General features: G+C 39.7%; 6 protein-coding genes across 11 annotated transcripts; 2 read left to right on the top strand and 4 right to left on the bottom strand.

Moving 5' to 3' along the window:
• Positions 1 to 6,675: 6,675 nt before the first annotated feature.
• Positions 6,676 to 7,544, bottom strand: LOC116249828 (protein GLUTAMINE DUMPER 5-like). The gene has a single exon (XM_031623120.2). It carries the CDS (start codon positions 7,420 to 7,422, stop codon positions 6,895 to 6,897), a length of 528 nt encoding a protein of 175 aa, XP_031478980.1. The 5' UTR covers positions 7,423 to 7,544; the 3' UTR covers positions 6,676 to 6,894.
• A 9,133-nt stretch (positions 7,545 to 16,677) lies between these two features.
• On the bottom strand, positions 16,678 to 25,423 carry LOC116249578 (uncharacterized). Its single transcript, XM_031622714.2, has 6 exons — positions 25,199 to 25,423; positions 25,044 to 25,070; positions 24,872 to 24,934; positions 17,129 to 17,207; positions 16,994 to 17,039; positions 16,678 to 16,907 (listed from the first exon to the last, which is right to left on the bottom strand). Exons 1-6 carry the CDS (start codon positions 25,238 to 25,240, stop codon positions 16,898 to 16,900), a joined length of 267 nt encoding a protein of 88 aa, XP_031478574.1. The 5' UTR covers positions 25,241 to 25,423; the 3' UTR covers positions 16,678 to 16,897.
• Positions 25,424 to 26,382: 959 nt separating this feature from the next.
• On the top strand, positions 26,383 to 34,121 carry LOC116251131 (uncharacterized). 3 transcript variants are annotated; one of them, XM_050077014.1, is made up of 9 exons: positions 26,387 to 26,608; positions 26,684 to 26,863; positions 28,092 to 28,167; positions 29,708 to 29,828; positions 29,946 to 30,057; positions 30,652 to 30,743; positions 31,337 to 31,406; positions 32,040 to 32,124; positions 33,013 to 34,121. In XM_050077014.1, the coding sequence occupies exons 1-9, from the start codon at positions 26,492 to 26,494 to the stop codon at positions 33,099 to 33,101; spliced, it is 942 nt and encodes a 313-aa protein (XP_049932971.1). In that variant the 5' UTR covers positions 26,387 to 26,491; the 3' UTR covers positions 33,102 to 34,121. The 3 variants fall into 3 exon arrangements, with proteins under 3 accessions (XP_049932969.1, XP_049932971.1, XP_049932970.1); XM_050077013.1 differs by having other exon boundaries at positions 26,388 to 26,608; positions 29,702 to 29,828; XM_050077012.1 differs by having other exon boundaries at positions 26,383 to 26,863; positions 29,702 to 29,828.
• Positions 34,122 to 38,701: 4,580 nt separating this feature from the next.
• Positions 38,702 to 42,552, top strand: LOC116250632 (receptor-like protein kinase). 3 transcript variants are annotated; one of them, XM_031624415.2, is made up of 3 exons: positions 38,702 to 39,914; positions 41,037 to 41,816; positions 41,979 to 42,552. In XM_031624415.2, exons 1-3 carry the CDS (start codon positions 38,846 to 38,848, stop codon positions 42,308 to 42,310), a joined length of 2,181 nt encoding a protein of 726 aa, XP_031480275.1. In that variant the 5' UTR covers positions 38,702 to 38,845; the 3' UTR covers positions 42,311 to 42,552. The 3 variants fall into 3 exon arrangements, with proteins under 3 accessions (XP_031480275.1, XP_031480274.1, XP_031480273.1); XM_031624414.2 differs by having other exon boundaries at positions 40,683 to 41,816; XM_031624413.2 differs by having other exon boundaries at positions 38,702 to 41,816.
• A 105-nt stretch (positions 42,553 to 42,657) lies between these two features.
• Positions 42,658 to 46,873, bottom strand: LOC116250633 (pentatricopeptide repeat-containing protein At1g62260, mitochondrial). Its single transcript, XM_031624416.2, has one exon. It carries the CDS (start codon positions 46,697 to 46,699, stop codon positions 44,678 to 44,680), a length of 2,022 nt encoding a protein of 673 aa, XP_031480276.1. The 5' UTR covers positions 46,700 to 46,873; the 3' UTR covers positions 42,658 to 44,677.
• A 16,151-nt stretch (positions 46,874 to 63,024) lies between these two features.
• On the bottom strand, positions 63,025 to 66,738 carry LOC116251129 (APETALA2-like protein 5). 2 transcript variants are annotated; one of them, XM_031625209.2, is made up of 10 exons: positions 65,731 to 66,738; positions 65,616 to 65,641; positions 65,422 to 65,452; positions 65,225 to 65,312; positions 64,940 to 65,085; positions 64,802 to 64,846; positions 64,596 to 64,687; positions 64,350 to 64,510; positions 63,927 to 64,217; positions 63,025 to 63,822 (listed from the first exon to the last, which is right to left on the bottom strand). In XM_031625209.2, exons 1-10 carry the CDS (start codon positions 66,363 to 66,365, stop codon positions 63,592 to 63,594), a joined length of 1,746 nt encoding a protein of 581 aa, XP_031481069.1. In that variant the 5' UTR covers positions 66,366 to 66,738; the 3' UTR covers positions 63,025 to 63,591. The 2 variants fall into 2 exon arrangements, with proteins under 2 accessions (XP_031481069.1, XP_031481071.1); XM_031625211.2 differs by having other exon boundaries at positions 63,933 to 64,217; positions 65,731 to 66,726.
• Positions 66,739 to 70,605: the final 3,867 nt, after the last annotated feature.

Below are 70,605 nucleotides of genomic sequence, written 5' to 3'. Positions count from 1 at the left end.
TTCATTCTTTGAAAACCATCAATCAAAGCTCAGCAAGATTGCTGCTAAGACATGCAGACAAGAGTCTCGCAACCTGACCAGAAAAATTTGCGTTCTAAGAATGCAATACATTCATGTCCTATCGAAATGACGCGATTTCTTCGAAATTTATCGACTCCAATCTCTTTTCACACTACAACAAATTCTGCCTTCATCGGTGGATGAGAAAGAGTTCCGATGCCCCAACCTGTTCCACTTTTTATTTAACATGAGCAGCTGTGATCATGGTATATATCCTTCTCACATGAACCATCTTCTCTTCTCGCCCAGTTGTGTTATGCCTCTTATCATCTTCACCACCATAGAATGTGATAACTCATTATCAAGATGGCCTCTCAGGATCCAAGGCTGCATCAACTTGCACAAAGGGTTTGTATGCTCATGGAATCAAACCAATGACTGGCTGGCTGTCTATTAGTAGCTGGTTAGACTAAGCTACCCAAGGCTCTTGAGGAATGAGCTCATGTGTATGAGGCTCATGCTGGACATGCACTTCTTGACTCCGCCAACGCAAACTTGCCGAGCAGTCTCGAGAATTGCCCGAGTCAGCTTAGATCACCAACAAATCTAGCCACGAGTCAGGGTTTGGTTCGACTCACCCTTGACTTGCCATTGACTCAACCCGACTCAACTTGATTCAGTTACATTGATTTACATTATGGTTATTTGAATACTTGATCGAGTCGACTCGCTGACCCAATGACTTGGTTATCTGCCGATCTGAGCTCAAGTTATAGATTTGCCAACTCTGCATAAAAGAATCTCTTAATTCCAACTGTCCAGCCGTCACCCTGGTGATAGGCCAAATTTAATTGGCGGCAGAAAAGTTTATGTGAACTCAATTTCGTTTAGGTATTTTTGATGTTGCAAATCTTCTAGTGCTTCAGCACACGCTACAAATGGGTGAAAGAGAAAATAAAATTCTATTACTGGCATTTCATGATCGTGCACCTCTCTTGACCATCAGAATCAATGCAACAAAATTTCTTTCAACTTATATATTTAATCGTGATGAAAGGCCATACCATAGATATTCCCATTGGCAAGATTTATCAACTTTCGGCAGACGGAAACACTGTTTAATTGTTTCTTAGTCACTCGGGCTATAATAAAATCTGAATCTGATTAACAATCGAATTAGAGTTTGATATATAAGAATTATGTTACCAAGACTTTGATTAATGGCCTGTTAAAATGAGGAATGTAAACAGATCATATTAGGATCAGATATCCAACAAACCTACTTTAAATAAGTTGGAAACCCAAAAAAAATTAACATCCATTCAAGGAATCAGCTAGGATCCGTTTTTAAGAAATGATATCAGATCAAATCGGATTGGAATATGGTTTCAAATAAATGTCATCAGATAAGAAGCATGAACATGGCCAGTTAAATTTGTCTATATCTAATGTCCATACATTTTGAAAGTAGGTTCTCAATGCATCATAATGCAGATATCCAAGTTCAGATATCTGAAACGAATTTGGTTGTGAATATAAAACTAGGATTTAAATATGGTTTGTGTTTTTCTCCATTGGGATTTGAATCTGAATACATGAAATAAATCGTAATTCAATTCCGATACATTGATATATAGTGACAAGGGATCCCCAATTTAAATTAAGCAAAGGTCTGAATTTGGTTTTTCCATTTTGTACGTCGGAGTACGAGTTCTACTACTTCAAGTTTAATAAAGTAACATTTGTTTAGTCTAAATTGATAGTAGCTACATGTGGTCCGCATCCATCAATGTTGGAGATCATCACCACCGAACGTTGATGGACGCCATATGTTAGACATTCATCCCCAAACAATCAGATGATCAATGTGCCACAAAGAAAGTTACCCAACATTTCCGTGTTCCAATTTCAAGAAAGCAACAAGAAAAAACAAAGAAAGAAAGCATCTAACAGTCCAGGAAAAAAAAAAATAAAGAACTCCTCTTTTTGGTAGATTCTCGGGCAATCAAGAAGAAGACAGAAATCAAAGGTTTTCTTTTCCTTTTGTTCCGTAGCAAAAGGGAAGGCAAAATGAGGGATTCATTTCTTGAGGTGGAGAAGGAAATCGTCGTGATAAATCCAACGCTAGACCCACTGAGCCCCATTGAAACACCATGATCAATCAACCTCAGATATCAACTTCACAATACAACTCCTCTGAGAGGGCAACGTGCTCATACACAATAGTGGAGAAGCAAAAGCCATGGTGCTGATGCCCTCTTGGACGCTAGTGTCGTCTGAGCCACAGACTCGTCTTTTCCCTTTCTTTGTTATTCTGTTCCTCCAACTCTCACTTTTTTATGTGTGTGTGTATGTGCGAGCGGGCGTGTGTAAGGTTTGATGTAAAACATGTGTCGATTCAAGTTGTTTTTATGAAAGTGTTGATTTTTCTATTTCAAAATGTTGATGTTACATGAGACATTCATCTTTGCTTATTATGGAATCATTATTAAACTGCAAAAAAATATCATTTTGATATATGTTTTCCATCAATCTATACACAAGATCACATTAGTAAGGTCAAATTGTAAAAAAAAAAAAAATAAAGCACTTTAATCCTTGCATTTAAACTATGTATATGTGTTGAAATAAGTTGGCTACTTCTATGGACAGAAGGTCTTTTTTTTTTGTCACTAAAAATTGTCACAAAAGTACATTTGTGATGGTCAATTACTTGGCCATGGTCTTTAGTGATGGAATATACTTTTTGAGATGGCTTTTAGTGAAATTGGCCATGGTCGATTTCAATTTTCCTATATATATTGCAACTTTTTTTTTCTATTTCAATCTCTTGTACACAATTTTTTTCCTGCATCATTTTCAGTTTTCCTTTTAAAACCATTGTCTTCACCTAGAATGATGACGAAAGAATTCAAAATTCAGTATTTTAGCATGCATGCAAAAGACACCATACCCATTGTCCTTATGTTTTTATTGTTTCAAATGGAAATAAAAAATTAAAGTGAAGAAAAACAGAAAAAAAAATAACAAGTTAAAATAAAATCTCTTATAAAGTGGCAATAGATATGTAAGGACGTGCGGGCTTGCGGTCAACCTACGGACCTAATCTTTCATATCTTGAAAGGATAAAAGTTTCCTTCAACGTGGCTTTGGGCTATTTTTCAAAGAAGTATCGCTTTATGGCTTCAGTGAGGACAAAATAGCAAGTTTAAGGCTTCTGGAGCGATAAAATATAACAAGTTTATTGCCGAATAAATAACAAGTTTATTGAATGTATGCGTTGTCTTTGAGCAATATTTCGGAGGTACATCCTTGTAAGCAAATGTCTAAACATAATATGTTTTTACAGTTATTATTTTTTTATTATCCAATGCTTTCTTGGTTTTTATGCGTAACTGTACTTCAATTCGGGAGAAACTTTTAAAAAATATAATGGGATTTGACCTCGCCGATATCTGTGTATTAGAGCGAAGCTGCAAAAGATAACACTATATTTTCTGAAAAATTAATTGATTGATATAAATTTTGAACACCTAAAAAGTGTAACTTACCAAAAACTCGTAAATTTTCAAAATAACGTTATATGATATATATTTCCAAAATATTTCCGGTAACTATTGGATATTGTTCTTGCTTTATGTCATCAGAGCCCCAGAAATACACTGTTAGTAATTAAGAATACACTTTAGACACTATTTCTGCTATTTAAAGCATTAAAGCATGTAAATTACGTGAAATATTAAAATTTTAAAGCAAGTCCTGGCTTTCCTTGTCAAAATGAAGTTAGGGCCATATGACTAAGATAAAAATTATTTGTTTGGATTAGATTCTTTGACAAAACAGTGGGTTTGTACCAGAAAGCTACACTTTGGCAATCTGTTAAGTGAAACGAACAAGAAATGACATGGCAGAAACCCACGGGAACGGGCTGCTGGAATTATACAAGTAAATAAACAAGTCATTCAAATTTGAATTGTAGACCTACATAAGAGAGTTCAAGGCTTCAAATTTCGAGTTCCTACCTTCATGTGAGTTGAGAACTTTGAGTTGGGGTTAATCTGTAGATACGGTGATGCATGGCACTTTGATGACTTCATTTTGGCTCCTGCTGTAGAGAAATTATACAATTAAGCGGCAACTTAATTGTTAAGGCTTTCCCACTCAGTGAACATGATGCGGTCCGCTTAATTGTTAAGGCTTTCCCACTCAGTGAACATGATGCGGTCGTCAGTAGTTTTTTCTGCAGCACGGGAATGACTAGAGCAGGTTATTTCGGGTGAGCGAGAGGGTCAATCCCACCGCCCGAAGCGAAGCCCCGAAGGGCCCCAATTCCCCTGCTTCTAGGCTCATGAACTGCGTCGGTGTCAGTGATAGAACGTGACACCCTTTAACTTAGATGTTGCACCCTACCGTCTTAAGACACATGAACATAGCGCCCACACGAATTGAACTAGAGACCTGCTTTTTACAGGCCTCTAGCCCGACCAACTATGCTATGCCCCTTGAGGCAACTAGAGCAAATTATTTGTTACGACATTTTACATGTGATGGTATGAAATAGTGGGCCTTAGTTGTGATGTTTGTTTCTTTCAAATCGGTGTGGTGTGAAATCCAGCGTTTAAACAAACATCGGGCCGTAGCAGCAATAGATCCATGCTGCTTCTTTAGAACCAAGGATTTGATGTTTGATGGAAGAGGGGAAACTAGTCGGATCTCATATCCATGGATCTGAAGTCCGTGGTCATTGAGATCTGCAGTAAACAAACGCAGCCTTAACACTTGTACTTTGGGATGCTTTGTTGCCCTCTCTCACTTGAAAATCTGCACGGTTGTTAATTTGCTTGTAAGTTTGAGGACATGATCCCCTTGGATTCTCATACAGTTCGAAAGTGGGCCGTTCTTTGGCACCAAAATTTATTGAACTTGGTGTCGATGGCGTGCACGACAGTGAAGATTAGAGAGCTTAGGGTGCTAAGCTAGCTAGCTCGTCCCTTCATGAATATCTCACGCTGGACCACCATAATGAGTTGCATTTTCCACCCACAAAACCACTTTTCTTTTTGGCTTGAAACCGATGGGATTTCATGTGAGCTCCATATCAGTCACGGATCGGTCAAGTGGAGTGCAAAATAGATACTCATGTGACACAACTCTGACTTGCACCAGCTTGGGCGTGTCCGCTTGTCACATGCATTGCATTCATGGCGGCAGATTTCATTCAAGGCCCACTTTCATTTTTCGAATCTTGATTTTTATCTTCACATGTTTCCAAATCAGCCTAGTTCAGCAAAAAGCTCAGATTCCTGTAATCTTCGCATTGGCTTGATTTATATATCTTGTGAAGATTTGGTTAATGAGAACCTTTCAGTGATTGATTGTACCAAGATGAACATATATAATATCCAAACTACTTGGCTTGGTAGATAGCTATTTGACATTAGAAAGTAAAGAAGGGACGACATGTCCATCAAGATTATAGAGAAGAAAGGTAACGGCCAGGGGAAGTGCACGATTTAGGACGGAATAAAGGAAGCACAAGCTTTTTCGCGTTTCGTGAGAAGAGATAACCATAAACATTAGCATGATAAGTAAGGGAAACATGGTGTCCCTCTCCATCAATGCGGCAGCCGCAAAAATAAAAAATTTAATCGAACAAAAAATCGTAGACCAGGTTAAGTGCAGCAAGATCTCCACCAACATGATAATGGAGGAGACCCACCAAGACCCATTTCTAGGTCCGGTGGTGAGTCACACGCCCAATCTAAACCAAACTATATAATTGATCAAATTCAAGAGGTTGGTAAATAAAAAAAAAAAATTACTTTAACCTCTTCAAAGCATCTCCCATCCAAAACACACCGCCCCTCCGACTCCCCCATTAGAATCTCAGCAGCATATTCCCTTCCCTTCCCTTCCCCAAGATGAAAACCAACCCAAATAAACAGTTGGCTCATAATTACGGCGCCTTTCCCGGAGCATGGCTTCCTACGCCCCCACACGCCCTCCTCTCGCCGCATACATGAGAACAACCTCCTCTTCATCCCACACGTGTCCAGCAAGCCGCGATCTCCCGCCCTTCTTCTGACACGTGTCGAAGGCGGACGAGAAACGTGCCTTTACCTTGTCGCTGTGTGCAATTTCTTCGTTGTCGTTTTTACTGGATTGCTTCATCGTTTTTACTGGATTGCTTCAGTAAGAATTTCAAATGGGAACGGTTTCTCCGAGCACAAATTCCGGTCGGCCACCGGAATTTTACTTCCTGATGGTTGCCATAGGGAAAGGTCCAACAAACAACGGCCAAATTAGGGAAGCAAACAAGAAGGGGATGAGGATGGAAGATGTTCGTTTCTATGAAGACGAGGGTAGGAAAAAAGCAGAGGGAGGGTAGAGTGGATAGGGAGAAGACCTCCATTCAGCACTTTGGGTGACACTTTCAGTGTCTTGTTCGTAATGGGGGTCGGAAAGGCAGTACTGTTTTTAAAATTGAAAAAAGGAGGATGAGAAAGAGAAGCGCATCATTGTTTGCCCCTTCCTTTTTTGCAGAACCACCATCGTTAAAGTTTTTATGCTCTAATCCCAAAATAAAGAAATGGGGAGAGGGAAAAAGAGACACCCACTTCACCAAAAGTAAGAAACAGCGGAGCAGGTGAGAAAAGGAAAGGAAAAGGATAGTAATTGCATAAGCAGAGAAGCGTAACTTCTCATTAAAGATTAAACTCCACTCAAATTTACAAGTTTCCCGGTATCTGAACATAAATTTTTCTTTCTTGGTTTCATTTTTTTTTTTACTCTTGTTGATTCCCCCTCTCAGACCCAGAGACCGTCATACAAAACCTGGATCATGAGATGACAAATGCAATGAAACCAACGAACAGAAAACCCGTGACCATAATCTCACTGGTTTTCATCACCCTGGTTCTGTCTCTGGCTCTGGTGTTGTTCCTCTTCCTGGTTCTGGCCCTGGTGATGCACCTGGTTTTGGTTGTCGTGCACCTGGAGATGCTCATGGCTCTGGTTGTGATCATCAATCTGCTTCTTCTCCCCAGCTTGATCGCAGCTGTCGACCACCCCCTTGGTCAGGTTAATGGAAGAGCCTTTGCTAGACATTGGTGTCGCTATAAAGCTTGGCTTCTGATCACCAGCCATGATGACCACGATCTTCTGGTCCTCCAAGCCACTGCAGACCTTGATCTCCAATGGCTTCTCACCTTCCTCGCCGACTTCACCGCCCTGGCTGCCCTCGCCATTCTCAAAGTAGCCAGAGAGCTTCCAGTAGGAGCAGGCAAGGATGAGAAGGGCGAAGGCAATGAGACCCAGCATGGCAGCGAGGCCACCGAAGAGGTAAGGAACGGGTGAGTGCCAGGGAGAGTGCTGCTGCTGGCCTGAGAGTGATGTTGCATTGAAAGAGCTGTCTGGCCTCATCCTTTTGAAAGGGAATTGGAGAAGGGGAGTGTTGCAGAACGGGTGCGCCAACAAGAGGCTTGGCTTCAGGGAAGGAAAGAGAAGAGACACAAGTCGGAACGCCGGTGAGAGTCGCTGGGTGGTGGTGGGTGTGTATTTATACAATTTGAGGAAAAAAAAAAAAAAGAAGTTAGGGTTTTGGGTGGGACAGGGCCTTCTCATTTATGTCGTCATCCAACAAGGTTTTGCTTAGAGAGAGAAAGAGAGAGAGAGACTGAAAACTAAAGGGATCCCACTTTGCCTTGTCTACTAGTATTAAACGCAAAACATATCCGGAAAACGGGTCCCCCAAAAACCCAAACCTGCAACTCTCTCTTTCTCTCTCTTGACTGACTGAATAGTGAATCCACTAGGAGGATGACTTCAATGATTAACAAATGGGGGGTGGGAAAAGGGGGAAGAAGCCTTTCCATTATTTGCTCTTGTTGGGATTGAATGATTTCAGAATTATGGGGTACACTTGCCCCCTAAGAACAATGGTATTCGAGATTCGCTTCGTCTTTGCTTTTTCTTTGGTTGTGGTTCTCGAATTACTAAGATGGATACCGACCCCTTGGATTTGGACAGTCAAGAAGTCCCCTTTTTATGCGTCTCCTGCACCTGCGGTCCTGTCATCCATAATAACAAGGAAAGCATATGAATTTTGCATGCAACATCAATGTTTCTTACTCACCTTTGCAACTTACTTCCATATCAGCTAAGCAAAGAAGTATATATTGCTTTGAGAGAAATCATACATGACCTTTTCCTACAAACCACATGCTGCCATTCTCTTTCTAGAGGGAGATGACTTGTGGCTGGAGAAACTCTCGTTTGCCATTCCTTGGTTTATGTTAAGAGGTTGTATGACTTTTTCTCGCATGAAACTAAAGGGAAGCAAGGTGTAACTTATGATAGCACAGTCGACAATATGCACATTAAAAGCCTTCCCATGTCTCCATCGAATGGGAACGAACCTTCTTCCTAAGAGCTAACTCTAGGTGAGCCCCGACTGAACTAGAACGAAAGTGCAACACTCCGGTTATTTTGGAGCAGTTAATTAAAGTCTGAAATCGCGTTTCCCTTTTTCTTTGTTAGTAGAAATCGTAGATGGCCATGGGCTAAGGTCTATTGCGACCTCAAAGTTATATATAAGAAAGGATATCATTAGGAAGAGCAAGTATGCTCGCGAAAACAGCAGGATTCACAGTATTTTTCTAAGGAAAGAACCCTTTCCCTTTAATACAAAGCCCGACGCCTGGACTGGCGTAAAAGCCGGCAAATAACCCTCGGTGTGTCATGACTAAAAGGTGTAAGGGCGAAACGGGGAATTGACGATGCGTCAACTCGATTCTCAGGCGGTTTTTCCGTGAAGGGAAAGAGGCAAGAGCGGTTTCTGTGTGACGTCTAGAGAGGCGTTCGTTTGGAGCCCACCGGAGAGAGAGAGAGAGAGAGAGACGCGCATTTTCCTCTCCACAGTCACGATCATGACATCTGAGCTGTACCTGTCTTCTCCGGCCCCACATGAAATGACCAGATCGCCCCCGCTTCCTTCCTTCTCTCATCTGTCGTGTTCCCCAAGCCAACGTTTCGCCGACGTGAGCTGGGCCGCGCTTCACCGACGATGCTAGAACCACAACGTACTGGTAGGTCTAGGTTCGGGTCTCTCAACGCGATCTGGATCTTCCTCGCTTGAAAGAGGAGGACCATCTTAAATCATGAAGTAGAAAACCAATTCAGAGGGGATCCGACTCCCTCTCGCCATCGAAGTACCTCTTCAGTCTGTGATCGAAGATTTTTTTTGTTTTTTCGTCCAACTACCGGAGCCATGGACGGAGCCGGCGAGGAGCCCCGGCTCAGGTGTCCATGGCGAATACGTGGGGCCAGAGCACAAAAACGTGCGCGTGGGGCCCGCACCGGTTGAGTCCCTTTTGCTCTCCACCTTGCTGTAACCGCCTGCGGGCCCTGCTGACGTGGGAGGGCCCACGCGTTCCCACCCGCCGGTGGCCCCCGCCACGTTCCACTACGTACACGGCAAGGACATCATTCCCCCTCTCTTTTTCACTATTCAATAGAAAAAGGCAACAGGAAAAGGAAAAAAAAAGCTTGAAATGTTACGTTAAAGCTTAGGTTATTGAATAAAGAATGGGAAAAGCATTCCCCGAAAAGCGGTGGCGTTTTCATATCGCAATTGCTTTGCGAAGATTTTGATCGATGGTTGGTTGTTTTTGTTAAGCAAGGGCCATATTGTTCTTATGGCATTCCCTCTTTCCCATCTCCCCCTTTTCGGCACACTGGTTTCCTGATGCCGCCATCGTTTTTGTCTCCAACGAGATCAGCAACGGTTTTAATTCGTACTTGTGTGGTGGGACGACGTAGTTTGGCCGGTAACATCTTCAATGCCATCGAGATTTTTTTAAAAAACTATTCAACAATTTGGCTCCATTTCGTGAGCGTCTATCCGTTACTTGTGAAACGATATGTAATATCTTGGTGGATACCATATAATTGGATATAGATACACAGAGCTTCTTTCTTATCCAGTGCAGTAGATCATATAACCAGAGCTGTAATTTTTGTCTATAAAGGTTGCATGCCGAGGCAAATGTACTACTTGCTTCAAAATTTACTCTCTCTCTCTCTCTCTCTCTCTCTCTCTATATATATATATATATATATATATATATATATATATATATATATATATATATATATATATATAGAGAGAGAGAGAGAGAGAGAGAGAGAGAGAGAGAGAATTTGAGATTGAGGTGAGGTGTTTGCTTTTTATTTTGATTTCATGGCTTCAGATGGGGTTGTAATCGGCAAGCACTAGAGGTGGAGCCCCTGGATAATCGTTTGGTATGTTTTGCTTTCATATTGGAAAGACAAAGGCTTGAGAAGGTTCTGCATGCCGCTTTTGCCCTTTGTTTTTATTTCCTTCTCTTTATGCTCGTCTGCCAGAAGATGCTGAGCATTGGGCTGATTTATTTACTCATCATTGCAGCACTTAGTGCAAGCTTTCGCTTCAGAAAATGACATTTGAGAGGGAGAGAATGGTACAAGAGAGGAGTTGATTCGTCAATTTATTAAAACAGCTCAAACCCAGCTCATGGTTTGAATCATTTAATAACAAGAATACCTTGTTCAAGCAATCTCCAGGAGCCTAATCCCGCCCTCTTCCACTTAATCCATCCACCTAATCTATCGCTATCGCTCTTTATGCTTAAGCTTCCATGTCTATCCGTGGTCCTCTATTTGCACCAATCACCTCCCTTCGTCCGTTGCGCCAACCAGAAACCAGAAATCTTTGATTTCTTGACGAAACTTCAATAATAATAATTTTTCAGCTTAATTTAACATGGGCAGAAACAGAGAATCGATCATATGGAAAGATGCAGTGAAACAGGATTTGCCACAAGCTATCACCAATATTACAGAAGCCCGTCTCCTGAAACCGGAGAGATCATGGCTATCTGAGCTTTACCGAAGGCGAGAACAAGAAAGTTAAAGGGTCCAGAAGGGATAGGAGTTGATGGTGTTGAGGAGGCCTACGGATTGTTGTGGCCGGTGGGGTAAGGGGCCAATCAAGGCTGCAACTTAGATGGGTCCCCCCAACCACCTTCCATCCGAATCAGATCGCCATTTCCGGCCCGGCATTATCCTTGTTCATGCATCAGCTCTTCGGGCGCCGGAAATTTTGGACGCCGCTCCTCCCGCCGGCCGGTAACCCGTGGTGGCGTCCCGATCCCAACTCCTTTCTCTCGCCGGAAAAGTAATTTCTTTACTCTGTACGAACGTCCTGGAGCCTGGTATCTGCCGTACCGCAGATATCCCCTGAGGGATAACGCTATCTATATCCGATCTGCGTCACCGCACATGTGTTTGCTCTTACGAGACGCGTGGTTTTTATATTCTTACGGCGATGGCCACCTGGATAATTGACAGCATCCTCCTCTTCTAATAAGCTCTTTTTTCCCCTCCTCCTCTTTCTTTCGGTGAACTTTGGTAAAATCGGTAACGGACTGTCAAATATACGGATGCAATACATTTAACAAGGAAGAAAAAAACTGTGTGAAATCTGCTTATACCATTAAATCAAGTTTATATATATACATGTATACCTCTTCTCATGTGCTTCTGCAGCTCTGCATATCTATTGCCTAGTTAGTTGGTTTTCATAAATTTAGCAGACAAAACATGTTAAAAATTGAGAAATTTTATGCTTAAACATATTTGTTCAAACATGAACTAGAAAGCTGGTATACGGACAAACGTGAGTTTCGTTGATTTAACTGCCTTTTTTGTAATGCAGTCAAAAAATGAAAGAAGCTCAAATTTAAGAACGTTCTTATTAAACTCGACTAAGTTGACCATGTTTTAAAAGCTTTTCATCACCGTCCACTTCATTGAAGTTTCAGTTTAAGATAAATTTTGTTGTCAAATTTGGAAAATCTGCATGCCAACCTTCATCTAATGCACCGTGCACGAAGAACCCCATGTGGGCATGTCCATCTACGTAGATCTCTTTCAAGTTTTCAGTACTGAAAACAATGCGAGCTATAGTTTCTCCAGGATGGAAGGGGTTTGGCAAATGAGGGAGCATATTTTATTTGCTATTACTTTTTCTTGTAATTTTAATAATGTTTTAATCCGAAGCTTTAGTTAGTTTCTCCAGGATGGAAGGGGTTTAGAAAATGAGAATAGAAGATGGGAGAATATTTTATCCGATATTATTTTTTTAATTGAAATTTTAATAATGTTTTCTTTTTCCTTTTTTAAACATAAGCTTAGTGGACCACGACTGGACTAAATTTCAAGAGAAACTTGCTGAGCATTCAGTCTTGCAATTTCTTCAACTTGACCTAACCATTCACTCGTGGGCATGATTATGATTGACGTGTGAGTACAATTATTGGCGCAACCAGTATTTGACATAAACACATCCTTTCTGGTTCATCTTAATGCCTGATGCACATGCTTAACTAGTTTCATGATGTACCTATAAGTTCTCTGCATGCCTAGCTTTTTTCTTTTGGTAGATTATTCTTGGTGTTGTAAGAAATCAGCAATAATGGGAATGTCACAACTTATATTGCTTAAAAAAACTTCTCTAAATTAAAGGAAGAGAGTGCTCATACAACTCACGATACCGATCACACAAACCAAAACACTTATTTATAGGTTTCCTCAAGATACTCAACTTATGACTTCATAAACCTCCATACTAATAGTCATTACAAGCATGATGTTAAAAGACATTAAAAAAAAAATAAAAAACTTAATTTATCATGCCAGAACTCTATGGCAGTAAAATAAAAAACTGCAATATTTCTTCCACACATTTAATAAAACTCTTTGCATCATATTTTAATAAAAAGTGCTCCTGATCATTTGGGACTTGAGAAAATCGTTCTGTCAACCTTGAACTTTCTCAAGCATATATGCATTCTTCCTGCTTGCAACACACTAATTCTCTGTAGAGAATATGTTCAAGCTTCTACCTACCAATTGTTCGCTTAAATGATGACTTAAGGCGGCTTTAGATTGGTATTCAAAAGATATGCAGAAAAAAAGAAGAATCAAGGGTGATCTTTGGATGCACCCACTTGATCCAAACAGATGGACAAGTGGAGGAATTGAATCCTTCAACTTGAATGCAAGGGCCACAGCCTGGTTGGAGCTACTGGCCCCCCTGAATTTTCAAAAATTTTAAAATCTATACGAACTTGTTTGGGAAAAGTTATTCGTGATTTGAGAAGTTATAAACAGGCTCTCCCTGCAACTTGTATAGAATATCAAATTCTTCCTCTGGCCGAAGCTGTTATTCATTTACCTATTCAGGAAAAAAACCACTAAGCTCAAACTCTTGCCCAGTTCGTCCTTATGCAGAAGTTCATGTGCATGTGAACGAAAGGCACACACTGCTGCTTCGTACTTGTACTCGAATTTATCACAAAAGAATCAAGCTGATGGCACTCGCCTACTATTCTGCTCTCTCTTTCCGTCTTCCTCTGTGGAGAGGTCAATATATAACCTCCAGAAAGCTTCCATGGTGCCGATGTTGGTCTATATAAAAGTCCCCTAGTCTATGCAAAGAAGCCCTGGATTTGGTGCTTATCCATATCTAATTCAGCGTCTAGAAAGGGGCGCCCCTCTCCCTCTCTTCCCTCTCTGGTTTATTCTTTCTTAGTAGAAAGATGAAGTGTTACAGTGCATTGATGAGAATTGTCTTTTTTAGTGCAGTGAAGCTGCCGTGCAGTATCTGCACGAGAGCTCTCCATCTCATGGATAAGCTTGAGATGGGCGGCCGGCAGACCAAGACCATTCTAGAATGTCGCTGCACAAAAGCATTTCTCAGTTGCCCGTATATTATTATACAATAGTCAACAGTAGGGAGGAAAAAATTTTAAAATCTAAAAAATTAAAAAGAAGGGGCACAACTACAAATAACTGAGATATGTTGGAATCTAGCGCATACATGCAGCAACATGGCTTAGTGCAGAAAGTTGTTCCCTTGTAGGTGGAATGTACATGTTGTCCCTAACCTCACTTTATTCCCACTAGGTTCTTTTTCTAAGCCCACCTTTACTATTCCCTCCTTCTTGGGTATTTGAGGACGTGGTTTTCCCGGTGACTCATGCAATGCACTCAAAAGTGGGACCTTACAGATTTAAGTGATCTTAATTGAGAGTAAAAAAGTAAGAAGAGTTCCAATTAATCCTCTAGGAATAAGAATACTAGATCGTAGATGCTATTTCCCTTAATCCCGCAGTTTCCATTGTCCCCATCTTTCTTGGAGAATGAAGAATAAAAACATCTAACGCCAATCTTTTTTCTTCGTTAAGACAGTGTTGTTAAAAATTAAAATTGTTTTCAACAGCTGCGACTCAACCGAATCAGACAAGATCGATGAAAAAGCGATGTGGTTGGTGATAGCCGCTGAAGAAATAAACTTCAGAAGGAATTGGTCCCAGCATCTCACTGCCCATTGCTTTTCCCTCTGTCTAGTCAGTTATGCTCAACATCTTCGTTCTTCAGGTTAATCTTTCGCCAATCATGATTTGGTCCATAGGTAAATCATACAGGATCTCCACCAATCTTTGGTTTTCGAGCTACTGCTTGTCGAGACACATGAACAATCATCAGGTGAATATGACAAGTTTACCGTAGAATATAATGGAAAAAATACCCACTGCAAGAGCCAAAGATGAATCCCCAACGATTTCGGGAATCAATCCCAGAGTCAATTCCACTCGTTTCTGTGCTCCCCTATACTCTTTCCAGAAAGAGGGATATGTCCATCTCCCGCCATGGATGGCTCGAACACTTTTCCTGATTCTGCCACCACCCAAGATCCCTGCCACCACCCTTGCGCCTGCATAGTGTCAGTGATTGAATCCCGAAGAACATTATGACGACCATGGTGACACAATATACGCATAACCCAACTGACCAAATAGGCCAAACTCAATGTTTGGTGTTGAGTTGGCTTCTAAAATTCTCCTCAATGGATGCTTGTCACTTTCCCACTTTCGATACATCCATGGTACCTTGCCACTTGGGAGAATTGATCCATGTAGAAGAATGAGTTTTTGTGATTTTTCTGGGAACCAATGCAGATTTTGTGACGAAGACAAGGCCCAAACATGTTGACCTCCTACTGCTGTGGATTCATTGTTCGCATAATCAGAATCTTGGATTACCAGAGTCAAGCTGGCGATGCACTTTTCCTTCTTGATCTTTGATGAGCATGAGGACAGACGCTGCAGCCCCAAAAGGTTTGGCGCAACTGGTTGGGAAGCTACTGGTAGGTAGCTAATCAATGGTTCAAATTTCACTAGTGCATCATGAACCTGTGGTTGAAAATGTTATTCGACTCATGGAGCCTGTCAATCCGGTTTGATTTCTCCCAAGTCAATCTGAAAATCGAAGGAGAGATATTTCAGATACACATGCCAAATCTGCCAGCTGTGATAGCACAACCTACCCATTCAGTTGTCTCATTTGCCTCCGAGGGCCGAGGCCCATAGAGGACTATGCTCGTCGCATCAATACATGATCTAGTTTTATCTTTTAACGTTTCACCTCATGTTGATTGACCACCTTCTTAGAGAACCCAACAAGCTGGCACAGTGGAACAGGTATTGATATCAAAGAGGCAGCTGCGATTCCATTCTCACGGGCAAGGAAGGACCTGCAACGCCTTTCATCTGCCTTTCGATCTGTGCCTATCAATAGCCTATAATTTCATAAAAGTGACCACCTTTTATAAATTTTCTAATGAATGACGCCCTTCATAGAACTGTTGAATAAAAGCTTGAAGTAGAACTCTGTTAGCCTGTTAAAAAAAAAAGCCAACAGCTGCAATCATTTCTCAACATAAATCTCTAACAGCATATTACATAGTTGTCATCTTAGCTAACATTTGTTTAGCTGTCCAGTTGTCGAAAGTATTCACCAAGCCTTAAAAGCGTAATTTTTCTAAAAGGTAATACTCCTTGCCAAAAAAAATTATAAAAGTAGTCCTCCCATAAAATTGTAAAAAATACGTACATCTGGCTGCTTTACGCAAGTTGATCGGATTTTCCCTTTCCACTATAAAAAAGACTATACTAATACCGTTTAGGGGAAAACAAATGACATTACACGTTCTGTCAAGGTAAAATTTTCAATCGCGCAAAAGGCGGTCCCAACATGCCTTTTTGTGCCCCCGGCATGGGCTGAACCGGCAGCTACGCGTGCCCCACAACCCAAAAACGGAAACAAGTATACGATGAGATAAGACACCTTGACAGCTATAATCAGTTCGTCCCGCACTAGCAGCTGAGGTATAAAAGAAGACACCCGTGACGAATTCAATAGGTCGGTTTCACAAGCAACGTTTTCTTACTCAAGGCCTCAAAGGGAAAATACAGAAGCTGGCCATTCTTAAATAAAGGCATTCAGATAGGACTCCAGCTTCCAAGGTTTAACTTGCTCAATTTTCAAAGGGCAAATATACGAGGCGGCCATACTCACCTACAAAACCAACAAAGCTTTGATTGCTGCAAGCCATGTATAAAGCCTTGGATACTGAATCCAACCATTGATGACTTTATTGAGTGAAATGGCCGTAGAAACCAACCTTTTCCATTTTGGACTTCAGCGACTGATTTTTATAGAAAAAGCAATGAAACTCTCAAACCAAGCAAGATACCCCACCACCAAGAAGTGGAAGACATGATTAACGATGCATACACAGTAAAACTGTTGGACTTTAGTATTCGCACCATTGCAGCCACCACTGAAAAGAACAGAAGAGGCTGCTAAGTATGTGATCCTACAGTCAAAAGATGTCCTCCTTCAGACCAACCCACAACACAAAATTAAGTTATGTTCAATGATACATATCACATCAAATCGCTGACAGTAACCCCCAGCCCCAGCAGATTCCAACTTCTGCATAATCTCCCCATTATTTACCCCTGAAAGGAGTCACAAAGAGTCACAAGTGAAACCCCCATAATGGCAGAATAACCATAATATATAAGATGGTAGGAATAAAACTTACGTATTCATCATGAGTGTTATGCTGTCTCCCTTCAAAAGAATCCTTCCTGAAATAGACAAACAAAAAATCACAAAAAATGTTAAAAATTAGAGAAACACAGAGAATGGAGAAAACTAGAAGTACCAATTGGCTCACCCAAAGACTTCCTCGTCTTCTTCTTGATGTTGACCTCTTCAGCATCATCCAGCACTAAATTCATGTACTCATCAAAGCCCTACAGAATTCATAATTTAATAAGAAAAGGACAATTAGCTTTCAACTTATTTTTGAAAACTGAATCCACAAATGAACACCAGACAAAATAAAGCAATGTGAAAAAATGTAAAAAAAAAAACCATTTATTGAAAAACTTCTCATGGCAAATGTAACCCAGTGAAAATAATAAGAATGGATCGTGATATGAAATGCATCTTTAATCTACCAAGGTAAGTTACAATGAAACAGTGTATAGTCTTCAATAAATACGAAACCACTAGCAAGTTGGGTGGAATAAATATATATCCAATGCAGAGAAAACAATATATTATCTCATAAACAAACAACACTTGATTAAGCGAATTGTTTAAATATTTGAAGTCGATGCCAACAATGACGTAGCTGCTACAGCACTCATTTGTATTCTAAAAGTTGTGGATTTTATCCACATCCTCCCCTACATATACACATATATAGGATTCTTGCAGTTTAAGGGTCTCAAAAAGTTAGGTTCATGCGCAAGGAAAACATCAGGTTTTTCCGATGACCTTATCATTGCCACAGAATTTAGAGGAGGCTTACATAAAGGTAACTATGGAGCCACACACCTACACATAATCCAAGCTGAAGATAGTATTGCATGCACCTGATCGGCAGAACTTGATGATCGAATTACTGCATCTTTTTTCTCTTGCAAATGCTCTTTTAGTTGAAGAATTGTAGCACCACCATGGAGGTGCAGTAGCAAAAATCTATAGTCAGTTTATACCTTAAAACCATGCCTCATGGCTGCAAATCCCTTCACATAAACTTAAAGATCCCAAACCATCTCCAGATAGACTTTCACTTGTTCAATTTTCTTCATTTATATACCAGACAATCAGTCATATTCAATTTTCATTCTACACCTCACAATCATCTTCATAGCCACTGCAATCAGGAACAAAAATGATAGAAGTCCCATGAAGATATCCCAAGACAAAGCAGCTGTGCACGACACAGAACTTCAAACCTGATAGAAACCCAGGTTAGGTTCATTGGAGTCCAGTTTGGATTGAAACTCAACCACATTCTCGGACAAGGTTCTATCAAAAGAGCGCACCAGGTCAAAAAAAAAAAAAGATAATGATCAAAAGCCAAACAGCAACTGTTTCTCATAGTGAGAAAGAAAGGCCAAAACCAATGGACAACAAACACAGACAATGATGCTGTAGTCTGTGAGCTTTACATGTGTCAAAATAACGATAACAATTTAACGATGTTGGTCTTGAAGAGGGAAAACTTGACCTACCGAGTAAGATCATCTGATACTGTTTAAATTAAGATTTAGCCATTTAGATATGTTATGGCTGACTTCTGACTTGGTATAAACAATACCACAATTGGTATTATGATGCTGGTTCAGCAGAACGTGAAGCCCAAAAAATTCAAACTTACTCTATTCCAGAACTCTTTTTCAGTTTTTCCACTGAGTCTGTAGTTATCTTGAACATGCTAGATTGCTAGCTGCATCAATCACCCTCTTATCACACTTTCATTTTAATGGACCTCTACCAATATATTCTAGGCTTCTAGTTCATCATCTAACGGGCCTGAGAATGCAACTTGCAAAAAATTCTGTCTTTTTAGATACAAGTCCTCAACAAACACATAAAGAGTCCAAACCATCTTGAGATGGCTTTCACGTGCAGTGTTGTACCGTATCATATGCTATGTACCATTGCAATTCAAAATAGCGATACGATAAACCATCCATATAGTAAAAGGTTGCCGTGTCGTACATGTATTGCATGTATCACACAATATGGGTCAAGTTCATAAAAAGAGGGTTTTTTAGGAAATAGCTTTTAAACCCCACACCTCCACCATTTCTAAACGCATCTTAGAGTTGGAGCAAGGGGTGATTTTGCTAATTTAGCCAAAAAAAACATTGGTTTCCCCATAAAATCATTGATTCAAGCGCAGATCTGTGCATGGGTTGGCTGATTCTCACTGGGAGAAGGGGGATTTCTCCGATTTCTTTTCCATGAGGTACGAAATCTCTCGTTTTTACCATAGATTCATAGCTTGCAACTGATTTTCATTAAGTTTACCATGAAGATATGGCATCTCCTGATCTCACATGGCAATACATTTTCAGGAGGGATTGTTATAATGAAGCACCATCTTGCAGGGATACATAGTGATGTGGCTCCATTCACTGTAAAACCAAATAAGTCATTGCCACCATTTGTGTTTAAGCAATATCAAGATATGATTCATGTTTTACATTAAATGAATTAATGAAGATTCGAAAACAAATGGAAGCAGCATAAATGGGTTATGGTAAGCATTGGGAAGTCAAGGAAGAAGATGAAAATATTGAAGATGATGAATTTTAGTCAGTCTAAGAACAGATAGGGATAGTTCAATATGCAAAGGGAAATGAATCATGTATGAAGGAGGTAGATTTAGCCCATCTGGGAGGAAAAAGAAAGGTGCACCTGATACTAGGCATGGTCATGGTCATAGAGGACCTGGTGGGAGAGTTGCTAGTAGTAGGTCTAGTGTTGGATTCATCAAGATTTTTTTTTTCCCTCCCTATACTGCCCCAGATTCTCAGCCCCATATTTGTGCTGCCATGACATCCAGAGATATGATATAAGAGATGAAAATGATAGTAGGAAAACAATTTTATTCTCTTTAACATAGCTAATTCCTTTCAATTACAGGCCATAGCAAATGTAATTGATTCTATAGGCCCTGGATTTAAAATTCCATCATATCATTAGTTGAGAGGCAAAATTCTTGATGCTACAATCAAAGAAGGATTATTGCAATAAATTGAAATTGATCTGGAATGAAATAGGTTGCAGGATTATGGCAGATGGATGTATTGAATCTACTGATAAACGTTCAAGAACACTAACGTATTTTCTTGTTTATTTCCATAAAGGTACGATGTCCTTGAAATCTCTTGATTTGTCTGATGTTCCTAAGACTATAGAGAGTTTGTTCAATATTTTTGATAATATTGTACAAAAGGTTGGAATGCGACCTGCAAACGTTGTATAGTTTATTACAGATAATGTTGTAAATTATAGAGTTGTAGGTGACATTATTTTAAATAAGAAAATAAACTATTTTATTGGAGTTCATGTGCTGCTAGTTGTATTAATCTAATTCTTTGAAATCTACGCAAGATATATGATATGAGATCATATTGCTGATCAATGTCGAGAGATTACAACATTTATATATAATCATGCACATGCATTAAGTTTGATGAGAAAATTTACAAATAAAGTTAAATTAATACCACCTGCACAGACTAGATTTGCTACAAATGTGTTGGTTGTGCAAAGTATAGTGAAACAAAGAACTCCATTGAGGTTGTTGTTTTCTAGTAATGAATGGGTTGCCTATCCACATGCTCATAAAAAAGAGTACTTTGTAGTTGTGGATATTATATTTAATAATGAATTTTGGGAATCATGTGCTAAGCTATTGAACATTTGTGTCCCATTAAGTCAAATCCTCAAGTTAGCTGACAGCAAAGATAAGCCTTCCATAGGGTACTTATATGAAACTATGGATAAAGCAAAAGAGGCAATTCAAGATAATTTGAAAGGAAAAAGGACGCTATACATGCCCATATAGAAAATTATAGATCAAAGATGGACTCGACAACCTCTTCATACAATAGCTTACAACCTAAATCCTGTCATTACATTTGCTTCTACATTTAGAAAGGACAAAGAAGTCATACATGGTCTGCTAAATTGTATTCAAATGTTAGATACAGATTCTAGACCACAAGATGTTGTGCATGATGAGTTGGATTTTATATGATAGTTGTACAGAAAGCATGGAAGTAAACACAACCATGAATCCAAGTAATTACATAGAAATTCTTAATTTACACTACATTTGTTCTCTATTTATTGTTTTACATGGGATTTCTTTTATTTGTTGTTTGTGATGGAATATGTTTGGGACTGCTCATCCAATCCTTAGAAGTTAGAACTTTTGTAATTAAAGTCCTCAGTAGACATGCAATGCTAGTGGATGCGAAAAGAATTGAAGTTTTTTCCAACATGTCCATTGCAAGAAGAGGAACATGCTCCAACATAAAGGTTGAATGACTTTGTTTTTGTTCGATATAACATGAGGTTGACTCAAAGGTAATGCAGCCTAAGATATAGTTGCTTCATAAGTAATAAGCATTGTAATATTAGTTTGCTTTATAATGTACACATTAACAAACTTTCTCACATTTAATATAGGCAATTACAAAAAGTATCAACAACAAAGCACACGTCTCAGTTTAAGCCTATCAGCTTCGACAACTTTTGCATACTGAAGGAACCAACTACATTATTTGATGATGATCTTCAATGCTTCAACAATGAAGCTGAAGGAACATAAATTGTGATGAAGAGAAGCCTACGAGATTTGTCAGCAAAAATGTTAGACTTCATGAAGAAGAAGATGAAGATGAAAATGATGAAGATTATGAATGAGGGTCAAAAGTGTTTTCATTTGTTATTTGTATTGACATTGAAATTTCATCATTTCATGATCACCTTGTGAATTGTGATGTAATGTGTAACAATTAAAACTTATATTTTGATGTGTTACTGTTAGTTAATATCTGACTTATGGACCTTATGACTTACAAATGAATCTATGACTATGATATAGGTCAACGTTTTGTTCCTTGATGTGCTAGAAGCCTAGAATTATACTGTAATTGTGTTGTGAATTACGATTACTTATTCTGTGCCAAGTTGTAACCATCTGACAACTTTCTCTCTCTCTCTCTCTCTCTCTCACACACACACACACATATGATTTATTTAAAGTCCAAGCAGACCCCAATACCCTCTCAATAGATGAAATTTCATTGAATTATAAATAATTTTGTCAGAATAAAGAACTTATGTTTGCAATCCACTATAACCTAGACTCTGGAATGGATCCAAGAACAACTTAGCCCCAATACTTAGGTTGTAATGCTTTTGAAAGCTTCTTCACCTGCTATGTCATTCAATTACAATTCATGTGTGGTCAAAATTCAATATCTTAAGTCAACACTTATTGTTAACATGAAAATAGCATGCATATGAAAAATGATTTGGAGATAAGAATTTATTTTTGAAGATTATAACTCTGTAAAATCAAGTGCATATGCTCATATACAATGGTTTCAAAGATCATAAACTACCTATTAACTACCACAAAAGTTCATAAAATTGATCAATTTACATTAGTCTCATAGATAGATATTAGGTATAAAGTTTTACAACTATATTGATTTAAGTACCATTAAAAAGTTAAAACCACCCATAGGTTACCTTGAGCTTGAAGAACAAAAAGAAAGGAACCTTTTTACAGCAATTTCTTGGAAAGTTACTCTGTCTGTTACCATTTGGGTTCAATCATAGTTGGAAAACCTGGTGAGTTGACTCAAGAAATGCCTGAGTCAACTCAAAGTGCCAACAAACTATGTCACAAGTATTGACCCAAACACAACAGAATCTTAGAGGACTCGGTTTTGGATCGGCTAAATTGGCTAGTTCTATGGAATTGGCCCAAATATAGACTGTTTTATTCAGCACCAATCCTAACTAATACCCAATATCAGTGAGAAATAAACTATAGTTGTTTATTAGAAACAAACTAATCTAGTGCATATTTTTCGTTATTTTATACTTACGTGTATGTGTTCATAAACTATAGTTATTTAATATTTTACTTGTATTTACTTGATGTTTACTTGTTATTTATACATACTTCAACTTCATCAATTTGCAATAAAAATACATTGTAAAAAAATTATGACCTGGCCTGCACAAGTTACCAAGTTAACTCATTGACTCATGACCCAATAGTTAGATGGTTCAAGTGCAATTCACGGGTTTGCTAACTATAGGTTCAATAACAGAAAAAATAAAACACTTATATATTGTTGAACTTTGACAGATACAACTGTATTTTGAAATAAACAAATATTTAAATGTAGGAAACAAAAAGTAATACAATGATACATTTATCTAGAAAGAGAAAGCAATGGACACTTGCTGCATATAAACACATACAAACAGAAAATAATTCAACATAACCAACACACTACCTGTTAAGGGAAATATATTATATGTTGTTTTGTTATTTTGGGTTTGGATATGAATCCAGATCCCTTTGTTTGGTCTGTATATATATGTATTGACATGTAAAATACCGGTCACTAGTGAGAGTATTATCATATTTTTTTCTAATTACGCCATCACCCTACTACAACGCAATTAACCACCATGTCTGCACTGATTGAGACATCTGAGTGGTTACTGCATCTTACTTCTTTCTTGCCTACATTGTCTTGTTGTGATCAAGTCTGGACAAAGCTATCATTCCCTGCATTTTTCTAACAGTTAAAAGGAAAAACATCAAATAGATAGTATATACTATATAGTGATACTGGAATATGAGCATCAGAAAACATCTGAAACCATGAAAGTGATTGTTGTATTAGATCAAACAAGTTAGAGGTTATTACAGCAAAGTTATTTTTTTCATAGTTCATATTGCAGATTTGGCACCTTATATTGAGACCGCAAATGTACATGCGCACACAGACTTTTAGACACGATAACTTTTGAGATGAGACAGATAAAATGGTTTTAATGTCCTCGTGTTGTCATTGATTCCCGTATTACAGCCTCACACAAACACAGATACAATAAACTCAACCTCAATTTCAACATGAGTAAAGTGCTCAGATAGTCAGACTTCCTCCATTCAACGTAATGTGTGCTCTTAACTGGTTAAGTGCTCTGCGACCCAAGGCTAGCCTTTGACAACAAGGCAGAAACTCCTGAAATAGAGTCAATGCCTCCATCTTGCATGAACAAACACTAGTCGGTCCATTAATCAAGCCCTTTCATTGCAATGAAGCAGATGACACAAGAATCATCTTTCACAACTAATGAAGTATAACAGATTCCTTCTCTCAGAACCTGGGAAACTGAGACTAAACAAGGGGAAGTTTCCGAAGCTAGCAACATTTCAAACTGAACCCCTATGCTTCCAAGAAATTGATTAATAAGAAATGTCGTCACTATGGGAACTTGTTAAAAGTGAGGATAAGGAACTGGCCCAACAAGGTAGCAGCTGAATTTGATGCCAAAAATATTGGTGGCCACCTACAAAGGCAACTCCTATGAGGACAAGTCCTTGGAGAATGTTACAATTGAAACTCAACATCTCAAATACACTCGGTAAGGGAATCAAATATCGCTTCGTCCCTCTCCTGCAAGTGCAGGATATGAATAAATTACGTAAGAAAATCGTCACAACCAACGGCAAGAAATTTTTCTCTTCACGGCCTCACATGTGGTCTTCATCACAACTAAAGTACCACTGAAAAATCCGCCATTCCATTATAAATAAAATAAATTACATATACGAATAAATTGCGTAAGAAAATAAGGATAATAATTAAAAAATATACTGTACGGACGCTACCAGCTTGGCGCCTCGGGAAAAAGAAAAAAACTCAACACTGACGTTCTTCGCCATGAAAATAAGCAAAGATCATCACCACGCCAACTAGTTGCTACTGTATGAACGTTCTCCCCATCCCTTTTCCCGGGCCTCTCCACCATATTCAACGCGTAACACAAAAGAAGAAGAAAAACAACTTACAATAATCCGACCCTCGATCCTGAGATCCTTTTGCTCGAAAAGCCAAATCTGGATCCTTGCTTTCTGGCAATTATAATAAAAAGGATGAAGAAAGGTAAGTATCGCGTGTCGCGAAGTCACGCCCTCTGAAAGCAATGGAGAATGAGCAAAAAAACCGAAGGAGATGACTTACGCTCTGTAGAAACCTGAAGATGAGATTCTGCGGAAAACGCAAACAAATTCGAGGCAAAAAAAAAAAAGTTAAGAAACCACGGCTCTCAAAAGAAGATAACATGAAAAATGAAGAGTAACCAGACGAGAAAAACAGAGAGAGTGCAGCATACGCACAATGGGCTGGGTCATAATCCTTTGAACCTTCGTGGTCGCCATTGCTGCAATCTGCACTTCTCCTTCTCCTTCTCCTGCTTCTTCTCCTCCTTCTTCTTCTTCTCCTCTCTCTCTCTCTCTCGCAGGAATGGAGATGGGAACGAAGGGGTTTTGGGGGGCAAATAAAGGCGGCAAAAGAAAAACCCTAGGCCATGCAGGAAGAGTAGAACTCGTTTTGTTCGGGATCTCGACCAGGGAACCCAAACCGAATCGCTTTCAGAAAGGGCCCCTCAACGTCTACAGTAATTGAAAAAAGTGCGCCGATATTTTGAATTTGGATCGCGTGTTTTAACTGCCAATAAGGTGGTTATAAGAAAAATATTTTTTTTTTTGTAACTACACATTTTTCTAAAATGTATTCCAACAACACCACTGCCTAATAGACCATTCACAATCACGCAAGTTTTAAATAAACAATATAATGTTTTTAGAATGCGTGTTCCAACAGCACAATATTTTCCTTATCTTAAATAGAACAAATAGTCTTATCAGATTTTCAAAAACTAGACTCTGGTCAGAGATGTTTCGTTGAATGTTTTGGCCCCAAACATTGTTATGAATCTCTTTAATGTGTTGGTGGCTTCACCCACCTAAAATAAACATGCAAAGGGGACTTCAGCATGAAGATAAATTATTGAATAAATTTGATTTATCGTCTATAATGTCGTAAGCAGGATGTGTTCCTCAATCCTCACATCCCCATAACATAAAGTGGCGTTTGAATGACTGGGATTAAAATACTCGGTAATTTATTGTGGGTGTTGGTGGGGTGGAAATAGAATTCCAGATTTCAGAAAGGGTTTATGCGTGATGGGCTTTGCTTTCATGTTTGTTTGATGTCTCCTCGGGCATGTTTGTTTTCTCCATGGGTAGAAGATTCGATGGGATTAAATATTTGTTTTGCATGATTCACTGTCTAAGCATACAATGCATCTCCATAATAACAAAAAACGTGGATTTGAGGTCGACATTTATGTGAAAAAACACTTGACATAAAGTCGACATTGCGAAAGAAGACAAAATATCATCAATACGCCGGATGATTTCCTCCTTAACCACGTTAAGCTCGATCCACTCGATCCGACCCGTTCATTATCACCGGACATGGCCCATGGGGCCAAAAGGGCTCGTTTCACCTGTGCCTTACACTCACAATTACATTGACAACGGAACCGCGCGGCCCCCTCTTTCTCTCTCAACTTTTTTCTTTCCCACCACCTCTCTCTAGGGTTTTTGGGCGCGAGGGGGCAGACAATGGCGGGAGCCGGGATGCCTCCGTACCCACAGCCATGGGCTCCGTCACCGGCGCCGCCGCCGCCGCCGATGCAGCCAGAGATCCCTCCTATGCGGCCTCCGTCCACCCATGATGAGGTATCGCCTCCCCTCTCCCTGATTCTCCCCAGGGTTTATTGTTGTTCTTCTCCATCATCCATTTCGTTGTTTCAGGTGAGGACCATCTTCATATCCGGTCTCCCTACGGACGTGAAGGAGCGAGAGATCCAGAATCTCCTCAGGTGGTTGCCCGGCTACGAGGCTTCTCAGATCAACTACAAAGGGGAGCAGCCCATGGGCTTCGCCCTCTTTTCCACCGCGCAGCTGGCCATGGCTGCCAAAGACGCCATTCAGGTAAACTCCTTCTAAAGTTCCCATTTTTAACTATTAGAGAGTCTGTCGTTGTATTTTGTGCTACATGTACGATATTGGGTGCTCCTTGCCTCAGTTTTGCGATTCCGTAGCATTTCGTCAACCGGTAAGTTGCAATGTTAAGGGAATTCATATAGAGATGCGCCGGGTTATTGATTATTTTGTAGGATCTACTTTGTAATTATCAGGAAATGGGAAAGGGATGATTTTCTATTAGCTTTTGGACTGTTTTTTGTAACTCTTACCAATATATATATATATATATATATATATATATATATATATATATATATATATATATATATATATATATATAAATTTCAGAGTGTATCGGTTGCTCATATGATTTGATCTCTTACGGATAGCAGTTTAACATTGTCAAAAGATAAAGTCACCGAATTATATCAATAACGACGAGTTTTATGAATTATGGCATTGAGTTAACAAGCACCGAAAGACCACCATTCCTAGTGCATGGCTACTCGAACTTAAAAAAGTCCCCCTGATAAACTTGGATGGTAGTGATCCTGGGTTGCATACTTCAAAGCAGACAACTAGGAACTTACCACGTTTATTTAAAAAAACGAAGTATAATAGACGTTTTTTTATTCTCGTTTCTTTTAATCTTAGTATGCCTGTTGAGTTCTTCATCGATGCTTTTACTTTCAGCAGCTCATCAGATGTGCAAATTGGTTCTAGGTTTAGAGTAGGTGGATGGCAGTAAGTCTGCCTTATCATGGTCGGAAGATCCTGTCATTTTTCGGTGATATCATTGGACTTAAATAATTAGCTTCAATCTGGAAAGGCAATAGTTTTCGACCCACTACACTGCTTCTTGTTTATTATTGGAAGCATACTGTTTACCCGTGCTTTTTAATTCCTTCCTTTTTTTCTTTTTCACCAGCTAAATAAGGAGAAAGCTACCACAACGCTTCTAAAATATACATTGATGTTTCTGTTGTGTTATGGGATTTAAATTTTAAACATACATGGTACTTTTATTTTATCTCAAGGTGTCATTTCTACCATGCTGAAGAATATTCATGTTGTTGGATAGATGTCCTTTGATGTAATTTTTGTGTTTTCATCTTTTTGCTAATGTCCATGTGGTTGTTTTTTTTTTTTTGGTTTGCTAGGTACATCGGCACTAGCAATGCTTGCATTGCTAATTTGATTGTTTTTGTTTTACCTTTGTGTTTCTTGCCTTCAGGACATGGTTTTTGACACAGAGTCGAAGTCCGTCTTGCACACTGAGATGGCGAAGAAGAATTTATTTGTCAAAAGAGGTCAGTTAACAGGATCAATTGGTTTTGCTTGTTTACAGCTCTATATATGTTATTTAACTATTCAATTAAGTTCTGTCATCTTCATATAAAATCTGTGATTAAAAAATATTTACCTCTTGGCTCAAGTTGGAAACTGATCTAACATAATGGGTCCACTCTTTATAAGAAAGTTTCTTTATTGCTAATTTGATATGAATTTATGTGTTTCCTTTTCTTTGTTCTGCGGCTGTGTAATTTAAATGCAACTAAAATCGGTATTCATTTCCTTGTCCTGTTAGATAACCTTACAAAAACCATTGACCTTATGCAGCTGAAAACTAGAAAATGGGAATGGTGAAAATTAAATATTCATGTTTTTAAGATTGTTCAAGTTCAAAAAAGTTTTAAAGTTTAAAACTTTAAACCAATTCAAGTAGAGAATGAAGTAAGTGATACTGCTTATAATAAGCAAATGAAGTTTCGTTAACAAACTTTTGATGTGACTTCATTAGGTTTTGGAAGTCTTGGCAACCATAGGAGCATATATTATTTTTAATTTTTGTCCATGTATCTGTACTGACATGGGTTGTTTATTCACTGCTGAGCTAACTTGTCTACACAAGTTAGTGGTTAAGCTGATTTATTCGTAATATTTTTGCACCAACACTTCAACATGTTACTATTTGAAGCAACAGGTTATCTCGTCCACTCCTGTTGAAATGGGGTGGGGCCAATCTGAAATGTTCAAAGTTGCACATACACATAGGAAACCAATTCCTTTGGTTGGGCCGTATGTACTCTTAACACTCAATCTAGCCAGATAAATACCTCGTTAAATGAATGTAATTTGCTATTTTTTCGGAATTCTGATGCTAATGATTGCTTGTTGCTCTTATCAGCATCTACTGTGCTGGATTTGCTTATATAGTTTGATGTTAAGATGGATGAGTGAAAATTATTATTGCACCATTAGGGGATGCTTATACATATATTTTTTTGTAAACATGACCAATATCTGCCCTTCATTTAGCAGCTAATTTTCTTGATTTTGCTAAATCAATCATCCGGGGCATCATCTATGTTGTTGAAGGCTTGCCTAGGGCCACAGGCTTGGCTGGTCACCCAGCCTGTTTGCATGGGGATGGAAAGGAAAGTAAAGGACACACAATCTTGTGTCTAGATAGCTAATTTTAATGGAGGTAAAGGGAAGCTTTAAAAAATTCTTTTTGCATAGGAAAGAAAAAAAAAGACTGGAAAGGAAAGGAGAGGAAAAAACAGTTATCTCCAGCACGATGTGTACACTGATTCAAGCAGTTTATCAAAGAAGTGCAAGTGGATGCCCATGTTTTCGGCAAGACTCCATTTATTTGATATTCCGGCTTATCTTCTAGCTATGGAATAGACAGCCACTGTCAAGAATTTGTCTGCATAATAAGAATTTTAAAGTATATTATTGTTATTACTATTTTTTGCTATAGCTTCATGGGTTCTGTTTCTGGGCTTTCTATATAGAAGGTTTTTAATTGTGGGATCTACTTTTGTCATTCATTGCTAGGTGTAGTTACTGATTCAAGTTCATTTGACCAAAGTAAACGCATGAGGACAGGGGGTGATTATACTCATGGTGGTTATCCACACCCTGGTTCTTATCCTCCTGCTGCACCTGTTTGGGGACCACAAGGGTATACAACTTGCTCCTTTTCATCCAAAACCACTATGTCATGCATATAGTTTCTGGTCTGAGGATATATTATTTGTCTTCATATACAACTTGGTAAAATGCCTTCTTTGGCTATCAGATATATGCCATCTACAGCTCCTTATGATCCATATGGTGCCTATCCCGTTGCTCCGGTGCCCAGGCCTGCTCCTGCCCCTCTCCCTGCACCATCTGGCTACGCACCTATTCAGGTATAGAAATTGTATTTCTTTTTTATTATGTGTTGCACTGCCTCGGTGTGATGTTTCAAAAACTCTTCGATGATTCCTCATAATTTGATGATGTTGTGGATTCTTGTCTTTGATGATGATCATGATGTCGATAGCCATGTTACTGGGTGGTTTTGTGTTGATTGATCCTTCAGTGATGATAGTAGTGGTCACTGTGTGTGTAAGTGCTATGCGTTTGGTATAAACTTTATGGAGCTTGCTTTCTTTTGCTGCTTGAAATCCAATTGAATTCGGTTTTCAGAGTATGTAGCTGATCTAAGCTGCTAGTTTTTCTCAGATAACAATTAAACAACTAATACTAGAATCTTGAGAGCATTCTATGACAATAACAGTGGCTTTGACAAAAAACACTGATTGGATTTCATTAGAAGTAAAAATTATCATATGAGTTGTTGAAAACAGATGTCATGCAGAAGAGTTTTTTAATTGTTTAAAGTATTGAAATGAAGGTAACAAAGGTTGATGTTGACAATATAATTTTGAAGCCAATCTAAAAAACTAATTTTTGAAAGACTGCACTGAACAGGCCTAACTTTGCATTTTTATCTTTGCCAGAATATGAAAGACAATCCTCCATGTAATACTCTTTTTATTGGAAATCTTGGAGAGAACACCATCGAGGAGGAACTAAGGGGCTTATTCAATGGGTATGCTTTCTTGATCATTCGCTTTATGGTGCTTCTTTGCATCACATGAGCATGGATATATGAGAGATAGAGTGAGAGTGAGAGTTGAATTCCTGGCAGCGTGAACCAAGTATGGATGCATGTACCATAGCTATTTAATCAGCCTGTGTAAATTGTGCTGCCCTGAGGATGCGCTGTTCATGTTTGGGCTCTCTAGTCTTTCTTGAATTGCTTGTGGCTTGGTTTGACAGCAATACACAGACTGCTTGTCATGCTTCTAATCCCAAATTAAACTTGTTCTCTGCCTGTATTTTGTCATCCATGCATCGAATAATGAATGCTCAAAAAATTAATGAAATATGATCTTAGGATTTGACATCATAATATGTGGCAGGGTCAACTGAGATAAAGTTGATCTGATCACATATATGTCTCTTGGGATTTTCCATGCTGTGTCATGTGATGTATTACTGCCGTATAATGTGTCACTGTAATGGTTTTTTTTTTTTTTTTTTCCCATGGATGAATTTTCTGTATTACTCTTGGCTTACAGATGATGGTCCTATCATCATTGACATAAAATTTTTCTTGCATTATGGTTGTTATATGTGCAGACAGCCTGGTTTCAAACAGATGAAGGTTTTGCGGCAAGAGAGGAATACAGTCTGTTTTATTGAATTTGAGGTTAGTGAATCACGTAAATAGATAGGTGCAATATCTTTAAACATGAGTTTTCTATTTTGTATCTCTGTCTCACTTTGCTGTTCTTTTGAAAACTGTCTGATTGCTTAAACAATATTCATTTGTAGATATTAGCTTTATGCATGGCCACAGAAAACTTTTTTGTGTTTTAAATGGCATGGGTTTTCTCGGTTATAATACCGTAAGCTTGAGTAAAAAAAAAAGTGAGAAACTAATAACACAAACATCAAAAATTAAGTAGATTTACAACAAATAAAAATTAGAAAATGAAAACAAGCAGTTTGGCACTAAAAGTGAAAGAATGAAAAAAAATAAAAAAGCTTGAAACAATCGTGAATAAAACGCAAAAAAAACGTTATTTAAACAAACGAAGTTTTTTTAGAGTTTTAAATGGCCGACTTGTTTTGTTTTGGTTTTTTTTTTCAAACAAACGAAGTTTTTTTAGAGTTTTAAATGGCCGACTTGTTTATCTTGTTCTTTTTTGGTTTTTTTTTCCACAAAAGAAAAACACGCTTTTTGCGGCTGTGGCTTTATGACCATTTGATCTGCCAGATTCTTCTGCTTAGTGTTTATCAACTAATGCTCTCTGGACTGACGTTTAATCTTTACATGCAGGATGTTGACAGCGCTTCTGCTGTACACCAAAATCTACAAGGAGCTGTTATTCCTAGTTCTGGACGTGGTGGAATGCGCATTCAATATCCTTCATAAATATACGATTTTTTTTTAAGTTCATTTTCTTTTCCACTCTTTTGGCTTGTTCCTTGGTTGTTGAACCACAGGCTTCTGACGACTAGGCCATGGCCTGAAGATTGCTGACCCCTAGTTGGCCAACTAGTCACCAGTTCTAGTCAGTGGTTTAGGGCCTTCAGGCCCTTCTTGGTCACTTTTCCATTTTACCTTGTTTATAAATAGGGTAACTTTTAGAAAGTTAAAAATTTTTTATAAAAGTTAGTCTTGTCATATGTTTTCCTTTTTGGTTTTGGACTCTCTCTCTCTCTATATATATATATATGTGTGTGTGTGTGTGTGTGTGTCTAATGAGGAACAGGTATATCTCAGATCATTTAGGCCGGGGACAAAAGCCAGACTACTTAATTTTTGTTACAAAATATTTTAAACTATATGCACATGCTACATGTTTATGAATCCTAATTTAATACAAAACGTGTTTAATTCAAGTTTTCATTAACATTAATTTTCCACTATCGAAATTTCGATGTTAAAAGAGTAATTTTTTGATGATTAAAAAAATTAAATTCAAAAAATGCTTTACTTAATATATGTTATTTCTTTTTCTTATATAAGTCCGTTGGTTATTTTCCCTCAAGATCAGCTTCAGTGCTTGGTGATATTTTGGAAGTAGTAAATTGTTCTGGCTTGTTGGTAGATACATATTCTAACTTATGTCTGCTTTTATCTTTTGTTGAAGACCTGACATTGAATCTTAATTTGGAATACATAGGATTTGGATGTCAGTTTTGTCATGTCTAGCGATGCACTTTGTTGCTATTTATGTAGCATGTGATAAGTGTATTTTTCTGCAGAAAAAATATTTATTGTACTGTTTCCTTGACAGTGGGTACATTTTCCAAAAATCCATTCGGGAAAAGGAAAGACAGAGCAAATGGGGTCGCTGATGCGAATGGTGGTGTGCCTACTTATCCAGTAGCCTGAAGGGATGTATTCTGCCTTTTATGCAAGATCTAAAAGTAGAAAGGGATGGCATTGTGAGCATCATGTTATGTTTCATCTCACGTCATCCATCATCTCATTATTCCTTGTGCTATATGCATGGTGATCATGGTGCCTTGCCATTATTCTGAGGGTGGACAACCCATGGAACATTATTCGTTTGCAGATACATTGGCATCAAGCATGTATAGAAGACATGGCTTTTGTCAACATTGTGTTTATTTGAAGTCATAGGCATCTCTTAAGAATTTGATTCAGTGTCCACAGTTGGTGTTTTACATTGACATTAGGGATGACAGGCTTAGTGAACATCATCTTGATTATGGTTGTTGTCATGGCAATTCATCTATTTTACATCTATCCAGTTTCACTCTTCTTGTGAAGCTATCAGTGATCAATGTGCACATGCATGTGTGCATGCATGCATGCTCATACATGGAACATGCTCGTGCTGTCAGCATTCATCCTGATATTCTAACCAGTGGTTTCCCTCGACAGGGCACGTGATACTGATTATTTACTCTATGTACCACTATGACTAAGATTCACCTGCTTTGGGTTCAACTTGCATACCTCGGTTTGCTATGCAGATGCTTGATTTGTATGTGCAGCTTGGATATTATGTTGAGAAGCTGATTGCCGGTTTCGACTTCAACCTAGTCGTCCTCTTGTTCCATACGAGGTTGGTAACTACTGCTGAGGTGTAAAGTATTGCTGTTCTTTTCATTTTGATGGTGCAACTAAGTGACGCCAGTATGCTTACAATCGTACATCCTCCCCAGTTTCGCTGAGTGTCATTTGGCTGAATTTCCATTTTGCCTATTTTAAACAAAAAAACTGCAGCCTTCTCATGATTCAGTTGAGAAAATGTAAACACTAGTTAGGGTTGTAGAACATGAGAAAGGTGTGGGACATGGTTTTAACTTTTAATCCTGTTGGACATGGTTTTACTCCTGTTGCCCTATTGTTCCAACTTTCTGAGAGCTTGGGAGGTTCGAGGAATGTCTCATGTCTTTTGTTGCCTACTCATGGCTTCCAAGTTTCCAGTGGCTTTGGGGGCTCTCTGAAACTGTCGTTGTAGTAATGTTATCTGGTTAGAGAGCTTGTGTTTGTGTATCCACATCCTGAACATAATTGGCTTAAACAACTGCCGTTGTTTGACTGTGAACCCTATTTCGTAGCAATTGTTTCTTGCGATATTTTTCTGTTGTATTACCAATGTAGATCGAACTCAAATAATGTCATTCGTATATCTCCTGAATTGCGTTGGAATATCTTGTCTTGTCGCTTGGGCATGTTTCGTGTTGGTGGATGACGTTCAAACTTCAAACTATGTCCAAGTTTGAATAGCTGTGGACAGGACGCCAACCAAGAAACTGAGGCCTGCTGTTCTGTTGCAGAAAATTTTGCAAGCTTGACTACTGTTGCTTATAGGTATGGGCATCCTTCTTTTTCCTGTAGGTGAACGTGGGCAAGTTCGCGTCCTGAAAGGGTGCGTGTGATGGTGAGGACTTGTCTGCGTTGCCCGCTAACCGATTTGTTATTTGCGTCCTCCACAGCATTGAATGGAAAAACTGGGTGGAGTGGGTTAGACAGGTCTGTTCACTCTTGCCCCTCTATTAATAGAGGAATGACGTTTCCCCCGTCTACCATGGGAAGAATATCCCTGCCTATCAAACATTTCCCAATGGTTTATTTTCACCTTGTTTTCCTCTGTGGATAGAGGAATAACATGGGAATAAATATTTATATCCCTGCCTACCTAACAACCCAAGCTTTTATTTTGCTGAAATCGATGCCACCTCTGCTCATTGTTGGATAAAAATTTCCCACTGGTTCGACAGCTTTTTCTATGAGTAACAGCCTATTTGCGCCCTAGTGCTTCACTTGGCGTTTAAAAAGTTCACTCACATCGGGGTAGGTTTTACCTCGTAACTTTTTTTTCTCAAAAGCTTTGGATCTCCCGCCTTTTTCTCCCAAAAATTTCAGTTGACATAAACGTTGAAGGGTTTATTTAGGTTAGTGTAAGTTTGTCTTCAAAATTTTTATTTTTATGAATCGCAAACATCTCATTCTTTAGGGGCATTTTCGGCTTGGCTTTCGCGTTTCTTGATACGGAAGATCTTTTTGTCAATTTTTTTCTGCTTGGTTGAACGCGCATTAGTCTTGTAATATTTTCTAAATAGCTCTTCAATTGGTGAAGCAACCACCCACACACCACCCCTGAAATTTCTAGCAGTGAGAATTTAATAGGCTGACCGGTTGCCAATCTCTGGCTTTTGCGACCGGGAAAATGCACCTTCTGAGCTTTTTTGGCGTTCTCTTTAGCATCTGTCAAGTCAACAAAGCTTCGTGGATCTGTCGGTTGTTTGTTAAGATTATAAGCCTTATATATGGCCATACGGCGTTGATTCAAGAAGTTACGGTGATGCTACATGCCTACAACGTGGAGAGGGAAATCAGTCATGATCCGAAACTTCATTACTTGTTTTGCATCTCTCTTTGACTTTTTATAGAATATGTCAAAAAGGAAAAAGGGTTAAATATGTTAAAATAAGACGAGGATTCTTAAAGGATAAAGATATGCGTGTATTACAACTCGGAATTGCGAGTAAATCGCTTAGTAGGAGTCCGAGAGAATGTGGGCTTAACGAGGCCATTTCCGTTGGCGGAGTATTCGTTGCGATGCGTTGTTGCTGAGAATAATGCATGCCTCATTACATTATAAACAAATGCTGCCTATTATCAAATCATTGAAAGCCAAGAATAGCATAAAGCATGCCTTCCCCAATCGCCAAATGGTTGGCCTCACTTTTAGCCGCAACGCATGGTGCTGATTCTTTATTTAAGGTAGTCAAAGAGTTCGGGCACATGGACCAGGTTTTTCATGGATCCTTTAATATCTTAGGTGACCAGCGTCAATTATGCCTTCTCAAATCTTGTTTCGGCAAATTGTGGCACATTTCTGGCATATATTTGGACTAAAACAGGACGGTCTAACATCTAAACAAAATCAGGTTCAGGTTGATTAAGTAGGATTCACATGAAGTTTTTTCAGAGCCATATTGAGATATTTGGGTTCGTTTAAATAGTTTTTGAATAGAATCCCAAAGCCATCAACGGCCCTAGTGGTCGTTTGGCGATGCAAGCAACATGGTACTGTTCCATAGTGGGGCAAATTCATAGAATAATGTGTTATTGTGTTCTATGGATAATAACAAATTATTAGTGTTACGAAATGGCTGTTGAATGATCCAGTCAGCCAACGAAGTGATAGCAAATCTGATTTACATTGGTTAGTCCTTGTACTTCTTTTTTTATGGAAACTGGGAGTCTCTGAGAATGACACCGAATGCATGTCAAATTTGTAAATATGGTATTAGCTTCAAACAGTCACAGCCACCATTTTGGCTTTTGACTGCCTACCACTTCTCATATTCAGATATTTTATTGTATTGGAGTAATAATTAATACTTAAAGGTTGTCAAATGTTTCAAAAAGTGGGAAATGCAGTGGCCAAATATTGATGTACCAAAAAAATATTGTGATGCAATCCGCATCCCGCTTGCCTTGATTAATCAGTAGCAGTGTCAGTCTGTTTAATTAAATAACGTCAGCGAAAAGCTCCATGCTTCTGAAAGATGGTGCTTATTTAGTTGCTTTGATACGCAAAGGCAGGTGGCAGTCCAATTGGGTAGAGGTTCATCTTGTCTGCTAATACCAATTTCCGTCATTTTTTTTTGTGGATACATATATCAATTTAAGAAAGAAAACACCGTCAATGGCCTATTGATTAATTAACTAGTTTCTAAGATTAGCTACTGTCAGGAGTGATTTAATTCTATTAATTATTCCTTCGATTTGCTTTTGTTTTCGGGTTAAGCAAGCAGGGTACAAACAGCCCATGGTAACTGTCATTTATTCTTTCAGATATAGATGAAATGACCCGGCCGCAGGACTGACAAAGAGAAGCAAGTTGAATAATGCCGTTCTGCCCGAAATGCATGTTACTTGGTGCCTCGTGGGCCATGTTTTGGCAGGTGGAGTCCCTCCTTCATCAGAGTATGAAGTGTAATGACGACGATGGCAGGCGCCCATGAAGGCCTTCCTTAATGTCATGGAGTCGGTGCTTCTCTCTTGGTATTTAATGAAGAGAGCGCCTTTGTGAAGATTTGCCTTGGCTTAAAAAATCCACCTATGAAGAATCTTCCTGCTATTTCCTTTTGTTGTTACATTGTTGGAAGCATCGTCTAATACGCCCGCAGAGCATTAGCTTAAATGGATGGACTAGGGACATGTTTTATGTTACGCTTCTTCAGTTTGACATACATAATGCTATGCTTTTGTATACAAAAATGGAGGTAGGTTTCTAGGTGCAAGTTGAAACAAGTGAAATCTGACTGCCTGATACTGACATAGTTCAAGACCTTAGGGTCAAGGACAAGGGGGGAAAGCTTTGGCTCTCGCTTACATAGTAGCATTAATCCCTGCTCACTGGAAAGCGTTACCTAACAGACCTCCCACCTTCACATTCAAATTCTCTTCCATTTTAATTGACTAATAAGAATTCAAGCGCAGTTAAGATTTGGACGAGACCGGAAAGACAATTATATTCCAAATACGATTAATGTCATCTGATTGCCTTCGATCAGTAGTTGCATTAGGATACCAGTCTTGATAGCGAAGAAGACCTTCAGCAAATAATTGACGGATACTTAACAGTGGGCGTGTCCTACTCCATGTAAGGTGGCAGCAACACAAGTGGGTGAAGCTGCACCTAGATTCTGCTCACAAGTGATGCCATTCCCAGTGTCGTGTTGTCAGTAAGCTTTGGTTGGTGGCTCGGAGCATGCATTGTGTTGGAGAAGCTAAGCGCACCGTCTCAGCACTAAACAAATGGCTAATTGGTATGTCTAAGAAAGTTGGGTTCGTGCCAAACTATTTCTCTGCAAAATGGCTTTGCAGCCGCTAATAAAAGCTTCTATAGGAGAATGACATGAAATATTTAAGACCAGGGGAGTCTTCTTTTCTAGTCTGCTTTTGGGTTGGCAACAGATTTTGAAGTATGTGTTTATGAAGTTTATCATAAAATTCAAAGTTTTGTTGGCTAAGGTTAAAATGTGAGGTGAAATTTGTACTTTTCCATTTTGCTTTTTATTTCCTCTTATTAGAAACAACGACGCCATTGCCGTCTCACTTAGCTACCTGAGCCTTCAACGGTAGAACTAGATCCTTATCTGACAATTGCCAGTAAGAACTCTAAGCTGACATCAAATTATAGGTGCGAGCCCATTATTATAACTTATAATTATGACAAAGCGGACTCGAAACACAAAATTATATCCTTATATTAAAGGAGAGGGAAAGTATTCGGTATGTAAACTGCATCTGTTTTAAATAAGATTTAATAGGTTTTGGAGTTGCAGTTTAGCTGAAAAACATTGAGCGGATATGGCTGCATTGCTGTCCTGATCAGACTCCGTGGAGTCCAACGCAATCTCCAAATAAATGCACGCGTCTGCCCGACTCTATTTCTGCTGTCCTTTTAATTGAATGGCGCCTGCTTCCTTCCTCTTTCTCCTCTAAACTTCGCTCTCCGCGTTTCAGTGGTCCTTGTAAAAGAAATGATGGATTTGGAGTAAAGGCTAATGTGTCCTTCACAGTTCATCATGGCCGAATTCTTGGGCTTCTGCTGGAGGAACAAATCTTGAGGTGTTGCCTTGAGGATGAAAGGAGAACACGGAATTGCAATACGTGCCACCATTGTCATCCTCGTCGTCGCAGTATCATCCTTTCGTCTGGCTTCGTGTCTAAGTCGTGATGGACTTGTGCTGCTCTCTCTCTCTAAAGGATGGGTTCTTCCTGAACAAGTAAGCGGAACCTGGAATGTTTCGGATGCTACTCCTTGCATGTGGAGAGGTGTTCTTTGCAATCGCCTACACAGGGTGGTAAGCATCAATATGAGCCAAGTTGGTGTTTCTGGCAAGTTGGTATCTGAGATAGGGCTCTTGGCCCATCTCCAGAAGGTCGACCTCGCCGGAAACAACCTATCTGGAGAAATCCCGGCGACGCTTGGTAACTGTACAGAGCTGGTGTACCTAGACCTGTCAATGAACTTCCTCAGTGGCCCAATTCCTGAGAGCTTTGGAAGGTTGAAAAGACTGAGCTCCCTGTCACTCTACGGGAACTTCTTGAACAATGGCCTTCCGAGGACTCTGTTTCAGCTTCCGCTACTGGAAACGCTCTACCTGAACCAGAACAACTTCTCTGGCATAATTCCAGACAGTATGGGGAACTTAACGACGTTGAGAATTGCTTGGTTGAGTGACAATTGCCTCTTCGGTGTCCTTCCCGAATCGATTGGCAATTGCACCCAACTGACGGAACTTTATCTGTTCAACAACCAGCTGGTTGGTTCATTGCCCCCGACGTTGAACAGAATCAGTGGCCTTGGTTATGTTGATGTTCACCGGAACAGGTTCAGTGGAAGAGTTCAGATTGGTGATGGTGGGTGTGGAAGCTTGAATGTATTAATATTGTCCTTCAATAGTTTCAGTGGTCAAATCCCAATGCAGTTGGGAAACTGCAGTGAACTCGTGGCGTTAGCCATGGTAGACAACAGTTTAAGCGGCTCTATTCCCGCTTCCTTCGGCTCCCTGACGAAGCTCTCGCAGCTCTACCTGTCAAAGAACCAGTTGTCGGGGTCGATTCCTCCAGAGATCGGCAACTGTGCATCATTGACTGATTTGCAGATAAATGAGAACCAGCTCCGTGGAAGGATTCCTTCTCAGATTGGTAAGTTAACCAATTTACGAACACTTTCATTGTTCATTAATTCTCTCGATGGTGGAATTCCACCTGAAATCCTGAGAATTCCCACCCTGGAAGTTCTTTTTCTTTATAATAACAACCTTTCTGGGGAGGTGCCTCCTGAATTGGCGGAGACGAAGATGCTGAGGAACCTTTCTTTGTTTAATAATCGGCTTTCTGGAGCGTTACCGCCCAGTTTTGGGTCGAGTAGTAGTTTACAATCGATAGATTTGACGAACAATCAATTCACTGGTTTCATACCAACTAGCATTTGCTTGAACAGGAAGCTAAAAATTCTAGATCTTGGACACAACTTTTTCAATGGTAGTATACCTCTTGAAGTAGGGAAATGCACTAGTCTGACAAGGATGATACTTAGTAACAACAACTTAAGTGGCAGTCTTCCAGAATTCTCAAAGAATTGCGGCCTATCCTATATGGACATAACAGGAAATCTCATTGAGGGATTTATCCCTCCCAGCATCCGCTACTGTACCAATCTCACATCTATTAACTTGTCTTCCAATAAGCTCAATGGCATTCTTCCTCAAGAGCTAGGAAACCTTCGGGATTTGCGTCGTCTTGTTCTGTCCCACAACAATCTGCGTGGTCAACTACCTGTCCAGATCTCCAACTGCAAGGAGCTATACTTATTGGACCTGGGTTTTAATAGCTTGAGTGGTTTGATTCCATCTAGCCTAGCAGGTTTAAATAAAATGCAATATCTGATGCTCCAAGAGAACCGATTCACAGGTGGCATACCTGAGTTCTTATCTGCATTTGGTAGGCTGTTAGAACTCCAACTTGGAGGAAACATGCTTGGGGGAGATATCCCTCCCTCACTGGGAGAAATACAGAGCCTGGATATTGGATTAAATATCAGTTGCAATGGGCTAGTTGGTCAAATTCCGCTGCAGCTAGGCCAACTGTATAAACTTCAAAGTTTGGATATATCTCTCAACAATCTGACTGGTAACCTATCGCCATTGGTTGGTCTTCAGTCGATACTTCAAGTGAACGTTTCTCATAATCACTTCGTTGGTGCGATCCCACATTCATGGGTGAAGTTTCTAAACATTTCCCCTACATCTTTTCTGGGCAATTCAGGACTGTGCATTCCTTGCCTTCAGGACGACATAATCTGTGACGACGGCATCTTGGCTCGCTGCAAAGCCACCAAATCAGATCACAGAACGACTAGAGTTATGGTCGTTGCGATAGTTCTTGGGGCTATTTTTCTTTCTGTACTCTTATTGACGGTTGTCAAGTTGCTTCCTCTTAGCCATCCACATTCCAACGTAGCAGAATTACAATTACAGGAAGGGCCGTCTTCCATGTTGAACCGGGTAATGGAAGCAACTGGGAACTTGAACCAGCAATATATCATCGGAAGAGGAGCACATGGCACCATTTATAAAGTGGAACATGGTCTGGGGAAACCATATGTAGTGAAGAAGATTGATTTCAAAGGTCGTAAAGGACCTAACAAAAGTATGATGAAAGAAATTCAAACTCTTGGCAGCATAAAGCACAGGAATTTGTTAAAGCTGGAAAATTTTTGGTTCAGAGATAGCCATGGATTGATCTTGTACGATTTCATGGAAAATGGAAGTCTTCACGATGTTTTACATGAAGTCAGACCACCTCCACTTTTAGAATGGAATGTGAGATATAGAATTGCTCTAGGGATTGCACAAGGTTTGGCATATCTGCACCACGATTGCAACCCTGCTATAATACACAGGGACATCAAACCGAAGAATGTTCTATTAGATTCGGAAATGGAGCCCCATATATCAGATTTTGGTATTGCAAAGCTCATGAAACTCTCATCCACAGGGCCTCCTTCCAGCTCCGTAGTGGGCACCCCAGGGTATATGGCACCAGGTATGGTTATTCTCCATTACAGTTCCGAGATATACAGAATCTTCACAAACATCCAATCTAATTTAATAAAGGATGTTGCTCACTCAAAGTTAATGCTACGTTAGTCAACCTCTATAAGTCAAGTGGTTAACTTACCTCATTTTCTGTTCATTATCCAAGCAGAGATGGCATTTTCAACTTTGAAGAGCAAAGAATCTGATGTGTATAGCTATGGAGTTCTCCTCCTTGAACTGCTAACTAGGAAGAAGGCGCTAGATCCTTCTTTTGGTGAGGAGATGGACATTGTCGGCTGGGTTAATGCTACTCTAATCAGCAGCAATAAAGTCATTGATCCATGTCTCACAGCAGAATTCCTGGACTCCTCGATCAAAGAGGAGGTAAGCAAAGTGTTGTTGATTGCTATGCGATGCACTGCGAAAGATCCAAGTGGAAGACCTACGATGAGGGGCGTGGTGAAAAGAGTGCTCGACATAAAAGCTACTAAGCTTGAGTAAAACGATGGGTACTGTCAAGCCTTTTTATTTCAAAAGTTGTGGTGAAAACAGAAATTTGGTGTACCATGTTTTCTAAGCATATCTGTACGTCCTACTTAGCACACAGCCTTTGAAGGCTTTGAGTATCTCATGAGGAGCTTTTTCCAACATTTTTCCCATTTTTTCTTTATGAGATTTTAAATTTCACTGTGATAACACAATATCGATATTTTAACCCACATTCAACGCAGGATGGCCGCTTACAGGTTGCTGTATTTCCCTTTCTTGTGGCTACTGCAAATTTAATTTATTGCTGAATATAAGAAATACTAATTATTACTTTAAATTTTTAAACATATCCTCCTTTTGGTCGTGTTGAGACAATAGTGGAACAAAAATTAAAATGATACACCAGGCATGCACAAGATTTTTATGTCTCCGATGAGTTCATTACCAATTCATGATATTTGCAGCAGCTGGAAAGGTCCAAATACAACATTCTATCCCTGATCAAAGCTGATATGATGCCTCTCACGTCTTTTAGCCATGCAGAAGACCTCGGGTTCACGGTCGAGAAATGCCGAGTTCGCAAGTCAAGGGTGCATAATATTGAAGAAAAGGGACCGACATGAAAGACTTAGCGATATAAGAAGCTCGGAGATCATTGGATTATTGACTACCTTCCGTTTGCTCGCGTTGATAAACGTGGTCGGTTCATGTTTTTTCCAAATAAAATGAAGTGTATACGTGGCAATTTTAACAGTGTGATTTAAAGTTCATGAGCTCTTGAAGACTGACATTTACATGAAAAGAGACTGCTTGTTGCAGAATCTGTACTTCGTTTATTGCTGTGCGTTAATACCCTGAAGAGAGGAGGGAAAAAAACTGGACCCAGATATAGCAGAATGAGTTAGATGCAAAAGCTTAGGGTGGAACATCAGCAATTCATACTAACTTTTTTGAGACAGAAAAATGTGATCCATTTGAACGTTTGCCAAATCTGGTTCTTCCATACTTTCAAATGGCGGCATAATTGACACTAGAAAAGATGTATATAAATGCAAAAACCTGTTTATTGTTGCGTAGAAGAGGTGAGTCGGGCGACTTGTGCTGAAGCACTGTGATGACTCGGAGTATTTATTCTGATGGTGAAGATTCACATCGGAGGGCGAGTTCTCCAACAAAACATGGGCTTGCCGTAACTCGAATAATCAGCAGGACTCGAAAGTTGAAAAAGTGGCTTAGCGTCTCCATCAGCCCTCTCCTTCTGTTACTTTTAGACTGAGAGGATTCTCAGTTACCTTTCCATGACAAAATTCACCGCCTGAGCCTTGTACTAGAGCTGCAGTTGGGGCTACGGTTGTAAGGAGGAATCATCCCCAAGAAGTTTCCCATGCCCAGATCGTTTGACCGAGACTCCTACAATTCCTCAAGCAAGCTGTAAACCAATTGCATTCAGATACTCACCGTAACAAAATGCAAGATCAAAGCTCTTAGTTGCCTTTCTCAATTTTCCTTCTCATTCGTTTTAGTTTCGCCATAGGAATAAAGACGCTGCCACTAAATATGCAGCCGATCTATTCTCCCTGCTTAATGTGCGTGAAGACAGAGTTGGAAGAGGTGAAGCAGAAGATGAAGCCAACTTGCTGGATGCATCTATCTTGATACTATGCTCCAACAGCCATATGACCGTGGCAGATCATGAAGAAAACACTGATCAGTCACAGCCCGGGTAAGGGGAAGGCCCAGGCGTTGTTGCTGCTTCGGGAGACGAGGGGCTCAGGACCACCACTATCACATGCAAAATGAACTCATCTTTGCAGGCCAGGCTGTTTCTTTTATTGCTGTATGTGAGATCCCCATGAAAAGCTGTTCGTTATGGTTAACTTATGAAAGCCATCTCATGCTCTTTTTCTTGATCCTTACTACCAGCTTAGCAAATGCTGCGGTGTTTCCCATGTTAACTGTAGTACATTTACCAGCATCAGTATAAGTCACCACAAGCTAGTTTTCCTGAAGAAATCAGCATGAAAGTTCCCAACTCACTTCAGTTGCATAAAAAGAAGTGAGACTTGCTGATAATTATGCAGTGAGGTCGCTCATGTTGCTGGACTTTAGCATATGCATGTGTGCAAGTCTCAGACATGCAGGTCTTACACATCGGCCGACAGCTGGTCATTGCACTATTAGTTCTTTGATTTAATTAAGTGCAGTGACATTTTGCTGAAATTTTCCTTCCCTTTTCAGATTGGAATCATTGGATCCACATCCGCTAATGAAACCGGTGCCTGTGATACCTGAATCGGAAGACTGAAACCCAGACCACAAGGTCAATCAAGTTGAGGAATATTATATCACCAAAATTCTATCATCCTAGACCACAATATTTCACCCTTTGTCAATCACAAGAGAATCTGAAGTTTCATATCCAAAAACAAAATCATTGACATGCAGACTGAAGCATTCGGTCACTTCATATATTTTTTGAGCCATGGGATGCGTTCTGTCTCCTGCAACAAAGGCATGAACCGTGTTTAGCAACTCAATATGGCTGTACCCGGGTTCCTTTTTGACACCATTTTTTTCCATCAACTTTCTTACTTCTAGTGCAGCATTCCATTTTCCTGCATTGGCATACATATTGGATAAGACAACATATGACATGGAGCTTTCTGGCTCAAGCTTAATTAAAGCCTGAGCTGCCAAGGCAGCGACTTCTAGATTGGCATGAATTTTGGCAGCAGAAAGCAAAGATCCCCAGACAGACCTGTCTGGTAAAACTGGCATTTCATTTATGAGTTCGACTGCCTCTTGTATAAGCCCACTTCTGCCGAAGATATCAACCATGGAGGCAAAATGCTCCATCCTTGGAATGATATGAAAATCTTCAGTCATGGAACAGAAATGTCTCCTGCCTTCCTCCACTAAGCCTGCATGGCCACATGCTGATAACACAGAAAGGAACGTAATATGACTGGGTGCCACTTTCAACATTTTCATCTTGCTAAACATCAGCAGGGCTTCCTCTGCACAACCATTATGTGCATATCCTCCGATTAATGCATTCCAAGAAATCAAATCTCTAAATTGCACGTCATCAAATACTTTTCTAGCGTCAGTAATCTCTCCACATTTAGAATACATTGTTATAAGAGAGTTCTTCAAAGGTGTGTCGCAGACCCATGATTTTGTGAGGTACTGATGTATCTGCTTTCCCTGATGCAAAGCCACTAGTCCAGCACACGCACTGAGAACACATGACAGTGTGTGTTTATCAGGTTTCAGACAGCATTCCTGCATCTTGAGGAAGAGATCGAGTGCTCCATGGTAGTCGTCATTCTGTTCACAACCAGATATTATTGCATTCCACGAAACCAAGTTCTTCCGCGGTGCACTGTTAAAGAAAGAGCGAGCGTCCTCCAATCTCCTGTTCTGAGCCAGTCCGGAGATAATGGAGTTCCACGTCTCCACATCCGGCCCAGGAACTTTACTGAACAGAAACAATGCCTTATCAATCGCGGATGCATGTACATAACCACTGATTAGTGTATTCCATGACACAATATCGCGGACAGGCATTTCATCGAACAACTGTTGTGCAGCAGGCAAGTTTCCGTCCTTAACATAACACATGATCATGGTATTCCAGGAAACCACATTTCTCTCAAATTTCTTAATCCCGTCATCAACACCAGGCTCATTTTGTCTACAGCAGCCTTCGCGAGGAATCTTATCAAACAAGCGACGAGCATCTTCCACTCTCCTGTTCTGCCCATAGCCAGCAATCAAACTGTTATACGCATCAACATCCCCTTTCCCCATTTTCTCCAGCAACCTAGCGGCCTCATCCAACTCCCCGTTCTGCACAAGACCCACAACCATCGCATTCCACGACGCTAAATCCCTCGCGGGCATCCTCTCAAACAGTTCCTTTGCCGAACGTAAATCTCCGCAACCGACGTATCCAGTGATCATGGTGTTCCACGATACCACGTTCCTCATAGGCGTCTTTTCGAACAGGCTGTGTGCATCCGATATTCTCAAAACTTTCGTATACCCACCGATCATAGTATTCCAAGACACTGCATCCTTCGCCGTAATCCCATCGAAAAACCGCCTCCCCTCGTCTATCTTCCCGACTCTAATATACGCGGACAGGATCAAGTTCCAAGAGACCACGTCCTTTTGAGGCATTTCATCGAACAGTTTGCGAGCTTGCTTTAGATCATTGTTCCGGACGTAGCCAGTTATGATGGCATTCCAGGAGACGACAGTTCGCTGGGGCATTTCGTCGAACACTCTGTGGGCTTCGCGGAGTAGGCCCTTTCGGACGAGACTCGAAATGCTCTTGTTCCAGAAGACGACATCTCGATCGATAGAGAGGGTGCAGAAGCGAGCAACTGCCTTCATGATGAAGAGCAATCGGCGGCAAGAGCTGCGACTTCGCCAATGGCCGAACAGCCATCTCGACAACCGTCCATCCTAGAGATGGACCGTAATGACGCTACTACTTTTGCACAAAGTGCTCGTAATGGCTGTCCTCCAAGCGCCGTCGGTTTGCAAACCGAGACAACCGAACCCCAAAAAAACAACGTGTTTGATGAGTGCTTGAGAACATATCGGATCTCTTTCCGATGGATTTTGGTGTGATTAAGACAAAACTAAGATGATATGCTTAAGTTTGAATGCCACAATATGTTCATGCTCGATTCACTAGTTCAACACATTCACTTGGTAGTTCAAAATGTGGGTTTGTCTGATACACCACAAGCATCTTTAATTTGACAAAGCATTGATTGTATATACTTCTGGTCATAAAGCCATGCCACATTAGATTCATAGATTTAAGATCCAGAGGTCTCAAGTTTAGAACTTTCATCAAATTCCCAGAATCTAAAGATTTGGGAGGCATTTGATTATACCGGATCTTAGACTTGAGGATTTGATTTAAGAAGGGCCTCCATTGTTTCTTACAAAATCATGATTTGAGAACCATGATTAATTTAAGATTTTCATTATGCCTCAAATTCATAAATTTCAAATCTAGAAAAGAGGGTGATCCATATATTTTAAAATGAGAGAATTTTATGAACGTGAATGCTCCACGCATCTTGGGTGCATTAGAAAATCACATCGGTTTGTTCACAACTTTAAAAAGTTGGGATCATGTTGGAGAATAAGTGCCTTATCTAAAAGGAGACGATAAGAACGACATTGTCAGTATCCAGTGCGTTTCTTAGTTACATATTAAACCTCTAAAAGATCAGAACCACCTAATTTTCAGTTTTTTTTTTTTAATTATTTAAAACATCACGCCCCAAGACAAATAATAGGCTCCTGCCTATTGATACTTTTTTTTAAAAAATTAAAGTGCACTTGCTTTTTCCACATTGAGACATGTTACTCGTTCTAGCTCTCTAGGGGCTTGTTTAATAATAAAGAAAGAATGCTAATATACAAATCGTAGACACGTTGAGAAGAGCACTTTTTATATGTCGTCGGAAGGATAAAAATAATGACTCCACAATTTTTTGTGGGAAGGCCAAAGCTATCTTAGCGAAGAAAGCTACGGTTCAATTGGTCAGCCATTATTGATGTGAAATATAAATTTAATATTATCGACACAGTTTTGCCCATCAAGCAAGCGAGATGGCTCGATGCATGGTTGGCAAACGTGGTATTTTGTTTCTGAAATTAAGAAATTGAAACCTAAAATTTTGATTCCATTTTAGTTTGAAGTGGAATTATGATTTTGAAATTGTCATTAAAATTCCAAACCATCGAACACCCTCTAGTCTAGCGGCTGATAGCCAAAATTTGTCAGTATTATTTGCCAAAGTAACGTCGAGGTTTGGACGATCTCAAAATCTTCAAACACGCCTGTTTTTCCAACAAATAGAGTACGCAAAGCTTCCATATTGAATAGAGAATTCAAATTTTATAAAATACTCCACAAGAAACTAAGCGTAAAAGTTAACCTTCCTTTCCTTGTGATCACAAAAAAGGGAAAAGCAAGACTGGCCCTAGTTTCAACATGATCTTGCAGAGCAACACGCAATTTTTGTGAAATAAGGAAGACATTTCTTCCTAACCGCGAGATCGGGTTTGATTAGCTTGTGAGATATACGAACCCCGTATTTTCTGGGACAGTTTTGTTTTCTTCGAAAACTATATAAGCGATTTCATTTTGAAGTTCATAGCATTGAAATGATCTCCATACATACAGTTAATTTTTTCTAGTATCAGACACCGAGGGATAGTTTGGCAGCGTATACGTATGCAAATGTACAATAACTCTACACTAAAGATTGAGGTAGATTCTTGAAACGGTAGAACTAGTATGCCATGAATCTGCTCCAATCTTTAGAATAGATTTATCAGACACGAACAGATTATTCATTCTGTCGAACAACAACTCCTAAAATAGTGCTTGGAACACTTTTGAGAGAGTTGAGAGTGACACGCATTGGATTCTTACCGTTGAGGTTGATTCCAATGGCGATGATGTCTAGAGATGAGCATCTATATCGCGGACAAAAATCCTCAGATCGGCCATAGAATAAAATCTTGGCCAGTATGAACACTTGGTGAAATCTGAATGCCTTGATGTTTGATTTTCTCCAAATATGGTGACCAATGTTGGCATTTTGAACTGAGAACACTGGCTACTTGGATTAGAAAGACAAATCTGCTTCTTCGTCTTCATCATCTTTTTTTTTTTTTTTTCAGTGTGCTGTGCTGTGGGGTTGTGAGGTCCCAGATCAACCAAAGGTGACGATGCCATGGTTCACTTTAGAAAAAGAAGTGCACCTCAACTAACCAATCAAGTGAACTCCTGAAAAAGGCAGCAGCTGGAAAGAACATCTTCCACCTCAAGATTAACCATAATAATTTATTCTTTTACTATATTAGGAATATTATTGTTGTGGGGCCACTTAGGACATGACAAGCAACAAACACACCCTAAAGAGTGTTTGATTTGTGGGACGGAACACATGTGCCTGCACGGACTAAGTTAAAGGTGTGGGACAGGGTGACACATGAAGATGACCCAAATATGTCCAGTATGGAAGGAACATTATAAATATAAAGTTGAGAGGAGACATTTGGAAAAAAGAAAAAAGAAAGATCTTATAAATATTGAAACAATGGATGTCAAATGTTTAATACATAGCAAGAATTTAGGTGGGTGGGGGCACATGGTTCATGAGCTGGTCCTGTTGGGTGGTTAGGAAGGTTAAGGTAGCACGACGTGGGTCCATTGCTTCTTATTGACCAGGCAGACCCACCCATCATAAATATTCGCATTTTCTTACTCCACTAGGTCAGGTCAACCACGGCCTTGGCCTTTGCTTAGCCCTTAGAGCCATACCAACACCAGCAACTAGCTTTTTCTTTAATAGGTTATCATCTCTGTGAGTAGTGGCCGAGCCGCATGGTCAACTGTCCACACCAGTCTCTTTAACTTTTTTTTTTTTTTTTTTTAAATGAGTATCTTTAAACATTTTTCCTTATACCAACCAATTTTTCTGGCTCCACCACTATGTCAGTGAGTCAATGTGTCTCCCAATGAGTAAAACATGCAATTTTACTTTAGAGAGGGTTAGGTTTACTTGCCTTGTATAGAGTCAGAATTGACTGCATCTATTTGGAGGCCATCCATAGTCTTGGATCTTTTTATCATCCCATTGCCAGATGATTCCCTGGGTGGTTGGGATCATGGATGAAGAAGAACAGAAGAGCAAACTAAATAAAGACATTTAAAGGGTTCCACCTCCTAAAAAGAAAGAGTCCGATAATTCTCCTATTTTCAAACATAACGTATAAGAGAAAGCCCAAGTGAGCAAAATATACTCGAATAAATGCAGAACTAGTGCACTAATCCATCAATATACGGTCATCATTATTCACGAAAGAAATTGGAGCTCATGTGTACTTTGTGTGAAATACATGGTCATTTGATTTTGAATATTTTTATATGGTACGTGGATCTCATTACTATTATTGACCGAGACAGTGTAGAAACTGATGCTGGTAAGGATTTGAATTTCACAAAATATTGACCAAGTAATCTCAGCGTCAGTTTTTCAATAAAACAAATAGATGTGTTATTGTTTCATATTAAAAAAAGGGGATGGCCAATAGGTTCGCATCATGCTGTGATTGCTTAATGATATTGGATCCGTGGTTTTGTATATGGTATTGGATCTTGTTTTGACCCGATCCGTAAGTATCGATTCTTTGTCTTCCCCGAACCATGAGATAAAACAAAACGGACTTGTGGGACCCACGTTTTGCCCGTTTCCGAGTTGTCTAATCCCCATTGGTGGCCTTTGCTAGGCTTCTGGCGCATAGGCTGTGGCAAAACTCGTGGCTACCCTTCCGTCAACAGTTTATTGCCGGGAAAACCCCTTCGCGATAGAAAATGACGGAAATAGGCCTTGGCTCTGTTCTGACCAGAGGTGTCGTAGGGCGTAGGCCCCTAGTCCGCTAAACCTTTGTTGACGTAAATGCCCTTCTGTTCCAAAATGACCAAAGAGCACCCCACCAGCTTTCTCGTTAAGCAAGGGCAGTTGAGTAATATTCACATGAAAACGAAAGATAAGGAGGGGCCCCGCAGGCCGCCTTGTCTCCATACCAAGGTTTACAACCATCCTCCTCCTGTCAAATCTTTAACACATATATACATACATAAAGTAAAAAACCAGAAACTTATGTCACACATTAAAAAAAAAAAGACTCTTTAATTTCTTTTATTCAAAAACTATTTTAAACACAAGATAAACTTCTTAATATAGTTATAAAGACTCTTTTAAACATGTTTTGTTTTAATAAAAAAATGTTGGACTTAGTACTAAAATCCAATGTTTGTTTACTGTAAGTTCTCTCCTATTTGAGATTCCGGACTAACTACGATAAAAGTTATAAAGAAACAACAAAAAATGTGAAAAAACTAAAACACAATTTTTATATATTTACTTATTCGTAACTGAGCCGTGTGCTTGGAAAAAAAAAAAAAAAATCAAAAGATTCACTTGAGGCCCAATCTTTTGGACCTGCGAAAGGCTGTATAGCTTGGGCAGACATGCATCAACCTTATGTCGTTTCAGGTTATCTCAGCGACAGTCTTTGCCTCCACTTACGCAAAATGAGACAGGAAAGGATGCATCACACACTCGGATCTCCCTAACCCTTCATAATGCGCAAGATTTTATTCCTTGAGAAATAAAAGCAAACATGTCATCGCCGAAAGTATATCCGGTGTTGGAAGTGATATGGACGATACCCCAATGCTCTCAAAGAGCACCTCATACAAAAATTTCAGATATTGCCGGAACTTAATAATCTCATGCACCGGTACGAGAGTACCCTTCTATAACAAATCAATCAAAGAAAGAATGACACAAACGATCAAGGAATTGGGAACTCCCAACTCTCTATTCACAAATTCAGAATTTTTAACATAATAACTTTACATATATATATATATATACTACTCAGAAAATATAGTCACCTGAAGTTATGCAGGTAAGCAAGTTGGCGTGATTTTGGAACTTTTGATCATCACATAGTTGCAGGCAGCACTGTGCAGTAAAGATTTTGAGACGGGTTGTCACCCTTTCGAAAAGGTTTTCAAACTATTTAACAATGCAGTGTAAATTATGACTGGGTAGGCGATCCATCGACATATATCTACTCCTTGGACAAGCGAAAGCATGAAGTGACGTTGCTTCTACGCATTCAATTGTGCGATAAAGTGGAAGAAGCCACGCGGTTTCATGCAGTTGAGCTTGCGACAATGTGTCTCGATCGATGCACAGAAACTTTTCATGAGATTATAATTTAATCACATTAACATATTTGGTTTGTTGATTGAATTAACCTATCGATTGTGATTAAGATGATGGTGAAGCAATTCCTTGAATGGAGATCGTGTGGACAAAAATTTGATTGCTGCGTGGAGCATCCGTCTCCACAAGCACATCATGACCACGTCGACGTTGCCTTTCTCTTTGCGCAGATCCCACTTTTCCTAAGTCGTACGAGGAGATAAACAATACATGAGGGACCCTAAAATCCAGCTTTACCCAAGTCAATTTTCAGTTCTAACAAGAAAAATAAATGAACGAACCAAGAAGCCCATTGCTCATTGATTTTAAAGTACTATATAAGGACGCATTTTTTTTTCAAAAAAAAAATTGTCTAGTTATTTATCAATGGAAAAGAAGGCACAGGGGGCCAGCAACGGGAAAAATCCAGAGAGAAGGAGAAGGGAAGTATGAGCGGTCTTTTCTGTACTTGCTCAACATAAAATCAGACAGTCTGCGATTACAGGAACAGATGGGATCCAATATTCCTTAGCTGCTTCCCCTCTCACGCCCGATGCTGTAAACTCTGCGGGTAAAATATTAGATTTAGAGGTTGAATCGTTCGGTGGGATCACCTCGATATCAATGGGAATCTGAAACTTGTCCTAGACTGCGGAGCCATGGCCAATAAGGTTAATGGTCCAAGGCTGTTACAGAAAGTAGATGTCAAGGGCTGGCTAGCTGTCTACCAGGTTAATTTCTGTGGACTCCCTGCCGGTACTGAATCAGGAAACCTTTTGCCTTTAACCATTTAATTGGCAGTAGAATCCAAGGCTCCGCTCACTCCTCACTGTACTTGAGAATATCTTTCATCAGCAAACCCTGAGCAACCTTTACTTAAAGGCAGCAAAGAAAGAAAACAAGTTTCTGAAAAAAGAATGCATAATCCTTGCTACCATGAGTTTGAACGTGCCCTTAAATGAGATAAAAGCTGTCAGCTTACATTAGTGCATGCGTATACGTGTGTGTGCATGCGCTTGTGTGTATAGAAAATAAGTGAGAGAGAGGAAAGATAAGAAAAGGAAAAGAGATGTTCAGCATCCACAACCAAATGCAAGATCAGAGGACTATCTACCTTTTTTTAATACTTAAAAGTGGAGCTAGAAATTTCTGGCTAAATGGTACTTGTATTAAACTTTTTAAGAGACGTCAGCATGTAAACGAGAAAAATTGTCTTAAGATATCAATATAAAAATAAGTATTTTTTGCGTATCCCTGTAAGCAATTGCTCGCATGTTGACCACACCAGCCACAACGCTTCTAATAACGTTTTAAACCTAAGTTTGTTAAGTAAAACCATTATAATGTTTTGAAATTATACGTATACTTGTCCATTAAAACATGAACAGGCGCCACTTACGAAAGTGCATGTGGGACTGTTCAGACACGAGGACGAAAATTTACGGATCCTTGCTTTACAGAACGATGCAGAATGCGTGAGGATGCAAGTATATAATAGGATTGCTTTTAACATATACAAGTGAATTGTGAGTACTACCCAAAGTGTACCCACCATTTCCTGCGCTGTCTTGAACAATTTGGGCCACCTGCCATCTGTAAAATAAAAAGAGCAATTAAAATGGTACGAATCATTCGCATAGCGGCGTACAAGGAAGTAAAAACAAACAACTGGAAAATTAAGAAAAGGCACAAAATATCCACTTCTTGAAAAATTAAATCATACAAAATGCCCAAAAAAACACGAAAAGAAAAAACGTGGAAATTCAACCCGTTGTCTAAATAGAATTTTAAGTATGAACAGCAAAATCAGCAGTTCACATATATAACAAACGAGTCGATTTCAATGAAAAGAAAATAGAAAATGAAGTTAGGATGTCAACCTTATGAAAGTCATGAATATATATACATAGTCAAATCACTTGGGCTCATTTAATGGTGAAGATAACTGGAGTCTGAACTTACTTCAATAAATTAATTAGTGAATTGCAGTCGGAACATGCCTTAATGTCTGCCAGATACGGACATGACATTGGTAATATTAGTTAGAAAATAACAAGTAAGAGAAGAAAGAGGGCCTGAAAGAAAAGGGGACAGGCTGAAGAGCCCCAACCGGTGGGTGGTCCTGCCATTGTCCCTATACTAATGCCTTCTTTTTTCCACCCTGGGCATAGTTTAAGGCTAATTAACGTACGCGTCTTCCATAGCCTATAGGACATTGCTAGCCTTTTCAGTACATAACCACCGCTATCGCAGAGGCAGTGCTAGTTTTTGTCCTTATCGTTAAGCCTGCAGGGGCTTTTATTTTTAATTGGGTAAACTTATTTATTTGAGAAACTAAAAAAGCCAGATTCTTTTTAGTGTAGTTTGATTCTTGCAGGCTCTATAGAAGATCTTCTATTTTAAGATGATAGGACATGACATCCAAATTAAATGGTGTATCGCTAACGTCCATGCAGTTTAACCCCTCGGAACAACCGGAATGGTGTTCCTTCCGGTCTTGCTCCATAAGGACGATACTTTCGCTCGTCCGAATGCACAAAATTTTATTATAGAATTAGAACTTTAGTTGAAATTTCATGAACAATTTGAGCTGCAGACAAACACATAACTTTAGTATTTCAAATTGGGAACCGTTATAAGACTTTAGTAGCGCCTAAAATTAGGCGGAACTTTAACATCACGAGAAAATTTTTACCTCTTAATTTCTCAATGCTTGGAGCAAAAGTTTCATAAAATCAATCAAATAGGACAAATGAAAGGTGAAACAAAACAAATCCATATCTAGTACTAATTGCCCAGAAGTTTTAAACCCATATATTTAGTCCCACGTATTTAAATGGACGTAGATATGCAGGGTTCAATTCATTGTGTTATTGTCATGACAGGTGGGCAAACGTGAGACCTCTGGTGGATTCAAACACCAACAGAGAAACTGATGATCCTCCTCCCTTCTCTACAGTCCCACCCACTTTGCAGTAGATCTAGCAATCGACCCCAAAACACTCACCACAAAGGTCGCGTTTGTCTTATTTGGTGGCCGAAGACCTATCTTGCTTTTCTTGTCCCAACATAACTAAACCAGGTAAATGAACGAAGTTTTTAAAGTAGGGTTCTTCATAGTTGCCAAAGAGTTAATGAAGGTTATCTGGTCAATTGTCTTTATGATCCTACCCGCCGGACCGGATGTTGCCATAAGTACTGGTACATTAGAAAAAATATCAACACTATAAGGTTCCATTCGTGAAATATGATAAAAAAAATGGGCAGCTTTAGTGAAAATCTCTCGCACGCTATGTCATGTCATCGGTCACCTCTTTTCACGAAGATGTCGCACAACTTTCCGTAATTGTAAAAACTCATCTCACGTGCCAGTATCGAACAAACAGTCCCTACATGACCCAACCAGTCTACAAAAGGTATTTTTAGAAGGGGGTTTCCAAGAATGCCAGGTTTTGGAAGGAGCAGTTCGTTCTAAAGCCCTTCTAAGATCTTGGCTTCTGCTCTCTTCCTTAGGACACTCTATCCTTTTGAATCTTATGACCGTCTTGTTGCTGCCAGCAATCATCCTGCAAGTGCAATAACTGGGATTTTCCAATCAACAGATTTTTTTTTTTTCACTACTAAATTCACAGACAATGAAAGCGGATAGAAAAGAGAAGGAAATCTTTGCGCCCAACTGCTAGCTAGGTCAATTTTCTCTGTTTGACACACTATGTGGCAACTCCATGCAAATCATCAAAGTTCTTAGATTGGGAAAAGATCCTCAAGAGGATAAAATTTGCCAAGTTGTGGAAATGGTTGGTTAATGTTAGATCTTTCAGGGCAACAACCAGTACAAATGCGAGCTGTCTTTCTCCTTTCAGCATCATTTCTATTAAAGCAGTTTGGTCGTCTGGCAAGTTTTAGAACGAGTTCTCTTTTTTCCTTTACTTCCATTTCTCCCGATGGTTGTATTTTTCTTGTTAGCCATAGATTTCCTAAATCATGTCAAATATAAGGCTAAAGACAATCTGTGGAAGGGTTGCTTGGAGATGTGCTTGACGGCCCTTTTGGGCTTCTCTCACTAATTTCAGGAACATGTTGTGCCAACTCCGCATCTCACCTGTCAATCCTGCTGCAGACGTTCTATCTCTGTTGACCCACAACTAATTTTTTGTTTCTCTTGGGTTGGCTGCTCACTGTTTTTTTTAGAGAGCCCATTGGTTTTTTGGCTAGCTATTTCTTTCCTGTAGTTGAACGTTATGTTTCTCTAGTTAGTAAAAGTGGGAGGCTACCTCCAGCAGGTTTGCTGCGGAATCATGTCAATGTTTTTCTCAATTTTCAAATTCAGCTTCACTCTTCCAGTTGTGAGGATATATATATGTATCCATTCTTTCACCCATCACCATCTAAGGATCCAATAATGGTCGACTTAGTTATGGAGTGTAAATATGTTTCTAGTGAGAAGCCGAAGGCTTTATTTCATGGGCGGAAAGCGGCAATTGCCCTCATACCAGATCTGAAGTATTTGCAACCTCAAGAGGACGTTTGACATCCCATTCCTGGAATGCCATGCCAGTAAGCAACTTAATCAATACGGATACTCAAACTGACATTGTCACATTGACAACACTGATGTTGGCATTCAAATTTGGCTGTTGAGTTAACTAAAGGTCGGGAAAACTGGATTCCGGCCAAGTCCGGCACATTAAATGCCGGAATCAAGGATTTGGGTTTCCATCGAGAGGCAAAGATGGCAAAGATAAATTAAAGGTTGCTGCTACATATGAGTTAGCTGTTTTGAATGTGCCCACGACTCTTCGTTTCAGAAGAAAATATCTTTGCTTTCATAAATGGCAATGCGCCAAAGTAGATTCTTCCCCAAACCAACTTTTTGAGCTTCTTAATTTCAACTCTCTGACCAGGTGATTGGAGGTCTTTCATTAACGGGAAAACGTGGTTGGTGGATCTCACATGGTAGAAGAGCTTTTCATGAGGAAGATCCTAGAGGAAGTGATTCAAAATACAACGTATACAGCTATATGCCTATATCTTGAGACAATCTCAGGTTCTTTTTTTTTCGTTTTTTTTTTGGGAGTTGTACGCCCATCCAATATATGGTTGGACATGTGAAAACCAGTCAGAAAATATGGAACCGGCCATATAACCCCTAGATGGTCGATATATATATATAGGTATATCTGTGTGTACATATATGCGTATATACTAGTTCACAAAGTACTTATGTCGAGAGTTAAAAAAAAAATTGACACATATATTGGGGTTGTCGTGTTTTTAAGAAGCAAGGATTAACACAGTACCCATCATGGATCTCCATCAGAGCGCTGAGGACGAAGCAAAGAGAAGTTCTTGCTGTTAAAATGGAACGGAACCGTATTCATTATTGGTGATATGAACGTCGGTTTTCCTTTTATGAAACCGACAAGTGGATGGCAGAGCAATCGGGCCTTACCCCGCAGTTCTGCAGGTGCAGGTGGGACAACTACCTTTCCAAAAGGAAAACCCATTTTTACTGTAGTTAGAAACATGATGATGCATGCAAGGAAAAAGTTCAATTCACCAGCAGATTTTAGGTTGGACTAATTGGGAGGATATTCCCTGTTCTTTCCAATTTCTCGTCCTTTTGACTAAGCAACATTCTTTGTAGCGGACAATAAGTTTGCTCGGGTTTCAAGTAAGCAACTTAACTTTCTGGTGAATGAGAAAACCCACCACTTGGTTGAAGGTATTAAGGTAAGAACGCTGCAACCAAGAGCCAGAAAATTAAATTTCCAAAACTCTTGTGCGTATGTTCCTAAGAAAAGCAAGAGTTTGATGACATGCCTTCAGACAAAAAAGAAAAAAATCAAAATGCGTGTTTGAATATCTCGAGAGTGCTATTCAAAGTCCATTCGAACGGGGGATCGATCACAGACGCCGAAACTGGCAAAATCCAAATTAAGTTCGTGGATAGACGTGGGATTGGCCTTGCGGGATCTCAATTCGCCTGGGGCTGCACCAAATCAACCTCGATTCTTAGAACAGCCTCTTTCGGTGCAGTCTGACCAACGGAGACTATTCATCGACAGCATAATCAAGTTAACAAATGCTCGGCGTTATGAACTTTCCAATATTGGAGGAGACATCATTCCAACGATTGCTTTCATGGTGTTTGTAAGCTGGACACGTTCACCAAAATGTTTGTGAAGAGTTGCCGTTTGTCCCACTACTTCTCCAACTCAGGCACCAGTCCAACCTTTTTATCCCATCATCTTTATCTGAAGATACTCATGTGAAAATAAAGAAATATTGAGCGGCATTTTTCGCCACTGTCAATACAGGTTTTAGGGTATTTGTGTGGCAAAAGGACTGTGGAAATTGAGTTCATGAAAAACCTATTTTTGACAAAGCATATCTTTTCCAAAGATCATGAATAACCTAACTATCATGATTTTCACAGCCCAAACACACGGATCAAGTTTCAAAAACAGGTAAAGAAAAAGAAACACATGATTTTCACAGCCCAAACACACGGATCAAGTTTCAAAAACAGGTAAAAAAAAAAGAAACACTAGGTTGTCAATGTAACACTCCAGAAGTTTAGTCTCGTATCAAAGATTGTAAGGGATCTTCAAAGACTTATAGGGAGAACATTAATGAGATAGTTGTCATAGTTTGTAGCCTTTTTCAGATTTGAAATCTGTCTTCTTGTTATAGTCAAGAAACCTGTTTTTAACAAACATCATTTTCTTAGGATGTCAGCTGAACACAACTTTACTTTTTACAATTTCAATCAATATAGAAAAGACATGATCATAAAAATGAAGGGCTAGATTGGCTTCCAAATGCATAATTTTGTACTTTCATACACTAATAGAAGAAGGAGGTAAAGCTCTCCCTAACTCCATTCCTATCTACAGAAAGCCCACCAAATGGGAGATTAAACTATTAAAATATAAATGGAAAATGCATGTTTGTTGAACCTTTTAGTTGCGAGCTAGTATGCGGCCGATTTTGATTACACTGGGCTATAAATATACTGCTGCTGTAAGGAGAGTTTAGGCCTGACTACCTGCAAATGATGTTTTAGCAGTTATAATAAACATTTATTTCAGCACTAAAGTTACGGAAGGTAATTTTCAATAATTGACAATTGTAGAGTATAGGATTTCATGTCTTATTACAAAAAAAAAGAAAAGAAAAGATTAAAATTCTCGACGCTGTCCTCAAATGTCCCAATACAGATTGACGGGCAGATGGAGATCAAATGGGTACTCTCCACTGATCAAACAAAACGGAAGTTCGTCAGCACACTTTTGGGGGCTCGAGTTAGAATGAATCTACTAGGAATTGGTATTAGAGCGCAGTTAATAGATTTAGTACTTGACCAACAGCCCAGGTGATCAGTTACTAAGAATAGGAAGCCAGAGCCTGAAACTAATGTTAATATCTGCAAGCACTGTTAGTTAAGACAGATCAGAGCTGCCGACTCCTTGAGTCTTTTTTAGAAACAACCAATCTACCCAGGAGCTGATTTAAGTGGATTAAAAGAGGAGAGATATTTTGACCAAATCTCCTTGCTTTCGACTCACAGAAATATTTTGCTTAAATCGTAAAACACGGAACCCTAACTTTCGGCGAACTTGACACTCTCAACGGAGAAAGGAAAAACAGAGAAAAACCCCTAAACTCTAACTTTCCTTTAGAAAGCCAGAAGATTCTCTCAAACCAAATGTGTTCTATGAAGAGACCAATCAAGTAGAAGATGATCCATTCTGCAATCTTGTTAAGCAGAGAGAGAGAGAGAAAGAGAGAGAGAGAGAGAGAGAGATGTTTCAAGAGAATTCCTCTTTTGAACAAAATTTCCAGCAATTCTAGTTATAACTATCCTGGAATTTGTTATGCCATCTGTTGATATTTTGTATGTTTGTCTATCATGATCGGATCCTTGCAAGAACCGGACTTTAGTTTTAGCATCTCCAGCAGAGAGAGAGAGAGAGAGAGAGTGAGAGAGAAAATGGGAATTCATTCAAGGCAAAAGCAGTGACAAGGCGTCACCAAACAACAAGAAGTGAGAGAGAGAGAGAGTAGCTTGGTTAGAGACGGTAGAAGGGAATATTGTGGAACAAGGTTGTGAAAAATTCAATTGAACTGGGGCCTTGAGGCCTTTGGCAATTTCTTTGGGAAATCGCATTCAAATTAATACTATTTTGGAAGCATCTTTCATAGGACTTCCCTCTTTCTTCATGATAAGGAACACTGTTGATTTTTTTGGACATATTTGCAAGTATTTTTTTCCGACGGACATAAAGGAACTGGCTGATTGTGAATCTCCTCACGACTCCCTCATTGCTGTCAAGAAAGTGCTTCCTTAGGTATCAAACTTTCTGTTTCCGTTCCAACTTGAAAGAAAACTTCAAAATAACCCCACATAGATAAGTCAAGGGCACATGATGTCTATGTGCCAAAATATCAAATCACTGTTAAGCTTCGGCACAATTTCGTTACGTATTAACGGGAATAAACCAAACATCTAACTTTTGCGTATATTATTTAATTTCAAGATTATACATGCCGATTTTTTCTTATGGTTTCCCAAGAAACAGGTATATATTATATGTTACGAGACCGAGTTTTGGTATGAAAGCGGTCATAAATAAGAGTGATCTTGCGATATTTCCAGAGCCAAGTAGGCCTTCATAATCGATTAGATGCACCAAGTTCCGTGCAGGAATTGGATGCTGTTGGATGCCTAGTGCATGTGATTAATTAACAGTCAAGAGTACCGTGAGCGGCATTAACATGGGGACGGGATAAATTTCATAGGGACATCTGTGCGCATACAATGCAGGGATTATTTCTCGGTTGGCATAATACTATCAGGTCATGAGTAATTAGAAAAGTGGTGTTAAATCATAAAAAATTAGGAAAAACATAAATATCTATTTGTTCCTATAAGCTTGTGAAGGACAAGTGCGTCTAAAAGTTTTGCTTTTGCAAGTTTTTTTATATATTCATGCTTTTTTTTTTGTTTCAAAATTTCACTGTATTGATGTGATATATATGGTCCTTTTAGAAGAAATAGGCCTTTAGAAGGCACTTCATGCATCTGACATAAAGAAAACATAAGAACTTAGATACCCCATTTTCGCTCATGGACTCCCTTCCCCGGAGTTTGGGAAGGACAGCAACATGTCGGTGAAGAGTGAAGACTCGTACGATTTTAGAAGAGAAAGAGAGGGAGAGGAGGAGGCCAGGAGGGACATCTACGTATTTGAGACTGTCTGCTGGAGTCATAAATGGGAAGGGATCGTCGACGCAACAGGATGCCCACCACTGGACAATCATGGAAGCTGAATTGTTACTGCTACAGCTGCTGAGGATGATGATGATGGGAAGGGGGCGGCTACCATCTTCCACGTATAAGGGGAGGAGTTGGGGGGTCCCCATGAGTCTCAATGATGGCGGAGGGATGCCCTCCCTCTTCTCATTTGCTGCTGGTGCTGCTGCTACTTCTAGCACCACCACCATGAAAAGAAGAATCCCACGCTTTGTGCAGTCATGGGTGCATGTTGTAGCAGGCCTGTAACGAGACGACACGACGGCACAGTGTCGAACATTAAAAGAATGGAACAAGAGAGAGGGGGGTGCCTAGCTCTGCCGAGTCTTCAATTCTTCATCATTTTCTACCATCTTATGCGTTTCCTATAAAGAATCGCTGCGCAGAGAGAGAGGCGATGATTTAGGTTATTTAAGAGAGTCAAGAACCAACATCTCTTTTTTTTCTCTCTCTCTCTCTCTCTCTCTCTCTCTCTCTCTCTCTGGCGTTCGTCACACGCTCAACAGATTGCGTAATTTGAGAGGAAATTCAAGGGGCACCCTTCTCCTTTAAAAGCAAAAGAAAAGTGGGAAAAGAAAAAGAGAGCTCTGCCTAATATATACATAGATATATGTTCTTTCTTGAAAGGAAAATATGATGAATATGATAATGGACTAATCAAAATCCAAAGAGACCATAACGAGTACGATGTCTGGTTTCGATAAAGAGCATATTTCCGATACCTTACTTTGAATAGAAAGTTTATAAGGGAAGGGAGCTAAAACGGTCGGACCTAGATTTGGCCTCGCTTCCCCCACTCACTATAAATGGAAAACGTCTGTCAGTACGTGAATGTCACTCCCATACCAATCTAGTCTCACGTTGCCTTCCTTGTTAGACACACAACCTCTCTCTCTCTCACAATCTCTCTCTCCATCTCTCTTGCCATCTCTAGACAACAGTCACACCAATCAAATCCATTCCGACTTCCTTGAAATATCCATCAAACATAGCATTATGGGGAAAACAAAGAAGTCTTCAACGATATACTAATAAAGAAAGCCAAAGCAAACAGGTAGGTATCTTTGGAGTTAGATCTGTTGCAGGTAGGAAATCTAGGGCGACGCAGCTCTCACGCCTACAAGATCTTGCCCCGCCCACGGTCGCCAGTAAATGATCAGAAATGTGTAAAACCCAGATACCCCCTCCTTTTTACTGATTTCCCGCAACCCCCAACCGGTTAACCCCGTGCTTTAACCGGAGAGGATGGTTAAAAAGAGGTACAGAGGTAGAGATGGGGAGAACCGGTTAATACTTTCTCTTTATTTATTTTTTTTTTTAACCAGGGAACTGTGGTAAAAAAAGAATGAAAAAGACGAGAGAAAAAGAGGAAGAAGGGGAAGCTAAAGCTACCCTTTTATCCGACTGCGTCCAAACAGTACCTAACTAGCAGCATCGACTCAGACCCATTCTGATCTGAGCCTCTTTCAATGTGGGCAGTGTAAGGATAGTACGACAAGGCTGTAAAAAACCAAAGCATATAGGTTTTTTCACTTGCCATTATTCCCATCGAAAAAGAAGACAATAAGAGAAATCGACGAAAAGGAAAAACAAAGAAGCAGAAAACTATTTTTTTAACCTTTTCTTATGATTGCTTTGGCTTGCTTTCTCTACATCTTTCATTTTGATCTTAGGTAACGTCCCTCTCCGTAATTATGGCACCGCTCTGACGCATGTTGCCGTGATCTTACTCACATAAGGGCGAGGAAAGTGATGTATCACACTTCCGGCCGGTCATCTTTCCATTATTTTGTCTTTCTTTTCCTTTGCTCAGACGTTCTGGTTAGCTGCCCAACAAAGTAATTATAATTTCAAGGCAAACACTTTCACCAAATTAAGTACCACTTGCCGGAAACCAACTGTTGGTCAATATCTGCCTCACCCAAAACCAAATGATGGACATATTCCAATAGGTTAGCACCCAATACGGTATAGAATCTTTGGTAGAGTTACAAAATTGTGCACCTTGAACAGCTTTCTTCCTGTTCTTCTACATACAACTTCGCGATGAATAGTCGATCGCTGTTTGAGAAAAGCACCAATAGAACTCCGGGAAGATTATATTCCGGAAGAGTTCTTCTTGTGCCTGTTGAATTGTCCTCGAGACACTGTGCTCATCTCATGAGAGAGTGATAGCCGTTCTTCTGCAGCCAATTTGGGTGTATGGTCTGTGGGGAGAATCCTGATGATGCTGCAGGGCTTGTGAAGAGTGGGGCGGAATTAGTCCAGGAAGTGCTCTTACCGGCATGTTGCTTCCCCCATCCTGCCTGCCTTTCTTGCTCACTAGCTGGCGACGCCAGCGAGAGGCCTCCCATCCTCGGGCCCTCTGGATTCGCGTACTGAACCTGGAAGACGATAAACATGGATGTGAGGATCTCAGTTTTCATTCAGAATTCAATGGCAATTTCCAGGTTGAACAGAATGAAAGGAGAAGGGAGGAGATCCCCACACTGACATGATACGATCCAGGGAGGAGAGGACTGTGGTTCAGTTGCTGCTGAATTACGTGAACCGTGGAGGGTGAGGGCGCGGGCAAAGTCTCAACACCTTGTTTAAACGGTCCTAGTCTTGTAAACTCGTTCGATTTTAGCGGAAACTGAGGGAGGAACTGCCAATGGTTGAGAAATATTTGCCCTGGGCCGGAGAAGTCGCCGGGATGGTTCTGAGGATGATGGCGATGAGGAAGGAAACCGTTGTCTTTTACTCGGCAATTATCCGGCAATTTTGGTACCTCATCCATCTGAGCAACAACAGGAGAACGAATCTATCAATAACTCGATGCAACTCCCCGTTGGCAATATGTGTTGATTCTAATGAATTAAGAGACGGACAACCGAGCAAGAAATTACTTGGACACGGATTGAAGGCGTACCTTTGACTTGACATTTCCGCCGACTCTCCAATCTGGCTGGAGCCGCATTGAAGTTGAATCAAGACTCCCCAAGCGATCGACATCCATTGATGTCAATCCATCCTTTTTAGAATTCGAATTCCCCAAACACAAATCCAAGTTGTGATCAAGATCACCACCGCCTACACACAGGCAAAAGAAGTCACCAAAATCACTTCAAAAAGATCCTTCTTTAGGACGAGAAGAACTGTTTATCCTGCCCCTTACTCGTAGATGTAAGTTCGTTCTCATAGATACTCGGGTCAAAATTCGTCACCGCATCTTTGCCGTTGTACTTAATTGCCGCTCTGTCATAAGCCCTGCCCACTCATAAATCAAGTTTTTGAGCAAATCTAGGAGATGGGTATCCTCTAAATTGGAGAAATTTGAACTTTTGACATAACAATTAACAAGTAACTGGGTATCGACATCACCTTGCCGCTTCCACTTCGGTATCAAAAAGGCCCAAGTAGACATACCTATTTCAACCATCAAGAACCAAAAAAATTCAGTCTACCGGACGATAATTTACAAATAAGGAAAGGAGAAGAGAAAGGGTTGAAAATCCATACTTCTTCCCCAAGAACTGGCCCATCCTAGCTTCCCATCTTCCACATTTATGCAATGTGACCCCTCTATACTTGGAGCTCCCCCTTGGAAAGCCAGCACTTTGCCGACGAAGGACGTGAACGAATTCTTCTTTAGTTAGGTTGCTCATCTGAAGGGAAACATCCAAATCCATAAAAAAAAAAAAAAGAAATTACGTACAGTAAGTATGCTGCAGAGTCGAATACGAGTATATAAGACGGAAAAGGAAGAAACAAGAAGCGATTAAATTGCTCCTCTTCTCAATTCACCTGCTTCAAGTCATCCTCATAATCTTCCAAACTGAAATTGATGTCCGCATCTACTCCTCTGAACTTGATTGCAGCTCTGTCATATGCACTGCAGGAACGCATCCAAAACACCCCAAGAAAGTTAGCAAAAAATTGAAGAACGCAGCTTCGTTTCAAGAAGTATGATAAGCAAATGAGAAGGGTGTATATTAGAATACCGCGCAGCAGCGTGAGCTGTGTCAAATCCACCTATACAGGAAAGATCATCTCAAGATCAGTTTAACTGCATACTCTACGGAATTCATTAACAGAAAATGACAAAACGAGTGATAATAATAATAATCTCTCTCCCTCTCTCGCTCTAAACCTGCATCATGCTCTCCTTAGATAATCTATTGCTCTTTATACGTACCTAGGTACACTTGTTTGCCACAATCCCTGCATCAAACACCATCACGCAAAAGCCTCCATAAAAATCCATAGGAGAGAGAGAGAGAGAAAAAAAGAGAGAGAAAGAGAGAGAGAACCATATGTGGGACTCCCATCGGCCGGTCCGGCGGTAGAACGTGACACCACGGTACTGCGAGCTCCGGGATCGAGGACCTCGCCGGCTCTTCTTGATGGGCTGAGACGCGTCCGTCGCCTTGTTGGCCGAGCCCACCTGCTCAGACTGGCCAAACTTTACACCGACCCAGTGAGCCCTCGGTAGAACGGAGCCACCACCGCCACCAGTGGAGAGTGGAGGGATATCACCGTCCTCGCTCTCCTTTCCTACAGGGAAAAACTGCCTCGTGATGATGCAGGCACTGGCGTTGCCCTCGCTTTCCGACGAGCAATTCTCATCGTCTTGCCCTCCCACCACGGAGAACCCGAAGATCCGGCTGCTCATCCGCCTCCTCCTGCTTCTTCTCCCACCGTCGTCCTCCAACTCCTCCTCTTCTTCGACCTCCACCACCACCTCCTCCTCCTCCTCCTCCTCGTCGCCGCAGCCGGGCGTCCCTCTCTCCTCGTCGGAGCCCTCGATCACCACCGCCGACGAGCTTGAATTGTCGTTCGAGTTGATGCTTTGGCTCGCCGACTTCACTCCTTTACCTTTCTTCCCATATACCTCTTCTAGGAATGCCTCCCTCCTCTCTTCCGGCGAATCGTTGAGATCCCACATCTCCTCTCCCGCCCTCCCTTTCTCTCTCTCTCTAAGGACTTGCTTACAAGGATCTGCGCATGAACCCCAGAATTCCTGGCCGTCCGATCTGAAAAACCGGACTCTCTACCCCCCACTCCACAAACCCAAATGATGACAGAGGGGCAGAGCCAGGAGCAGCAAAGGAAAAGAGAGAGATGCTTGCAGGAAACCAAAAAAAAAAAAAAAGGTGCAAAGATGAGAATGGTTTACACCAATTTACACCATCCCTGTGATTATCTCTCTATGTCCCCTTCTTCTCTCTTTCCCTCTCTCTCTAGATATCTCCATAAATGTAAAAGTGGAGTCTCTCTATATATAATTGTCTGCTCTCTTCCGCCTTTCCTTTTTGTTTCTTTTCTCCAATTTTTTTTATAGTATTATATCTGGATGCCGGCCGTCCGTCCGGCGGGGTCGTCCTGCCGGGAAATGAACACACGCATGCCTTACCATTACTATAAATGTACACTCTTTTAAATAATCAAAAGATCTCCACTTTCTATAACAAAACCGAGCGGTGGCACCCCACCTGGCAATCATTTTACGAAAACGCCCATCCCTAAAGATCCAAGGAGAGGCGGTGCATTTAGGTCATTTCAAACAGGGGCATCTCCGTCATTATAGCCGGTTGCCCGAGTGAAGAGTTTTTTCCGGAAAAGTGGAATCTTAGAAGAGTACGAGGGGGAAGAGGCAGGTGGACCAATGGGAAGGAGAGGAGAAGGGCCATGGAGAAAAACCTTATTTCTCTTTTCCCTCTTCCTTCCTTCCCTTCACTTTTCATTTTCAAAGTCCCTTCTTCCTTCATTCATTCAGGGTGGGTGGGGGAGGAAGAGCTGTGGTCCCCACGGCCTCGCAAAGGACCGGGCGACACGTGGCTCGGCAGCACTCGCCTGCCGATGATGTGGATGAAACGAGGCCCGGACTCCCCCACTCCTCCTTTTGTCGCTTTGTTTCCATCTCCCTGCAAGTGCAACACCAACGGAACGGAGTCAAAAAATTTTGGATGCTCGGTTCAACAACTTTAATTAATGTTTTAAGAGGTATTTATGTTTATAAATAATTACATATATAAAATTGTTACGATAAGAATAAGTAAAGTTTGTGAAGTTAATGTCCATGTTTAAGGAAATGTTAGCTGCTTGGTCCAATTCCATTGTCTATGGTTAATCTGCCATTGCTTTTCAATTTCAATTTCACTTTCACTTTCACTTCACTTGTTATTAAACACTTTTTTTTTCTCCTTCCCGGTAAGGGACATAGTGGAACTGGTTGGGCAAAGACAAAGGAGTGAGATGAGACATGTCTCTTGTTTGATCTCTTTATAACCCTCTTCCCTCTTGATTGATCCAGTAGGAATGGTGAAATGTTGTTGTTGGCAAGTTTGTTTTACCTTTTCGGTAGATAAAGAATGTTGATTAGGGTGCATGTGTTCGAGCAATGGGCGAATGGAGGGGGGGGGCACCTAAGCCATGGCCCCACCTCAACTAACTGAAAAAAAAGATTACATTACAAAAATTAAAAAAATTTAGTTGGGTAATCTATTTTTTAAATTCAAGTTTAGTTTAGTTCTACTTAGATAAGCCCGTTCCTGAAAAAAGTTCTCGCTCCGCCTCTGCTTTGAGCCTTCTAGGTCACACCGGCCTGAATACTGGCGTTTCAGCTTCAATAATAAATTAACAAGCACCCACTTCTCTTTCACTTTTTTGCCCTAAAACTGGTTACCGACCAACCTCAAAAGAGAAGCACGCAAAAAAAAAAAAAAAAAAAAGTAATTGTGTATAGCTTGTGCCGTCATCAGTTCCCAACTACAAAGAGCACAAGATTATTTTTTAGTTCAACATTCTTCCTAGGATCCATATGAATAAATCATCAGAAGAAATAAAATATTTTTCTTTATGAATGATTGAGGGTCAAATGACTTTATGCAAAATAACGTGAAAGTATATATGGATTCGAATTTATTGGGCTTCAAGCTGTCCTAAAAGCTGTCAAAATCAACCCCAACATAAGGCCGAGCTGAAATGAATATATTTCGAAAGTACGTCACTGTATTTGGAAGGCTGATTCTCATCGATCAACAAAGAGAGTGAGATGTAAAACCAATTCCTTTTGTCGACGCTTTTAGGATAAAACCTGCTGATCAAAAGAAAAGTTAGTGCTACTTCTTCAACGACCCTGTGTGCACTGGGAATGTGTATTGGTAAAAAGGACAAAGAAGGCTACGCTTGTATTAGTAAAAACGAAGGACACTTCCACGTACTGCTCGTATACTATACACGTTTAATAACGATATGCACAAAAACAATTGTCTTCATGTTTGATTTCATTTGTATATATATATATAAAGATAAAAACCAGACCTCTTAAATTCTTATTCATGTTAGAAAATGTTTTAAACAAAATATGAACATTCCAATGTGTTCATGAACACTAATTTAATGTAAATCATACTATATATATATATATATATATATATATATATATATAGATAGAGAGAGAGAGAGAGAGAGATTGGGTTGTGAAAGTAGTCATAGCGGTCTTATCATAATCTGCCACGTACAACACGACACTATGCAGCCTCATATAAATGGATACCTCTTAGTTCATTCAATATTTTAGAATGTTTAATATTGAACTTATTTTTAGTCAAAAATGGCAAATTGCCTGATATGGGCTATTCAACTCGTACAAATATTGCCAAATTGCTTTTCAAGGTTTTCGATAAGATCTGGATGGATATTTAAGATATTTGTTTACAGAGTTTGTCAGTTTGGATTTTCTTTCTCAGAGATGTACATAAAAGGAGGTGTTGTTCACTATACACACGCATAAATAAATAAATAAATAAATCTATGTAAGTGCTTCAAGGCAAGTTTGGTCGACACCCTTAAATGCTATGTTAGAGGCAAATCTTTAGGTGTTTTTGGGTGATGGCAGAAAGTACTTCCAATTTTAACAAGACGATGCTTTTCATAGCCTGACCTTCCTCAAGTTTTAATTTCATAAAAAAAATGTCCCAAACTTATCAAACTAAGTTTCGAAAAATGGTTCAGAAAAACAATATTTCACAAACTTGGTTTTCTCAAATGACATTTTGTGGGGATGTCATCCAAACAAACCTGAAGCTTTACATTCTTAAATTTTAGAGCATACCAACTTTACTTATGGACATCAGTTTTCATCATTTTTATTATTGCTTACACTTTCAAAAGTTCTGCTTCCGTTTTATATATAGTTATATTTAAATGAGAAATGCTCAAGATGTCAAAAGACCCAACATCCAGTATTGCACGAAACCTCCTACTCTCCATTTATAAAAATTTTAATGTTTAGTCCTTAGCTTTTATGACTTATAAAATCCTATTACGACTTGAATTTTTCTCAGATATATTAAAAAGGCCAACTTTGTCTCTGGGGACCATTAAAACAACTGTTTTTGGCTCCCTTCTTGTTATTGTTTAATAAATAATATTAGCGACGTCAATGGATCATATTCAAACCGGGATATCCTTAACTATATCTAGTTGACCGGATGTCGACAAATTTGGATTCAAACTAGAACAAGTAAAGGTCAAATTACATCCAAATCCAACTTTGAAATTTACAACTGAATTTGATCTGAAATGCACTTTTAATTTGAGTTCTAATTTTGGATGTTAAATCCGAGTTTAAACATGTATTGAATATAGGAAAATCTAACCGGTCCTAATTGATGCTTATAGTCTGGAAAGATTATTTATTTGAAATGGAACCCGAATCCAAATCTTTCAGGATTTGTTAGTGAAAATGTAATTTTTTTCCCCATGCCGGACCTATTTAAAGCAGTTCGGTTGGATATCTAATCCATGACATTCCTAATAAGTATTTTAAGAAGTTGGAAACAAAAAAAAAGGTCCTTATATATTTAAATACGAGATATATTTAGCAATATTTTTGTCGATATATATATATATATATATATATATATATATATATATATATATATATTCCCAAGATTGTCGGTTTTGATGGCGGTTGGGGTGAGACATGTGAATCACGCTTGTGTATTATAAGAGATTAAACTTTAATGCCATCTTTAACAACGAATTAATGATGAGCGACCAGCTGTTCACATGCCCAACTTACATCCCTTTAATATTTGCCCCTACACCTAATCGCCCCTAACAAGCAGCCAACAAGTCACATACTTGTACGAAAGATAATTTTTTAGATGTAGGAAGCA

Source organism: Nymphaea colorata, chromosome 3 (genome assembly GCF_008831285.2).
Source record: "Nymphaea colorata isolate Beijing-Zhang1983 chromosome 3, ASM883128v2, whole genome shotgun sequence".
NCBI lineage: Eukaryota > Viridiplantae > Streptophyta > Magnoliopsida > Nymphaeales > Nymphaeaceae > Nymphaea > Nymphaea colorata.
The sequence above is the reverse complement of the archived record's forward strand: the minus strand, read 5'-3'. Positions and strand labels throughout refer to the sequence as shown.

Bases quoted from the DNA above. Each gene is read 5' to 3' on its own strand.
- LOC116250633 (XM_031624416.2), bottom strand. From the start codon at position 46,699: ATGAAGGCAGTTGCTCGCTTCTGCACCCTCTCTATCGATCGAGATGTC.
- LOC116249828 (XM_031623120.2), bottom strand. From the start codon at position 7,422: ATGAGGCCAGACAGCTCTTTCAATGCAACATCACTCTCAGGCCAGCAG.
- LOC116249578 (XM_031622714.2), bottom strand. From the start codon at position 25,240: ATGGCGACCACGAAGGTTCAAAGGATTATGACCCAGCCCATT. The intron at 17,208-24,871 runs GTAAGTTGTTTT...TGAATTCTGTAG, and splicing joins GGATCGAGGGTCGGATTATT to GGCTTTGATGAGTACATGAA. The intron at 17,040-17,128 runs GTGAGCCAATTG...TGTCTATTTCAG, and splicing joins GAAGACGAGGAAGTCTTTGG to GAAGGATTCTTTTGAAGGGA.
- LOC116251131 (XM_050077012.1), top strand. From the start codon at position 26,492: ATGGCGGGAGCCGGGATGCCTCCGTACCCACAGCCATGGGCTCCGTCA. The intron at 30,744-31,336 runs GTATGCTTTCTT...TTATATGTGCAG, and splicing joins CTAAGGGGCTTATTCAATGG to ACAGCCTGGTTTCAAACAGA. The intron at 31,407-32,039 runs GTTAGTGAATCA...CTTTACATGCAG, and splicing joins TCTGTTTTATTGAATTTGAG to GATGTTGACAGCGCTTCTGC.
- LOC116251129 (XM_031625209.2), bottom strand. From the start codon at position 66,365: ATGTGGGATCTCAACGATTCGCCGGAAGAGAGGAGGGAGGCATTCCTA. The intron at 65,086-65,224 runs GTGAATTGAGAA...GTTTCCCTTCAG, and splicing joins ATGAGGATGACTTGAAGCAG to ATGAGCAACCTAACTAAAGA. The intron at 63,823-63,926 runs GTGGGGATCTCC...ATCGTCTTCCAG, and splicing joins CTGGATCGTATCATGTCAGT to GTTCAGTACGCGAATCCAGA.
- LOC116250632 (XM_031624413.2), top strand. From the start codon at position 38,846: ATGAAAGGAGAACACGGAATTGCAATACGTGCCACCATTGTCATCCTC. The intron at 41,817-41,978 runs GTATGGTTATTC...TTATCCAAGCAG, and splicing joins CCCAGGGTATATGGCACCAG to AGATGGCATTTTCAACTTTG.